The sequence below is a fragment of the Silene latifolia genome, chromosome 5, assembly GCF_048544455.1.
Source record: "Silene latifolia isolate original U9 population chromosome 5, ASM4854445v1, whole genome shotgun sequence".
In the NCBI taxonomy this organism is placed as follows: Eukaryota; Viridiplantae; Streptophyta; class Magnoliopsida; order Caryophyllales; family Caryophyllaceae; genus Silene; species Silene latifolia.
In genome coordinates, this window is record NC_133530.1 from 52960047 (window position 1) to 53032135 (window position 72089).

General features: G+C 38.6%; 1 long non-coding RNA gene and 2 other non-coding genes across 3 annotated transcripts; 2 read left to right on the forward strand and 1 right to left on the reverse strand.

Annotated features, from left to right (window-relative positions):
• Positions 1-8400: 8400 nt before the first annotated feature.
• LOC141656110 (uncharacterized) lies at positions 8401-10614 on the reverse strand. The gene is made up of 3 exons (XR_012548347.1): positions 10464-10614; positions 10255-10364; positions 8401-8569 (listed from the first exon to the last, which is right to left on the reverse strand). It is a non-coding gene; the product is annotated as an uncharacterized LOC141656110 (long non-coding RNA).
• A 9965-nt stretch (positions 10615-20579) lies between these two features.
• On the forward strand, positions 20580-20686 carry LOC141657992 (small nucleolar RNA R71). Its single transcript, XR_012548904.1, has one exon. It is a non-coding gene; the product is annotated as a small nucleolar RNA R71 (small nucleolar RNA).
• A 9238-nt stretch (positions 20687-29924) lies between these two features.
• On the forward strand, positions 29925-30031 carry LOC141657993 (small nucleolar RNA R71). Its single transcript, XR_012548905.1, has one exon. It is a non-coding gene; the product is annotated as a small nucleolar RNA R71 (small nucleolar RNA).
• Positions 30032-72089: the final 42058 nt, after the last annotated feature.

The following is a 72089-nucleotide window of genomic DNA, read 5'->3' on the forward strand; positions in this document are numbered from 1 at the left end:
ATAAAGCATTCTGTGGAAGGTCAACAAGATATCTATAAAGCACGACTAGTTGCTAAAGGTTTCACCCAAGTGCCAGGTTTGCACTACGATGAAATTTTTGCACCCGTAGTCATCTTTGCGTTCCATTCGGATTATCTTAGCGATCGCCGCTTTTCATGACTATGAAATTTGGCAAATGGATGTGAAAACCGCCTTCTTAAACGGCTTTTTGGAGGAAGAGTTGTACATGGTAAAACCCGAAGGTTTCATCGATCCACAACATCCTAAGAAAGTATGCAAACTTAAGCGTTCCATTTATGGACTTAAGCAAGCATCTCGGAGTTGGAATCATCGCTTCGACCAAGTGATTAAAGAAAATGGATTTACTCGATCGGTCGAGGAACCATGTCTTTATATCAAGTCGAGTGGGAGCAAGATTGTCTTCTTAATATTGTATGTCGATGACATACTCCTGATTGGGAATGACATACCTCTCTTAACTTCGGTGAAAGTATGGTTGAAAAACCATTTCCAGATGAAAGATCTGGGAGAGGCACAAAGAATTCTAGGCATCCGTATCTATCGAGATAGATCACGACGGATGCTATCTCTCGATCGGAGTCTTACATAGACAAAGTCCTAGAGAGATTCAGCATGACTAACTCCAAGAAGGGGTTCCTTCCTATGTCTCCAGGGGTGCATTTGAGCAAGTCTCAGGCACCAGAGACACCGGAAGAGAAAGAGCACATGACACGGATTCCTTATGCTTCGGCTATAGGATCAATCATGTATGCCATGATATGCACACGTCCGGACGTGGCATATGCATTGAGTATGACAAGTCGATTCCAACAGCATCCAGGTGAATCACATTGGCTGGCTGTCAAGAACATTCTTAAGTACCTACGGAGGACTAAAGATTGGGCATTGACTTATGGAGGCCCTCAAAAGCTATGCGCAACCGATTCTGTGAGATGCTAGCTTCCAAACGGATCGAGATGACTCGAAATCTCGATGGATTCGTTTTTACTCTTAAATGCCGCCGTCGGTGGAAGAGTTCCAAACAAACTATTCAAGAGATTCTACGACCGAGTCCGAGTACTATGCCGCGTCGAAGCTACAAAGGAAGCGATATGGATGCGTCAATTCTTACATGGGCTATCTGTAGTGCCTAGTTCGAATGACCCGATCACCATCTATTGCGACAATAGTGGTGCCATCTTCCAAGCTAAGGAGCCAAAGTCTAGCAACAAGTCTAGACATGTACAACGGAAAGCTCATCTAATCCGAGATTACGTGGAGCAAAAGGAAGTAGTGATAGAAAAGATTGCTACAGATGATAACATAGCAGATCCTCTCACTAAAGCATTACGACAAGATAAGCATGAAGGGCATGTTAATTCCATGGGAATTAAACGTGTTCCTAAGTTGTAGTACTCTTTTATGGATTAGATTCATTCCCTTTTGTACTCTATACGACATCATCGTTTTGATATTTTATATATATTTTGTTTTTCATGTGGATTTGTACGACAAATTTTGAACACCACAAAGTGAACTGAACGAACATTATATTATTCAGTCCTTAATTGCCCACATGAGCTGATAACTCTGGCAATTATTTTGTGACGTTGGTTGATGGTGGGTTCAACGAGCCATAAGTCAACCGCTTGACTGACCAATCACAGAGGCGATTTATACGGATATTTCGTAGGACACAATTGTGACATCGACGTGGAGTCCTAAATGTTTTATAACATTCTGTGCCCGGTCGTGGATAGGACTTCCATGGTGATCCTAAGAGTCGATTCTTTTGACTATCGACTGTGTCTCTTGAGACTAAGGCGATTTTGGGTGACTTTGGTTTCTTTCTCACGGTCATCCGTAATGTAGAGGGGCCAAGTAGATTTTTAAGGTCATTTCATGTTTGTGCTTAGATCGGAAGGAGTTCGAGTTGAAGGAAATATTCATCCTTTATCAGGTACTCGATATTTCTCAGGGCCACTCGAGGAGTCAGAATGAAATGCATGGCCATGCTCGGATCGGATTCGTTTTATCAGTTAAGTTACTCTCTAGTCGGGGAAACCACTCTAGATACAGATCGATTGTAAAATACGACCTTTGCGGATCCGGATCTGCAAATTGTTTTACATTGAGTGGGAGAAATTTTAAATGAATATGAGAATCGGTTATCGCACATACACTTGTACGGACAAGTGGGAGTTTGTTGGAGCTGTGTCCTCCAGTTAGTGCGGATAACGTCATTGCACATACACTTGTACGGACAAGTGGGAGCTTGTTGGGGCTGGTGTCCTTAACTTGATTAGTGCAAGGACTTATAAATCTCTAAAAGGATCAAAGGGTATACTTTTGTATCATAATCCGTTGGTCCACGTTTATCAATAACGGTTGGCTTGCTAGATAAGTTTGACGTTATTGTCATACAGATGGCGGTGATCAACTGGTCCCTAAAAGTCACACCTATAGGATACGTTTGAGAGATGTGACGGTATGAAAATACAGTCATGTAGATGCCAAATTTGACTAACCAGTTAGTCCGAGTTATTTGACTAGTAATTAGTCAAATATGTGATGTTGAGATATTTTTATTTAATACGGATTATATAAAAATGGCCAAGACGAATTAAACGATTAATTCGTAAAATTGAATATAAACGATTTATATTTGATTAATGTATATTGAATATAATTATACAATATTGTCTTTGTTGGACATGTATTAATAATTCAAGTAATCCGTATTATTAGTTGATGCTTTAATAACCGATAACCGATGTGATTTTTATAATTAGATCGTGTCATATACATTTAGTAAATTGCATGTCGGACCATGAGTTAAAATAAAGAGGAAATGGAAAAGCCCATTTCCCTCTCTTGATCTCGGTTTGGCCGAATGGCCTAGACAATAAGAGAGGCTCACTCTCTTGTTTAACCTAATCATTCATTTGCAAAAAGAAATTAGGGTTTTGAGAAAGTGCCTCTCGAAATTCGGATCTCTCATCCAACATAAACTCACAAAACAATCCTCTCAATATTGCAAGGCAATTAGAGGATTCCTTCTAGCACAAGGGCATTTCTCGGACAATCTTGGGTGCATCGTTTAGGAGGAGATCTACTTTGATCTCTCATTGCCAATTTGCACTAGGACCGAAGGTTAATCCTAATCTTTATCGTTTCATTATTGTTTTTCGTTTATGACTATAAATCATGTATAAAATTTGCGTTATAATCCTATAAAGAGAGGGTTTTATACGGATATTACCCCACAATTTGGATGTGCTTGGGAGTCATAAGGAGGTGGGTTTTATAATGCAAGTGGAAGGAAGAGTGATGTGTCACTAAATGTGTGGTGGGGTGTAATTTTAATTAAGAAAAGACGGGTCAAATCAACGTGGGAAGACGGGCGGATTCGAGCAGAAGACGCTCGGATTCAAGCTTCTCGGGACGGGCGGATTCTGGGAAAGATGCCCGGATTCTTTCACAGCTAAATTTCCAAAAATATAACGCCACGAAGATGGGCGTCCCGAGCATGAGACGCTCGGATTCTTTTTTATCGGGACGGGCGTCTTCTTCTGAAGACGGGCGGATTCCTCTCCAAGAATTTTTCTTGAAATGCACAGGTAGAAATACGGGCGTCTTTCTGCAAAGCCGGCCGGATTCTTCAAGACGGGCGTCTTCTCTTCTTAGACGCTCGGATTCTCCTTTAGTCCAAAATCTTCAAATTCTCGGTTTAGCAGGACGGACGGATTCTCCTCAGGCCGCCCGGATTCTGGCAAGACGGCCGGATTCCAGGGAATACGCACGTGTTCAAGCTGTGAATTCTTCCTTTGACTTTCTTTCCTCTCCTAGATGCTTCCCCACACTTGAAAATTGGTTCCTTCCTTCATAAAAATTAGTTAGTGACCCTCCCTCACTTACTCTCATGATAAGAGCTCATGCTTATTATTAAAAGAAGTGCAATAAAATTATAAATACAAGTTAGAGGGTTAGTATATTTACATGTGGTGGTTTAGGGAGGACTCCACCAAACTCTCCCTTTGATGGTTCTTTCAAGGATGAGAAGGCCCGAGGTAGGTGACCTCGACCTCTCCAATGAACGCTCCTTCATAATATGGCTTCAATCTTTGACCATTGACTTGGAACTTGCTTCCATCTTCCGCCTTGAGTTCAAAATCTCTATATTTTCCAACTTCGGTTATCACATAGGGACCCATCCATCTAGAGTTCAATTTTCCCGGAAAAAGTCGGTAGCGGGAATTGAATAGAAGGACTTTGTCCCCTTTGTGCAAGGCCTTTTGTCTAATTCTCTTGTCATGGAGTAATTTTGTTCTTTCCTTGTAAATCTTTGCATTCTCATAGGATTGTAGTCGGAATTCTTACAACTCTTGAATTTGAATCATCCTCTTTTGACCACTTAATTTGAGATCAAGATTAAGTGCTCGGATTGCCCAAAAAGCTTTGTACTCCAATTCGATTGGCAAATGACATGCTTTTCCATAAACAAGTTTGTAAGCGGAGGCTCCTATGGGAATCTTATAGGCCGTCCTATAAGCCCAAAGAGCATCATCAAGCTTTGTGCTCCAATCTTTCCGAGTCTTGTTCACAACTTTCTCGAGGATTTGTTTGATCTCTCTATTTGAAACTTCAACTTGACCGCTTGTTTGAGGATGATATCCCAAGCCGGTTCTATGTTGAACACCATATCTTCTTGAAGAGCTTGGTGACCGTTTTTGCATCATCATTTGGAGTGGCAATTGCCTCCACCCACTTTGAGACGTAGTCTACGGCCACAAGGATGTACTTATTCCCGTTGGATGTCACAAAGGGACCTTGGTAGTCGATTGCCCACACATCGAAGATCTCCACCTCTAGAATGCCCCTTTGTGGCATTTCGTTCCTCCAAGAGATATTCCTCGTTCTTTGACAAGCATCGCAATGAATGATGAATTCTCTTGTATCTTGAAACATTGTAGGCCAATAGAAGCCCGATTGAAGAATTTTTGCAACGGTCCTCCTTGCTCCATGGTGCCCACCGTAGGGTGATGAGTGACATCCTTCCAAGATTCCTTGGACTTCCCATAGAGGGATGCATCTCCGGTAGAGCCCATCACTACATTCTTTGTAGAGGTTTGGATCGTCCCAAAAGTACCTCTTCACTTCGAATAGGAATCTCTTCCTTTGGTTGTGATTCAAATTTGGAGGGAGTACTTTTCCAACAATATAATTAGCATAATCGGCAAACCATGGGGTGATGTGCCTTTCGAGTTGTGTTTGAATGGCCATCAAAATATCGTCGGGAAATGAGTCATTGATCGGGGTTTCTCCATTTTCATCATGAAACTGGATTCTTGACAAATGATCCACCACTACATTCTCGGCTCCTTTCTTGTCTCTTATTTCTAAGTCAAATTCTTGAAGAAGCAAAATCCATCTCAACAATCTTGGTTTTGCCTCCTTCTTTATCAAGATATGTCGGAGAGCACGGTGATCCGAAAATACAATCACTTTGGATCCAAGCAAGTAGGAACGGAATTTGTCCAAAGCATAGACAATGGCAAGAAGCTCCTTCTCGGTGGTATCATAATTCACTTGGGAGGAGTCAAGAGTCTTGCTTATATAATAGATGGCGTGAAGAGCTCTCCCTACCCGTTGGCCAAGAACCGCTCCAACAGCGTAGTTGCTAGCATCACACATAATCTCGAATGGTAATTCCCAATTTGGAGGTTGGATGATCGGTGCCGAGATTAGTGCTTCCTTGATTCTATTAAAGGCTTCAACACACTCATCAGTGAATTGGAATTGGGCATCTTTAAGCAAAAGTTGAGTGAGGGGTTTTGCTATTTTTGAAAAATCCTTTATGAAACGGCGATAGAAACCCGCGTGACCGAGAAAACTTCTCACCCCTCTAACATTCACGGGAGGTGGGAGTTTCTCTATCACCTCAACTTTAGCTTTATCGACCTCGATGCCCTTTTCCGAAATTAAATGACTCAAAACAATTCCTTCATTGACCATGAAGTGACACTTTTCCCAATTTAAAACAAGACTAATATCTTCACATTTTTGCAACACAAGAGAAAGATTATGCAAACATGAGTCAAAGTCCTTTCCATAAACACTAAAATCGTCCATAAAAACTTCCATTATGGTCTCTAAGTAATCGGAGAAGACACTCATCATGCATCTTTTGAAAGTGGCGGGGGCATTACATAAACCAAAAGGCATCCTCCTATATGCAAAAGTACCATAAGGGCATGTGAAGGTGGTCTTATGTTGGTCATCCGGGTGTATAGGGATTTGGAAAAATCCCGAATACCCGTCAAGGTAACAAAAGAATTTGTTGGAGGCTAACCTCTCAAGAATTTGGTCAATGAATGGTAGGGGGAAATGATCCTTTCTTGTTGCGGAGTTTAATTTTCGATAGTCAATGCACATACGCCAACCGGTGATCATTCTTGTGGGTATTAGTTCATTCTTTTCATTTGTCACTACCGTGGTACCTCCTTTCTTAGGTACCACTTGGACGGGGCTAACCCACAAAGAGTCCGATATGGGATATATGATTCCCGCATCAAGTAATTTCATAACTTCTCCTTTGACAACTTCTTGCATGTGGGGGTTCAATCTTCTTTGGGGTTGAATGGTAGGTCTATGATCTTCCTCTAGATGAATTCTATGCATGCAAAAGTTGGGACTTATCCCCTTAAGGTCATCTAGACTATAACCTATAGCCTTTTCATGTTGTTTCAACACATCAAGCAATTTTCCCAATTGATTCTCATCAAGTCTATCATTAAAAATCACGGGTTTGGTCTTTCATTGATCAAGGTAAGCATATTTCAAATTTGGGGGAAGGGGTTTTAAAGTAAGAATTTGTACCTCACCTTCCTCCTTTGGAGTTTCATTGAGAATTTGCTCCATCTCCATTAGACATTCCATTCTCATAGCATATTCAACTTCATTCTCATCAACCTCATCATATTCAAATTCCATGATGGGTTCCTCTTGCTCTTGAGCTTGTAAAATATCTTCTAGGAGGGATTGCTCATCTTCTATGGGTTGACATGCTTCCATAAGGATGTTATGCACCAATACGGATTGTGCATGAGTAAGTTCTTTGTTAGCTAGAGCGGCCTCAAAAACATCCACCTCCAATTCCCAATACATATTTTTAGCCTCACTTGCTTCCAAGGCTTCCAATGCTTGCATGGGATCTTTGAAGAAAGGTATACTTAAGTGGTCCTCTACAAAACAATCTATAAGGTCCATCTTGCAAAATATCGAACAACTTGAAAACAATTAAAACAAACCTTGAGGAGTTTTACTTCCCCAAGGCAAAGAAAGACACAACTAATAACAATATAAGAAAATCTAAATCAAGTTAACACCGTCCCCGGCAACGGCGCCATTATTGATCGGTCCGTTTCGTGTTCACAATTGAATAGATGTTGTCGTTGGGTCACGTCCGAATCAAAACACAATTTATAGCTTCACAAACAACTCTACAATTAGTAAAGAGGCAAGTAAAGGTCGGATCCCAAGGGACGGGAATTGAGATGAGATTCTATTGAAACTAGTGGTGTCTTAGGGGTGTCACAATTTGGGTTGATGTAGAAGGTCACTAACTAAATAGTAATGAAAATAAATAAGCAAGATGAAATAAAAGGGTTGTAAACAATTGATAAAAAGCACTAGGGTATCATGGGGTCATAGGGGAATCATGGGAATTGATCATACAAACATGTTCTCAAATTATAAGAAAGCAATTATTGTTGTGATGGATTGAGTTGGGTTATATCTTACAATCCTAGGAAAGTTTGGGTCCCGGAGCCGAATCGATTAGATTGTACAACACCTACAAGTCGACTTAGTCTTCTCTACTCAACAACATGCATGGTCTAATGAGACTCGAGTTGGTTTATGTCTTACAAGTCTCATTGAAAAGATAGGTGATGGGTAAAAAATGCAAGGATTCATAGGCTCACATTTCATCAAACATAACATGTGCATGAGTTGAGATCAAAACAAGCAAGCAAATAAACCATGAAAGCATATTAATTTAAGCATGAATCATTCCCCATGTTGGTTTCCCCTAATTACCCATTAACCCTAGCTAGGTCACTACTCACTCATTATCATGTTGATCATGCTAGCAAGGTTGTCAATCATACCAACAAAAGGAAACATGATGAACAAATGAAAGTAATTGTGACACCCTCATTCATTGCGGAAAAATAAACACGTAATTCTAGAATAAAACTGCATGGATATGTTTGTAATAGGTTCATTTGGGTAAAAACCTGTAATTTTTAAAACCTGAACCTGTTATAAAAGTATCCAAATGGGAAGGTGTCAAACATGCAAGGTCTAAAATAAATCTGATAATAAAACATCGCTAAAGTCGCGAAACAAAGTTATACAACCCAAATATGATAAAGGGAGACATATGTCCCTAAAAAGTATATAACATAAAAAGTGTTTAAGGGTCATAATAAAATAAAGCCAATCTAGGTCCCAAGGTTACTTTGCTCGCTAGCTCGTCCATGTACCCCATATATGCATCACCTACCTGTCAATCGCATTTTATACAAATACGAAAGCCACAGTCAGTGGGGAGTAACTCCGAGTTCTCCCAGCAACGAAATGTCATAATTAATATAACATGTAAACATAAGAATATGAATATGAATAACACATAGCCTTAGTATATAGATGCTAGACAATTGTGCTTATCATGTGAACAACAATAAAACAACACATAGTCCTAGCATGTGAATACTAGACCGACTCATACTACACTATCATGTGAATCACATAACATCCAGGAATCCAAACTCTATCAACCATAGCCGGCTTGCATCTCACCTTCTATGATTCATAGAATCATCAAACAAGAAAGGACAATATATCTAGAGACAGGCATAAGTTCCTAGTACAGTCAATAGTCACTCTGTAACTCGAGTCTATACCACGAGGTAAGGTAAACACCCTAGTCCTAAACCTGCGCAGACCTAGCGACATGCGGAAAATACCGCATCCAAGACCCATGATCACACACATGAGTACCCCTAAGGAGTCTACCAAAGGGTTGGCTAATACTTAAGCTGGCCACATACTTCTACGAGTACGTCAGGAGGTCATGCCCTAACTTGGATATAAACCCACCAAGCTAAGATACAAAGGCTATTAAGCTGTGAACATACACTCGTCAAAGACTATAATGGCCTATCTATGACGATGGTCTAAGATACCAACACCACACAAGACAAGTAGGACACCCACTTAACCATAAGAGGGGCAAAGAGTCCAAACTTGCACACAAAAATGATCATACACACCCTAGCATATGAAAGGCTACGCAAGAGCATATTCAGCTGACAATCCAACAATATCTCCAATATCAATAATAATCCAAATTCCAGCTAACCAACAGTACCATAATCCATGAGAACAAGCTAAAATGGCAAAGAGGCAACAAGACTCAAGCATAAGGCATCCAAAGCATCCAACAACTAACATGTGAAATGATAATTACAAATATCAAGGCATAACATAAAACATCCAATGACAACCAATCTCACGTCAAAGACAAACCCTCGACCCTAGTCCCGCGACGGGTCATCGGTCAAATCGAGGCTGACCGGTTTAAACCTAGTTTGACCAAACTCGTTCGGTCAATAACTGCCCACTCGAGTCTTGGCCTACTTTGGCCCAAATCACAAAATTCATTACAATATCATTTTCATGCACTATTCCAATTTCTATCATGTGAAAGACTATCAACATAAGAAAATATATTTCAACTTACAAAATAACTAATTCCACAAAATTCTCGCATAATAAAATAGCATAAATAACCGTCTCACACAAGGGTAAACTTTTCTATAAATTTTATCGATAAAACGACGTCATTTACTCATACGGACTCCGAATTGAGTGATTCAAGTGGCTAAACCACCTAATTTTTCGACGCCGTTCAATCTGTCATATTTTTGGAAATATTGGAAACCGTCTCGGTCTGATACTGACGCGTTCCAGCCAAAACACGGACTTGTCACAGCACATAATTCCTCATCCAAATTTGTTCCAAACAATAATATACAAATGGGTAACATAAATTAAATATAAGCATACTCATCTTACTCCATTCATTCATTTATCAACAAGATCGTCTCAAACAACAACAAACAACAACAAACAACAAATACAACTACTAATGTGACATTAATTCGTCGAGTAACTCGGAATAGTTACCTTAAGCTAGCAAAGAGACAAGTAATAACTTGAGAAAGCTTCTAAAATCCAAAATTACTCTTCATCTTCAACAACATATGAGTCACCTAACTCATCTTCAAATTCTTCACCTATAAGAACAACAAAAACACAATTATTAAGCTTAAATTCGAAACCCTAAAAAAAAAGTGTCTTAAACAAAAATTGGGGGAAATGAAAATAAAGCTTACTAGTAGATGAGGATTGAAGAGAGGATTCCAAATATATAATTTTTATGAGATTTGGTGGAGAAATGAAGGATTTATGGTGGATTTAGGGATTGTAAGGAGGATTTTTAGTGGGTTTTTGGTGTTTGAGAGAAGGAGGAGATAGATTGAGTTATGGAGGAAATGAAAATTGGAAGAGGGGACAAATGGAGGGTAGGTGGCCAACCAAAGACATGGGGAGATGGGTCATTTGTTTACGTTTTGGTTCGTTTCGACGGAAATTAGAAATATTCGTCGAACGCGATTTCCGAGAAAAGTAAAGTTCTTAAACACGATTTTACTAAAAGATTAAGTACTCATATGCCCAATATCCAAACTCGTTTACCCAACGACCGTAAGAAATGGGAAAATCCCAATTTTACGACTTTTTATCCGAAATCTATTTTATGACTTTTATCCGAAATCTATTTTATAAAAGGAAAAGGTTTAAATATAGCTTAAATCACTTTTAAACATCTCTAAACTATCAAAAATGATTACATTTCTTCAAAATAAAATAAGGTTATATTTTATCAAATAAATTTTATTTCAAATAAATTAATATTAAATTAAAATAGATTAAAATATTACTCTTAAAATATCATAAAGGTCTTCAAATTTACGGGGTGTTACAATCATCCCTCCTTTTAAGAAGTTTCGTCCCCGAAACTTAGAAGAAGGAACATTGTATATATGTAGGTCTATCTCTTTAAAATCAAGTAAACAAAATCTTCAGAATATGAATGTATGAAATATAAGTGTCTTTTCAATGGAAAGGAATATCCTCGTCGGCCGTTCAAGAACATCAACATTCAAAATCAAAGACATAAAAATATATATTTTTACACCAACAAAAGAGAAAACCAATTATCGGACGTCTCCAATAACGAGCTTTACCACTCATTGACGTTAAAACCAGTGGAAAACATTAAAACATTTCCAAAAATCTTTAGTTCGAAACTCTATAATAAGGATAATAACTCCACTAGCTATGACCAAACTCTAACTACGACTTTTAAACAACTAAGCAAGGACTACTAACGCGGAGAGTATTTAAGAGAAGGAGAGGGAACACTCGAAAGGATAGCTAAACTCACAAGAATTAGATAAAGGAACGGAAAGTACCTCACGAGAAGAGTTCGGGATATTTAGCTAACATAGAAGATTCAGGCTCCCAAGTTTCTTCTTCGACATTTCCACAACGCCAAAGGATACGAACTAGGGGCACAACTTTGTTTCTAAGTTGCTTGTTTGCTCTTTCGAGGATTCGGATTGGCCTTTCTTCCAAAGTCAAGTTAGGCCCCAAATCTGGGATTTCTTCTTGAATAACATGGCTCGGATCACTAATGTACTTCCTCAACTGAGATACATGGAAGACATTATGAACCTTGCTCAAATTCGGGGGCAACTCCAAACGGTAAGCAACGGGGCCAATCTTCTCAAGCACACGGAAAGGTCCAATGTATTTGGGACTCAGCTTTCCTTTCACACCAAACCGTTTCACCCCTTTCATAGGTGATACCTTAAGGAACACTCGATCATCAACCTCAAAGGCAAGTGGTCGACGACGGACAACGGTGATCGGAGCCATTTGGTGTTCACAATTAAGCATATGTGGTCGTTGGTCAATGGTCGATACAAAACACAATTTATACTTCACAAACAACTCTACAATTAGTAAAGAGGCAAGTAAAGGTCGGATCCCAAGGGACGGGTATTGAAATGAAGATTCTATTGTAACTAGTGGTGTCTAGGGGTGTCACAAATTGGGTTGATGTAGAAGGTTACTAAACTAAAATAGCAATGAAAATAAACTAACAAGATAAATAAAATAAGGGTGTAAACAATTGATTAAAAGCACTAGGGTGTCATGGGTTCATAGGGGAATCATGGGATATGATCATACAAACATGTTCTCAAATTATAAGCAAGCAATTATTGTTGTGATGGATTGAGTTGGGTTATATCTTACAATCCTAGGAAAGTTTGGGTCCCGGAGCCGAATCTCTTGGATTGTACAACACCTACAAGTCGACTTAATCTTCCCTACTTAACACATGCATGGTCTAACGAGACTCGAGTTGGGTTATGTCTTACAAGTCAAGTTGAAAGGATAGAAGATGATAGTAAATGCAAGGATTCATAGGCTTAGCATTTCATCAAATATAACATGTGCATGTATTAAGATCAAAACAAGCAAGCAAATAAGATATGAAAGCATATTAATTTAAGCATGAATCATTCCCCATGTTGGTTTCCCCTAATCACCCATTAAACCCTAGCTAAGAGACTACTCACTCATTATCATATTGATCATGCTAGAAAGGTTGTCAATCGTACTAACATAATGAAACATGATGAATAAATAAAAGTAATTAGCAATAATTAAAAAGGGATTAAGAGATTATACCTACTAATGATTCCAATAATAAAGCAAGAATAAAAGAAGTACTTGAATCCTAGATTGAGAGGTTGTCAATCTCCCAATAATAACCCAAATAATCTTCAATTACCCAAAATAAAGTAAGAACAAGAGAGAGATTAAAGAACTAAAACTTGGATTAAAACTTGATTAATATTTGATTACAATATTGAAGAGAGATTTGATTGATATTAACTACACTAATTATTGATAAGAAGAACATGCTCCTCTAATTAGACTAATGGGGTATTTATAGTGAAAATTAGGGAGGATGCATTAGGGTTAACTAAGGGCTAAACTAGTAATTACACTTTTTAAGTTGAGCAAGGAGCCTCCGGGATTATCCGAGAGAAGGGCTTCTCTTATCGATGCTTGAGGAATGAAAACGTCTTTGTCTTTGTGATCCGTGCGGATGGGAGTCGGGACGGCCGGATCTGGGATGAGGAATCCGAGCGGATTCTTGGGCAAGACGCTCGGATGGCGAGGGGAATCCGAGCGGATTCCTTTTGGGACGCTCGGATTGGCGAGGACGGACGGATTCTCTACAATCCGTTCGGATTGCGATTCAGCAACTTTCCTTCTTCTTTTTCTTCCCTTTTCTTCATGAATTCCTTGGGGATTTCCTTGGGGACTCAAGGATCCTTTTCTCAACAATGCTCTTCTACTATGCTATGTACAAAGGCCTTCTAGTCTTGTCTCTCCTCGATGCTTGGTCATTGAATATGATCAATTTAGCCTTGTTTTGCCATGAAAATGCAAGATTCTTACTCCTTTCCTACCAAGGGATCAAAATCTCAAAGAATATGCAAAACAAAGAACTAAAGATAAGAAATGACCCAAATAGGCACTAAAAAGCATGAAAACAATGGTAATTCGGGGGGCTAAATATGCGCCAATTATGGTCACATCAAATATCCCCAAACCGAACCTTTGCTCGTCCGAGTAAAGAGGTGACAAAGACTAGGACCAATACTAACCTAACCTAATAATAATAGCCGATATGAGACAATTAGCGGGTCTCACTCTGCCCCTTCAACTCACAACAAGACAACCATGAGGTAGGATGCCTTCTTGCAAGGCAAGGTGGGTCTTGCCAAAATGGCGACACATCCAAACATTAAAGCACACAAAAACACATAGTGGATGCATCTACAAAAAGAATAGCCACTTTCCTCATCTAAGTGGCGGAAATTATCTACAAGGGAAGCAATTCAAGGGTACACAATCCTTCATAGATGCAATTTGTTCAAACTACTAAGCCTAGAAGGATACCAATAAATCACCTCCAAAAGGTGTCAAGCTAGGGTACCTTTGTCCTCAATCGTTAAATGCTTTTGTCAAGAGTAGACTCCCTATGGTGTTAGAAACACTGGAGGATCGCGGAATTCCCCCTCTTGCCTAGACAAGAAGAAGGGTCGTCCCCTCTCTACCATGCACAAAAATGGATACGATGGATAAAGGGATCGATAGTATTTGAGTTTTATTTTGGGAGTTTGCTTTTGTTTTTGTTTTCCCCCCAAATTTCTTTGGCATTTGACATTTGAGAACACTTTCTTGCCATTCCTTTTGATTTTTGGCATTTCAATACTTGACAACTTTTTTTGCATTTCTTTTTGAACATTTTCAAAGTCACCCCAATTAGTAACGAGGGTGCCTTATATTTGAAGCTTAGGAGTCTATTTTTGCTCCTCTTTTCATTTGATGCATTTTGCAAACTTTCTTTCACTTTTCATTTCATTGAACTCAAATTGATTTCTTTTTGTTTTGTGCCCATTCCTTTTGATGACAAAATGTATGGTAGAACATGGATGAATGATGGATGCATGGTTTCAAGGGTCACCTTGGAATAAACGGTAGCCAAGGAGTTATCACACCACAAGGTACTCTTGACTCGGCCTTAAACCATGGGTCAAAGGATACTAGCATGACACATCCTAGGGTGTTTTACAAGTATTCTAACAAGCAAAGTCTTAAGAATAAAAAGCATCTACTAGGGCCTATATACACTTGTCAAGCTTCCCAAGTAGACGGTTTCACAAAATTTTTCTAACATGCAACTACATGCCATGATGCAACTAACATTTATACATCCTAATGCATATGATTCTACCAACTAATATGACATATAATCTAAATGCAATCCTAAGTTCACATTGTTTTTACCGCATCAATCAAAATAAAGCCACATAGTCATTAACATAAAGAGGAGAAAGGAGATTGGAAAGATCATACCATGCGGTCTTCAATATCCTCATGTCTCGGATGTGGCGTAGTCAATCAAAGTGAACAAGGATGAAACAAACACAATATATACAAGACAATATATACAAAGGAAATGAACTTGTTTTTGGTTTTTCAATTTTTCAAATTTTTATGATTTTTGAAATTTTTCAATTTTTATGGTTTTTGAATAAAAGTTAAGTGTTAGAATTCCCATCCCCACACTAATATGGGCATTGTCCTCAATGGCCAAAATGATGGAAATTATGCAAGAATGATGCATGATTTCTATACTAAATGCAATTCTACATTAAGCTATACTACATGATGCATGGTTTTTGTTATGACGGAGAGGATAATTTAAATTACCTCCCGTTGCGTATGCATTAACTTCCCCAAACCAAGTAAGACACTATTGCTAATGTCAAAGCATGGGGGAGTTCATGCACATGCTATGCTATGCATGAAACTAGATTGTCATTTTGGATTTTACAAAAGTGGGAACAATAAAGAACACCTCAAAGGAACCGAGGTGTGAGTCCTTTGATGTTGCTAGGACTAAACCAACAATGATCAAAATGAAATAAAATACAAAGAGATATAGACAAACCGTGGGAGAGTAGGAGTCTCCAAGGCTAGTCTTCCATCATGCTACTATCATCACTACTTCCCTCATGAGAAGTGGTCACATTGCCACTTTCCTTGGCACTTTCTTCTTTGCTTTCTTCACCATCATCTTCCTCATCATTATCTTCACCATCTTCACCATCTCTTTCTTCATCTCCACTTGCTTCTTCCTCAATATTATCATCAATCTCCTCATCATTTCCAACAACCTCATTGTCATCCACCACGTCCCTAGATGCACCCGGAAACAAGGCTTCTTTATCCGCCCAACTAGGCAAAGGACAAGATGGATCGAGGAGTCCTTGCCTAGCTAGATGTAGGAGGGGAGGATATTGAGCCAAATAAGCATTCTTCCGATCTTCATAAGCTTGCTTGTGCAGGGCTTGCATTAGAAGAGTGACATAATCTTTTCCAATTTCAACTCCTTGCGGTTTGAACTCTTCATAATCATAGGGGTAAGGTGGTATAACAATGGAAGAGGAGGGAGTTTCATGATCACCCTTTTGTTGTTGAATGATGTACTCGGCTTCTTCGGATAGGGGAAGTAAATAGTTGGTCCGGTGGACACTAAGACGGCAAATCTTTGCGGGTAAAGTGAATGATCGAGCCTCACTTGTAAGCCACCCATACTTGGTATCAAGGGAATTGTGAGCAACCCACTTAAACTTGTTAATCAAGGTGGACATATCAATAAGATGGCCACCATCCTTAGCCTTGTACTTGCTATCCTTATTGAAATTAGGATCAAAGTGCTTGGCTAGGACCGTGACAAGGCCGCCATTAACAATTACGGTTTGACCCTTCTTCCCACTATCTACATGGAGCCATCTATCAACCAATAGCCTCAAAGAATTGTAAGGCTTGGTGTGAATTCTTCCAATATTCAAAGTTGATTCAAGGAGAATAAAATCGAGTCCCGTGAAATGATTGGTGTCTTTCCTAGAAATTATGGTATTTCCCACAACTTTGTGCCATATTCTTATGCCCGGATGATGGACCAAAAGAGCACGACAAGCTTTAAAATCTTCAAATTTCTTCCCGGAGATTGCCTCCCAAAGAGGCTCGGGATCATACTTCCCATATTGCTTATAGAATTTATGTTCATCGCTAAGACCCAAAATTGCACCCAATTTCGGAAAGGAAATGCGTCTACTAGTGTTAGCTAGACGAAACTCAATATTTTCCCTATTCTCAACTTTTGTCACTTTTAAAGAACTTAAGAATTCCAAGACAAGGGAGGGGTATGTTACTTCCTTCATTTCAAACAATTTCTTTAAACCCATGGCATTGAAAAAGACTCTTGTTTGTTCAAGAACACCCAACTTCTCTAAAGCATCTTGGCATATGAATTTGGTGGATTGAATTTGTTTCATAGCAAACTTGACAAATGTATTTCTATGGGAATCGGAAATGAATGTTACCTCCGGATAATGCAAGAGTTGATTAATTACCGGAGTAGAGGGTGATGCTTCCATAGGAATTTGTTGAGGTGGTTGCACTTCCAAGCTTGGTGTTGATACCACCATTGCCAAAGCTTTCTTCATTTGTAGAGCTTTTTGCCTTTGAGAGAGAGTTGTAGTCTTTGGTGCCTTTGTTGCCTTTGCTTTTGCTTTTGTTGCTCCCTTTGTTCTTGCCATTTGATGAGCTAACCAAGAAAAAGATCAAAAATCTTCAATTTGTAGAATGCCCAAATCGATTTTGAAGGTGAAAGGCTTTGCCTTTATGGGAACAAAAATCAATTCAAAGGTGAAGATTTTGTGCTTGGTTTTGATTGTTAATGAAGATGGAGTGATTGATTTGTTATTTGAAAGATGGTTTGATTTGATTTTGGTGAGTTTTGTTGAGGGTTTTTGTTTTTGAGATGGAGAGGATGAGGGTTTTTGTTTTTGAGATGGAGAGGATGAGGGTTTTGATGTTATGGGTAGTGTTTATGAGTGAATGAATGAATGAATGAAGGTGGGGTGGGTATTTAAAGAACTCGACAATTTTAGGACGCAGGGACAATCCGTGCGGATTAGGCGCAATCCGCTCGGATTCTGCAGCTTCAAATTTTCAAAAATCCCGCCTAAAGACGGGCGGATTGTGGGGAATCCGCTCGGATTCTTATGAGATGAGACGGGCGGATTTCGCTTAGGACGGACGGATTCTTGTCCAGAGATTTTTCTTTGTTTTTCTTCAGCTGCAAGACGGACGGATTGTTCACAAGACGGACGGATTATGTGAGACGGGCGTCTTTCCAGTAATCCGCTCGGATTCTTCAACAGTCAAGAATTTGCGTTTTCAGCTCAGCCCAAGACGGGCGTCTTCTCGGCCAGGACGCTCGGATCCTCTGCAGACGGGCGGATTCTCAGGAATCCGCTCGGATTGGTCCTTGTGTACACGGATTCAGTTCCATCCGTGCACCAACGCATTCCCTTATCATTCTTTCTTTCTTTCTTTCAAATCTTGTGTTCTTCATTGTGGGGGCACTACTAAGGCATGAATAGCCTAGGCAATTGCCATCCCCACACTAAGGTAAAGCACTACACATCAATTAAAATCATTAGTCCCTCCCTCACTTCTCTCTTTCATGACAATTATTTTGATCAAAGTAAAAATAAATCCAAAAATGACAAAAATGCAATACAAAAATTGAAATGTAAGTTAGGGAGTTAGAAATATTTACAAGTGGTGGTTTAGGGAGGACTCCACCAAACTCTCATTCTTGATGAGATGTCAAGGAGGCATGTTCAAGGTGTTGTTGATGTTGCTCAACACCTTGAAGAAGTAATCAAAAGCTTGTTCATTGTTATGGTAGAGGTCCTCAATAGACCGTGGCCCTTGTTGTTGATCATGATCGATGGCATGCCCAATGTAGGGATTAAAGATCCCTTCAAATTCGTCGTCCCAAAGACCACAAACTTCATTGAGTTGATCATTGAAAATCTCTTGCTTGGATGGAGACAACTCTCCCAATTTCTTCTCTTGGCCGATGAGGCCATCTTCTTCTTCCTTGGTTGATTTTGATGAGCTTTGCAAGCTCTTCTTGTCACAATTCACTTGCTCTTTGAATGGAGCATCTTCAACTTTCTTCCTCCATTGGAGTTCCAATTTCTTCTTCTCATCTTTCCGGCTATAATGATCAATCATGAAACATGGCTCATGCAAACGAGGAGCTCTCATGGTCTTGTCAAGATTAAAAGTTATGCTTTCATCTCCCACTTCTAGAGTGAGCTCTCCATGTTTCACATCAATCACCGCACCCGCGGTGTGTAGGAAAGGTCTTCCTAAGATGATTGGAATGTTGGAATCTTCCTCCATATCAACAATGACAAAGTCCACCGGGATGAAAAACTTCCCAATTCGCACGGGGACATCTTCCCATATCCCTAGCGGTGTCTTCGTCGATCTATCGGCCATTTGAAGAGTGATATTGGTACATTTAAGCTCTCCCATTCCCAACCTTTTACTTACCGAGTACGGCATGACACTCACACTAGCCCCTAGATCACATAAGGCTTTGTTGATCGTTGTGTCGCCAATGGTACACGGTATTGAGAAGCTTCCGGATCCTTTAACTTTGGAGGTGAACTCCCTTGAAGTATTGCACTACTCACCTTAGTGAAGGCGATAGTCTCAAGTTTCCGGATTGACTTCTTCTTTGTGAGGATATCTTTCATGTACTTTGCATAGGCCGGAACGTGATTGATTAATTCCGTGAAAGGAATTGAGACTTCTAAGTTCTTCACAATTTCCATGAACTTCCCAAGTTGATCATCAAATTTAGGTTTGGCTTGACGACTTGGAAAAGGAAGTCTAATCACAATGGGCTCCTTTTCTTTGGCTTTGTCTTCATTTTTCTTTGAGCTTTCTTCTTTTGATGATTCCCCTTCCTTGGGACCTTGCACCACAACTTCATTCTCACTAGCTCTCACAACTTCATCCTCAACTTGCTCCTTCGGTGCTTCATATCTTGTACCACTTCTCAAGTGAATGGCACTAACCGTTTCATGTCTAGGGAGATTACTTTGTGGTGGTAATTGCCCCTTTTGTCTTTGTGAGCTTGAAGATGCTAGTTGGGTCAATTGTGTTTCCAACATCTTGGTGTGAGCTAGAATGTTGTTGATGGTGGTGTCTTTTGCTTGGCTATCTTTTTGCATTTGGGTGAAAAATTCTTGTTGATTCTTTTGCATTTGGAGGACCGCTTTTTGGACATCAAAACTTTGGTCATTGTGGTGATTGTATGGGTTTTGATTTTGGTAACCTTGGTTTTGATTGTAAAAGGGTCTTTGATTTTGATTTCTCATGGGTGGTGGAGTGTATGTTGTTTGAGGGTTTTGAACATTTTGGCTTTTGTATGAGAGATTTGGATGGAACTTGGTGTTTTCATTGTAAAAATTTGAATAAGGGGTACCACTTTTGTAAGCTTGGAAAGCATTGACTTGCTCGGTTGTTCCCTACATTCACTTGAGTCATGACCCAAGGTTCCACAATTCTCACATATCCCGCTTGGGATTGATGAGGATGCCGTCATGGCATTGACATGATGCTTTGATGATTTTGAGTTTTCCTCAAGTCTAGCCATAGCTTGTTCAAACTTCAAGTTGATTGTGTCGATGTGAGCACTAAGTTGAGCACCCAATTGAGTAACGGTGTCCACTTCATACTTTCCTCCTCTAGTAGCCTTGCGAGGCCTACTATATTGCGAATTATGGACCGCCATTTCCTCAATCTTGTTCCATGTTTGATTGTCATCAACTTCGGTGAACATTCCATTTGATCCCATATTGAGAATGTTCCTTGAATCTTCATATAAACCATTCCAAAATTGTTGCACTAAAAACCATTCGCTAAGTCCATGGTGAGGACATGAGCGACAAATACCTTTGAACCGCTCCCAAGCTTCATACAAAGATTCTTCATCCCTTTGCTTAAAACCCGTAATTTGAGCTCTTAGCATATTGGTCTTTTCCGGTGGGTAGAATTTTTTGTAGAAAGCTAGAGCTAGCTTCTTCCAAGAATCTATTCCAAGGGTGGCCTTATCAAGGCCCTTCAACCATTGCTTTGCGGTGCCGATTAACGAAAAAGGAAATAAGACCCATCTTATTTGGTCTTGAGTCACGCCCGTTTGAGAGATAGCTTCACAATAATCACAAAATGTTTCCATATGAGAATGAGGGTCCTCACTAGGCATTCCCCCGAATTGGCTCCTCTCAACTAGTTGGATGAAGGCGGACTTGGCAATAAAGTTTCCGGTAAGATGTTGTGGGGTAGGAGTACCATTTGGTAGATCCTCCTCGGTGGGTATAGAGTGTGACGAGAATTTAGGCATTGTAGGTGGATTTTGTGTGGTATTGTTTAATGGGTTTTCTTCTCCTTCTATTGCGAAAGGATTGACAAACTCACTAGTGGGTTGAACAACTTCACCAACACCTCCCAAATTCCTCCTAACAAGTCTCCTATTATTCGTCAAGGTTCTTTCGATTTCACGGTCAAAAGGTAACAAATCTCTTTGTAACCTTCTAGACATGCAAAATATCAAACAACTCAAAAACAATTAGAACAAACCTTGAGGAGTTTTACTTCCCCAAGGCGAAGAAAGACACAACTAAAAACAATAAAAGAAATCTTAAATCAATTAAACACCGTCCCCGGCAACGGCGCCATTTTTGATCGGAGCCATTTGGTGTTCACAATTAAGCATATGTGGTCGTTGGTCAATGGTCGATACAAAACACAATTTATACTTCACAAACAACTCTACAATTAGTAAAGAGGCAAGTAAAGGTCGGATCCCAAGGGACGGGTATTGAAATGAAGATTCTATTGTAACTAGTGGTGTCTAGGGGTGTCACAAATTGGGTTGATGTAGAAGGTTACTAAACTAAAATAGCAATGAAAATAAACTAACAAGATAAATAAAATAAGGGTGTAAACAATTGATTAAAAGCACTAGGGTGTCATGGGTTCATAGGGGAATCATGGGATATGATCATACAAACATGTTCTCAAATTATAAGCAAGCAATTATTGTTGTGATGGATTGAGTTGGGTTATATCTTACAATCCTAGGAAAGTTTGGGTCCCGGAGCCGAATCTCTTGGATTGTACAACACCTACAAGTCGACTTAATCTTCCCTACTTAACACATGCATGGTCTAACGAGACTCGAGTTGGGTTATGTCTTACAAGTCAAGTTGAAAGGATAGAAGATGATAGTAAATGCAAGGATTCATAGTCTTAGCATTTCATCAAATATAACATGTGCATGTATTAAGATCAAAACAAGCAAGCAAATAAGATATGAAAGCATATTAATTTAAGCATGAATCATTCCCCATGTTGGTTTCCCCTAATCACCCATTAAACCCTAGCTAAGAGACTACTCACTCATTATCATATTGATCATGCTAGAAAGGTTGTCAATCGTACTAACATAATGAAACATGATGAATAAATGAAAGTAATTAGCAATAATTAAAAAGGGATTAAGAGATTATACCTACTAATGATTCCAATAATAAAGCAAGAATAAAAGAAGTACTTGAATCCTAGATTGAGAGGTTGTCAATCTCCCAATAATAACCCAAATAATCTTCAATTACCCAAAATAAAGTAAGAACAAGAGAGAGATTAAAGAACTAAAACTTGGATTAAAACTTGATTAATATTTGATTACAATATTGAAGAGAGATTTGATTGATATTAACTACACTAATTATTGATAAGAAGAACATGCTCCTCTAATTAGACTAATGGGGTATTTATAGTGAAAATTAGGGAGGATGCATTAGGGTTAACTAAGGGCTAAACTAGTAATTACACTTTTTAAGTTGAGCAAGGAGCCTCCGGGATTATCCGAGAGAAGGGCTTCTCTTATCGATGCTTGAGGAATGAAAACGTGCTGTGCTGTGATCCGTGCGGATGGGAGTCGGGACGGCCGGATCTGGGCTGAGGGATCCGAGCGGATTCTTGGGCAAGACGCTCGGATCGGGCGAGGGGGAATCCGAGCGGATTCCTTTGCGGGACGCTCGGATTGGCGAGGACGGACGGATTCTCTACAATCCGTTCGGATTGTAGTTCAGCAGCTTTCCTTCTTCTTTTTCTTCCCTTTTCTTCATGAATTCCTTGGGGATTTCCTTGGGGACTCAAGGATCCTTTTCTCAACAATGCTCTTCTACTATGCTATGTACAAAGGCCTTCTAGTCTTGTCTCTCCTCGATGCTTGGTCATTGAATATGATCAATTTAGCCTTGTTTTGCCATGAAAATGCAAGATTCTTACTCCTTTCCTACCAAGGGATCAAAATCTCAAAGAATATGCAAAACAAAGAACTAAAGATAAGAAATGACCCAAATAGGCACTAAAAAGCATGAAAACAATGGTAATTCGGGGGCTAAATATGCGCCAATTATGGTCACATCAAATATCCCCAAACCGAACCTTTGCTCGTCCCGAGTAAAGAGGTGACAAAGACTAGGACCAATACTAACCTAACCTAATAATAATAGCCGATATGAGACAATTAGCGGGTCTCACTCCGCCCCTTCAACTCACAACAAGACAACCATGAGGTAGGATGCCTTCTTGCAAGGCAAGGTGGGTCTTGCCAAAATGGCGACACATCCAAACATTAAAGCACACAAAAACACATAATGGATGCATCTACAAAAAGAATAGCCACTTTCCTCATCTAAGTGGCGGAAATTATCTACAAGGGAAGCAATTCAAGGGTACACAATCCTTCATAGATGCAATTTGTTCAAACTACTAAGCCTAGAAGGATACCAATAAATCACCTCCAAAAAGGTGTCAAGCTAGGGTACCTTTGTCCTCAATCGTTAAATGCTTTTGTCAAGAGTAGACTCCCTATGGTGTTAGAAACACTGGAGGATCGCGGAATTCCCCCTCTTGCCTAGACAAGAAGAAGGGTCGTCCCCTCTCTACCATGCACAAAAATGGATACGATGGATAAAGGGATCGATAGTATTTGAGTTTTATTTTGGGAGTTTGCTTTTGTTTTTGTTTTCCCCCCAAATTTCTTTGGCATTTGACATTTGAGAACACTTTCTTGCCATTCCTTTTGATTTTTGGCATTTCAATACTTGACAACTTTTTTTGCATTTCTTTTTGAACATTTTCAAAGTCACCCCAATTAGTAACGAGGGTGCCTTATATTTGAAGCTTAGGAGTCTATTTTTGCTCCTCTTTTCATTTGATGCATTTTGCAAACTTTCTTTCACTTTTCATTTCATTGAACTCAAATTGATTTCTTTTTGTTTTGTGCCCATTCCCTTTTTGATGACAAAATGTATGGTAGAACATGGATGAATGATGGATGCATGGTTTCAAGGGTCACCTTGGAATAAACGGTAGCCAAGGAGTTATCACACCACAAGGTACTCTTGACTCGGCCTTAAACCATGGGTCAAAGGATACTAGCATGACACATCCTAGGGTGTTTTACAAGTATTCTAACAAGCAAAGTCTTAAGAATAAAAAGCATCTACTAGGGCCTATATACACTTGTCAAGCTTCCCAAGTAGACGGTTTCACAAAATTTTTCTAACATGCAACTACATGCCATGATGCAACTAACATTTATACATCCTAATGCATATGATTCTACCAACTAATATGACATATAATCTAAATGCAATCCTAAGTTCACATTGTTTTTACCGCATCAATCAAAATAAAGCCACATAGTCATTAACATAAAGAGGAGAAAGGAGATTGGAAAGATCATACCATGCGGTCTTCAATATCCTCATGTCTCGGATGTGGCGTAGTCAATCAAAGTGAACAAGGATGAAACAAACACAATATATACAAGACAATATATACAAAGGAAATGAACTTGTTTTTGGTTTTTCAATTTTTCAAATTTTTATGATTTTTGAAATTTTTCAATTTTTATGGTTTTTGAATAAAAGTTAAGTGTTAGAATTCCCATCCCCACACTAATATGGGCATTGTCCTCAATGGCCAAAATGATGGAAATTATGCAAGAATGATGCATGATTTCTATACTAAATGCAATTCTACATTAAGCTATACTACATGATGCATGGTTTTTGTTATGACGGAGAGGATAATTTAAATTACCTCCCGTTGCGTATGCATTAACTTCCCCAAACCAAGTAAGACACTATTGCTAATGTCAAAGCATGGGGAAGTTCATGCACATGCTATGCTATGCATGAAACTAGATTGTCATTTTGGATTTTACAAAAGTGGGAACAATAAAGAACACCTCAAAGGAACCGAGGTGTAAGTCCTTTGATGTTGCTAGGACTAAACCAACAATGATCAAAATGAAATAAAATACAAAGAGATATAGACAAACCGTGGGAGAGTAGGAGTCTCCAAGGCTAGTCTTCCATCATGCTACTATCATCACTACTTCCCTCATGAGAAGTGGTCACATTGCCACTTTCCTTGGCACTTTCTTCTTTGCTTTCTTCACCATCATCTTCCTCATCATTATCTTCACCATCTTCACCATCTCTTTCTTCATCTCCACTTGCTTCTTCCTCAATATTATCATCAATCTCCTCATCATTTCCAACAACCTCATTGTCATCCACCACGTCCCTAGATGCACCCGGAAACAAGGCTTCTTTATCCGCCCAACTAGGCAAAGGACAAGATGGATCGAGGAGTCCTTGCCTAGCTAGATGTAGGAGGGGAGGATATTGAGCCAAATAAGCATTCTTCCGATCTTCATAAGCTTGCTTGTGCAGGGCTTGCATTAGAAGAGTGACATAATCTTTTCCAATTTCAACTCCTTGCGGTTTGAACTCTTCATAATCATAGGGGTAAGGTGGTATAACAATGGAAGAGGAGGGAGTTTCATGATCACCCTTTTGTTGTTGAATGATGTACTCGGCTTCTTCGGATAGGGGAAGTAAATAGTTGGTCCGGTGGACACTAAGACGGCAAATCTTTGCGGGTAAAGTGAATGATCGAGCCTCACTTGTAAGCCACCCATACTTGGTATCAAGGGAATTGTGAGCAACCCACTTAAACTTGTTAATCAAGGTGGACATATCAATAAGATGGCCACCATCCTTAGCCTTGTACTTGCTATCCTTATTGAAATTAGGATCAAAGTGCTTGGCTAGGACCGTGACAAGGCCGCCATTAACAATTACGGTTTGACCCTTCTTCCCACTATCTACATGGAGCCATCTATCAACCAATAGCCTCAAAGAATTGTAAGGCTTGGTGTGAATTCTTCCAATATTCAAAGTTGATTGAAGGAGAATAAAATCGAGTCCCGTGAAATGATTGGTGTCTTTCCTAGCAATTATGGTATTTCCCACAACTTTGTGCCATATTCTTATGCCCGGATGATGGACCAAAAGAGCACGACAAGCTTTAAAATCTTCAAATTTCTTCCCGGAGATTGCCTCCCAAAGAGGCTCGGGATCATACTTCCCATATTGCTTATAGAATTTATGTTCATCGCTAAGACCCAAAATTGCACCCAATTCCGGAAAGGTAATGCGTCTACTAGTGTTAGCTAGACGAAACTCAATATTTTCCCTATTCTCAACTTTTGTCACTTTTAAAGAACTTAAGAATTCCAAGACAAGGGAGGGGTATGTTACTTCCTTCATTTCAAACAATTTCTTTAAACCCATGGCATTGAAAAAGACTCTTGTTTGTTCAAGAACACCCAACTTCTCTAAAGCATCTTGGCATATGAATTTGGTGGATTGAATTTGTTTCATAGCAAACTTGACAAATGTATTTCTATGGGAATCGGAAATGAATGTTACCTCCGGATAATGCAAGAGTTGATTAATTACCGGAGTAGAGGGTGATGCTTCCATAGGAATTTGTTGAGGTGGTTGCACTTCCAAGCTTGGTGTTGATACCACCATTGCCAAAGCTTTCTTCATTTGTAGAGCTTTTTGCCTTTGAGAGAGAGTTGTAGTCTTTGGTGCCTTTGTTGCCTTTGCTTTTGCTTTTGTTGCTCCCTTTGTTCTTGCCATTTGATGAGCTAACCAAGAAAAAGATCAAAAATCTTCAATTTGTAGAATGCCCAAATCGATTTTGAAGGTGAAAGGCTTTGCCTTTATGGGAACAAAAATCAATTCAAAGGTGAAGATTTTGTGCTTGGTTTTGATTGTTAATGAAGATGGAGTGATTGATTTGTTATTTGAAAGATGGTTTGATTTGATTTTGGTGAGTTTTGTTGAGGGTTTTTGTTTTTGAGATGGAGAGGATGAGGGTTTTTGTTTTTGAGATGGAGAGGATGAGGGTTTTGATGTTATGGGTAGTGTTTATGAGTGAATGAATGAATGAATGAAGGTGGGGTGGGTATTTAAAGAACTCGACAATTTTAGGACGCAGGGACAATCCGTGCGGATTAGGCGCAATCCGCTCGGATTCTGCAGCTTCAAATTTTCAAAAATCCCGCCTAAAGACGGGCGGATTGTGGGGAATCCGCTCGGATTCTTATGAGATGAGACGGGCGGATTTCGCTTAGGACGGACGGATTCTTGTCCAGAGATTTTTCTTTGTTTTTCTTCAGCTGCAAGACGGACGGATTGTTCACAAGACGGACGGATTCTGTGAGACGGGCGTCTTTCCAGAAATCCGCTCGGATTCTTCAACAGTCAAGAATTTGCAGTTTTCAGCTCAGCCCAAGACGGGCGTCTTCTCAGCAGGACGCTCGGATCCTCTGCAGACGGGCGGATTCTCAGGAATCCGCTCGGATTGGTCCTTGTGTACACGGATTCAGTTCCATCCGTGCACCAACGCATTCCCTTATCATTCTTTCTTTCTTTCTTTCAAATCTTGTGTTCTTCATTGTGGGGGCACTACTAAGGCATGAATAGCCTAGGCAATTGCCATCCCCACACTAAGGTAAAGCACTACACATCAATTAAAATCATTAGTCCCTCCCTCACTTCTCTCTTTCATGACAATTATTTTGATCAAAGTAAAAATAAATCCAAAAATGACAAAAATGCAATACAAAAATTGAAATGTAAGTTAGGGAGTTAGAAATATTTACAAGTGGTGGTTTAGGGAGGACTCCACCAAACTCTCATTCTTGATGAGATGTCAAGGAGGCATGTTCAAGGTGTTGTTAATGTTGCTCAACACCTTGAAGAAGTAATCAAAAGCTTGTTCATTGTTATGGTAGAGGTCCTCAATAGACCGTGGCCCTTGTTGTTGATCATGATCGATGGCATGCCCAATGTAGGGATTAAAGATCCCTTCAAATTCGTCGTCCCAAAGACCACAAACTTCATTGAGTTGATCATTGAAAATCTCTTGCTTGGATGGAGACAACTCTCCCAATTTCTTCTCTTGGCCGATGAGGCCATCTTCTTCTTCCTTGGTTGATTTTGATGAGCTTTGCAAGCTCTTCTTGTCACAATTCACTTGCTCTTTGAATGGAGCATCTTCAACTTTCTTCCTCCATTGGAGTTCCAATTTCTTCTTCTCATCTTTCCGGCTATAATGATCAATCATGAAACATGGCTCATGCAAACGAGGAGCTCTCATGGTCTTGTCAAGATTAAAAGTTATGCTTTCATCTCCCACTTCTAGAGTGAGCTCTCCATGTTTCACATCAATCACCGCACCCACGGTGTGTAGGAAAGGTCTTCCTAAGATGATTGGAATGTTGGAATCTTCCTCCATATCAACAATGACAAAGTCCACCGGGATGAAAAACTTCCCAATTCGCACGGGGACATCTTCCCATATCCCTAGCGGTGTCTTCGTCGATCTATCGGCCATTTGAAGAGTGATATTGGTACATTTAAGCTCTCCCATTCCCAACCTTTTACTTACCGAGTACGGCATGACACTCACACTAGCCCCTAGATCACATAAGGCTTTGTTGATCGTTGTGTCGCCAATGGTACACGGTATTGAGAAGCTTCCGGATCCTTTAACTTTGGAGGTGAACTCCCTTGAAGTATTGCACTACTCACCTTAGTGAAGGCGATAGTCTCAAGTTTCCGGATTGACTTCTTCTTTGTGAGGATATCTTTCATGTACTTTGCATAGGCCGGAACGTGATTGATTAATTCCGTGAAAGGAATTGAGACTTCTAAGTTCTTCACAATTTCCATGAACTTCCCAAGTTGATCATCAAATTTAGGTTTGGCTTGACGACTTGGAAAAGGAAGTCTAATCACAATGGGCTCCTTTTCTTTGGCTTTGTCTTCATTTTTCTTTGAGCTTTCTTCTTTTGATGATTCCCCTTCCTTGGGACCTTGCACCACAACTTCATTCTCACTAGCTCTCACAACTTCATCCTCAACTTGCTCCTTCGGTGCTTCATATCTTGTACCACTTCTCAAGTGAATGGCACTAACCGTTTCATGTCTAGGGAGATTACTTTGTGGTGGTAATTGCCCCTTTTGTCTTTGTGAGCTTGAAGATGCTAGTTGGGTCAATTGTGTTTCCAACATCTTGGTGTGAGCTAGAATGTTGTTGATGGTGGTGTCTTTTGCTTGGCTATCTTTTTGCATTTGGGTGAAAAATTCTTGTTGATTCTTTTGCATTTGGAGGACCGCTTTTTGGACATCAAAACTTTGGTCATTGTGGTGATTGTATGGGTTTTGATTTTGGTAACCTTGGTTTTGATTGTAAAAGGGTCTTTGATTTTGATTTCTCATGGGTGGTGGAGTGTATGTTGTTTGAGGGTTTTGAACATTTTGGCTTTTGTATGAGAGATTTGGATGGAACTTGGTGTTTTCATTGTAAAAATTTGAATAAGGGGTACCACTTTTGTAAGCTTGGAAAGCATTGACTTGCTCGGTTGTTCCCTACATTCACTTGAGTCATGACCCAAGGTTCCACAATTCTCACATATCCCGCTTGGGATTGATGAGGATGCCGTCATGGCATTGACATGATGCTTTGATGATTTTGAGTTTTCCTCAAGTCTAGCCATAGCTTGTTCAAACTTCAAGTTGATTGTGTCGATGTGAGCACTAAGTTGAGCACCCAATTGAGTAACGGTGTCCACTTCATACTTTCCTCCTCTAGTAGCCTTGCGAGGCCTACTATATTGCGAATTATGGACCGCCATTTCCTCAATCTTGTTCCATGTTTGATTGTCATCAACTTCGGTGAACATTCCATTTGATCCCATATTGAGAATGTTCCTTGAATCTTCATATAAACCATTCCAAAATTGTTGCACTAAAAACCATTCGCTAAGTCCATGGTGAGGACATGAGCGACAAATACCTTTGAACCGCTCCCAAGCTTCATACAAAGATTCTTCATCCCTTTGCTTAAAACCCGTAATTTGAGCTCTTAGCATATTGGTCTTTTCCGGTGGGTAGAATTTTTGGTAGAAAGCTGGAGCTAGCTTCTTCCAAGAATCTATTCCAAGGGTGGCCTTATCAAGGCCCTTCAACCATTGCTTTGCGGTGCCGATTAACGAAAAAGGAAATAAGACCCATCTTATTTGGTCTTGAGTCACGCCCGTTTGAGAGATAGCTTCACAATAATCACAAAATGTTTCCATATGAGAATGAGGGTCCTCACTAGGCATTCCCCAGAATTGGCTCCTCTCAACTAGTTGGATGAAGGCGGACTTGGCAATAAAGTTTCCGGTAAGATGTTGTGGGGTAGGAGTACCATTTGGTAGATCCTCCTCGGTGGGTATAGAGTGTGACGAGAATTTAGGCATTGTAGGTGGATTTTGTGTGGTATTGTTTAATGGGTTTTCTTCTCCTTCTATTGCGAAAGGATTGACAAACTCACTAGTGGGTTGAACAACTTCACCAACACCTCCCAAATTCCTCCTAACAAGTCTCCTATTATTCGTCAAGGTTCTTTCGATTTCACGGTCAAAAGGTAACAAATCTCTTTGTAACCTTCTAGACATGCAAAATATCAAACAACTCAAAAACAATTAGAACAAACCTTGAGGAGTTTTACTTCCCCAAGGCGAAGAAAGACACAACTAAAAACAATAAAAGAAATCTTAAATCAATTAAACACCGTCCCCAAGAACGGCGCCATTTTTGATCGGAGCCATTTGGTGTTCACAATTAAGCATATGTGGTCGTTGGTCAATGGTCGATACAAAACACAATTTATACTTCACAAACAACTCTACAATTAGTAAAGAGGCAAGTAAAGGTCGGATCCCAAGGGACGGGTATTGAAATGAAGATTCTATTGTAACTAGTGGTGTCTAGGGGTGTCACAAATTGGGTTGATGTAGAAGGTTACTAAACTAAAATAGCAATGAAAATAAACTAACAAGATAAATAAAATAAGGGTGTAAACAATTGATTAAAAGCACTAGGGTGTCATGGGTTCATAGGGGAATCATGGGATATGATCATACAAACATGTTCTCAAATTATAAGCAAGCAATTATTGTTGTGATGGATTGAGTTGGGTTATATCTTACAATCCTAGGAAAGTTTGGGTCCGGAGCCGAATCTCTTGGATTGTACAACACCTACAAGTCGACTTAATCTTCCCTACTTAACACATGCATGGTCTAACGAGACTCGAGTTGGGTTATGTCTTACAAGTCAAGTTGAAAGGATAGAAGATGATAGTAAATGCAAGGATTCATAGGCTTAGCATTTCATCAAATATAACATGTGCATGTATTAAGATCAAAACAAGCAAGCAAATAAGATATGAAAGCATATTAATTTAAGCATGAATCATTCCCCATGTTGGTTTCCCCTAATCACCCATTAAACCCTAGCTAAGAGACTACTCACTCATTATCATATTGATCATGCTAGAAAGGTTGTCAATCGTACTAACATAATGAAACATGATGAATAAATGAAAGTAATTAGCAATAATTAAAAAGGGATTAAGAGATTATACCTACTAATGATTCCAATAATAAAGCAAGAATAAAAGAAGTACTTGAATCCTAGATTGAGAGGTTGTCAATCTCCCAATAATAACCCAAATAATCTTCAATTACCCAAAATAAAGTAAGAACAAGAGAGAGATTAAAGAACTAAAACTTGGATTAAAACTTGATTAATATTTGATTACAATATTGAAGAGAGATTTGATTGATATTAACTACACTAATTATTGATAAGAAGAACATGCTCCTCTAATTAGACTAATGGGGTATTTATAGTGAAAATTAGGGAGGATGCATTAGGGTTAACTAAGGGCTAAACTAGTAATTACACTTTTAAGTTGAGCAAGGAGCCTCCGGGATTATCCGAGAGAAGGGCTTCTCTTATCGATGCTTGAGGAATGAAAACGTGATGTCTTTGTGATCCGTGCGGATGGGAGTCGGGACGGCCGGATCGGGGCGAGGGATCCGAGCGGATTCTTGGGCAAGACGCTCGGATCGGCGAGGGGGAATCCGAGCGGATTCCTTTGCGGGACGCTCGGATTGGCGAGGACGGACGGATTCTCTACAATCCGTTCGGATTGTAGTTCGCATGACTTTCCTTCTTCTTTTTCTTCCCTTTTCTTCATGAATTCCTTGGGGATTTCCTTGGGGACTCAAGGATCCTTTTCTCAACAATGCTCTTCTACTATGCTATGTACAAAGGCCTTCTAGTCTTGTCTCTCCTCGATGCTTGGTCATTGAATATGATCAATTTAGCCTTGTTTTGCCATGAAAATGCAAGATTCTTACTCCTTTCCTACCAAGGGATCAAAATCTCAAAGAATATGCAAAACAAAGAACTAAAGATAAGAAATGACCCAAATAGGCACTAAAAAGCATGAAAACAATGGTAATTCGGGGGCTAAATATGCGCCAATTATGGTCACATCAAACGGCATAAGATTTCTGTCGGTCTTGAGCAGTTTTCATACGCTCTCGAATGATCTGAACCTGATTGATGGTCTCAGTCACCAAATCGGGTCCCAACACATGAGCATCTTGGACTTGATCCCAACAAACAGGACTACGGCACTTCCTACCGTACAAAGCCTCATAAGGTGACATCTTGATAGAGGAATGATAGGTATTGTTGTAGGAGAATTCGACAAGAGGTAAACATTTCTCCCAAGAAGTGTGGAAGTCTAAAGCACAAGCACGGAGAAGGTCCTCTAAAGTCTGGATAGTCCTCTCAGTCTGCCCATCTGTAGCGGCATGAAAACCGGTACTCATCAGTAGCTTACTACCCATGGCTTTTTGCAAAGCAGTCCAGAAACGGGAACAGAATCTAGGGTCACGATCTGAAACTACATCCTTAGGCACTCCATGGTAGCGTACTATCTCCCTCACATAGGCCTCAGTTAGGACAACTAAGTTCCATGTCTCCTTGATAGGTATAAATCTAGCACACTTGGTCCATCGATCTACAACCACCCAAACCGCATCTTTTCCGCTAGCAGTCTTAGGTAAAGCCATCACAAAGTCCATGGAGATGGACTCCCATTTCCAAAGGGGAACATCCAAAGGTTGTAGCAAACCCCCGGGTTTCTGGTGCTCAATCTTCACTTTTCCGACAGGTAAGACACTTGCTAACATACTCTAAGACATCAATCTTCATCCTAGGCCACCAAAACTGTAATCTCAAGTCTTTATACATCTTGTCACCACCCGGATGAATAGAGTAAGGAGAAAGGCGAGCTTCATCAAGGATCTTCTTCCTCAACTCGGCTACTCTCGGAACATACATCCTACCTTGGTAACGAAGGTATCCATCACTATCCACCACACAATCCTTAGCTTGCCCAAGTTGGATTTTTGCTTGAATGGACTTGAAAGTAGCATCCTCAGGTAGGCAAGTACGGACCTCACGGTAAAAATCGGGTTCTGCACTCAAGGCACTAAGATAGTCAAAGCCCTTCCCAACAAGGCTTATCCCTAACTTTTGAAATTCCGTGGTAAGTTCGCCAGGTAACAAACGGATAATGCTCAAAGAGTGACTAGTCTTCCTACTCAAAGCATCGTCCACCACAAATGCTTTCCCTTCATGATAAATCAACTCGGCATCATAATCATTCACCAACTCTAGCCATTTTCTTTGCCTCATATTCAATTCTTTCTGGGTAAAGATACACCTCAAACTCTTATGATCGGTATAAATGCGGCAATGAACTCCAATAAGGTAATGCCTCCATGTCTTCAAGGCATGTACCACGGCGGCTAATTCAAGATCATGATTCGGATAGTTCACCTCGTGAACTCTCAGCTGTCGAGAAGCATAAGCAATAACCCTTCGGTTCTGCATCAAGACACAACCCAGGCCATGCTTTGAAGCATCACAATAAACATCGTAGTCCACACCATCCTCAGGTAAGGTCAACAAGGATGTCAAAGATAGAGTTTTTATAGGTCACTAGCATCAAACTTAAGGGAGGAGCAAGATGAAGCGAGGAAAGGAGGTATGAACGGTAACGCTCATGGTCAAAGAAGAAGGGAATTAGACAAGAAGGAAACGCCAAGTACTCGAATCCCGAATTACAACATCAGCCTAAACGGTTCCGAAAACTTCCCAACAACAAAACTTATGACCAAAACACTCCCAAGTATTTCCTCAAAACACTCATGTTACTTCATCCTAAGTTATTCCATGAAACAAGGTACTCCACTATAAGTGTGGTCTCATCACTCCAAATCCTCAAACATCCACAAACAACTTCCACAAGATCAAGGTTAGGGTTTCTAACAAAGCTATACTCATATCCAACTAGTGTTAACTATGGGTCTCTCAAAATGACAAAATCTTCAATCAAGGGTCCTAATTCCAATCTCTAAATTCCCACATTCTAACACCATAAATTAAAACTATGTCCTTCAACTTAACAATTGGCGTCAACCATACCATTATCCTTTCTAGTTACTAAAACAAGTGCTAAGATTTTCCAACAATGTAGCTTAATCTCACTCTCATTCCATACCTCAAGTAGTAATTAAGATCACTCACTTAGACCAACTAATAATCCCAAAATTAGTATTTCTCATATGGTAACATATACCTTATAAAACCCTCATATCCAAAGTGATTACGAAAGCCAATCGTAAATTCAACTTACTTATTCTCTCAATCTTACCCCTTCGATTCCACCACTCAATTCCACCTAAGTCTTTCCAACATCACAATCTCTTAAAACCAGGGTTATGGGTTAAACACAAACAATCTCCTCAAAAGTCGAATTTTCCAAACCAAGGTCAACGTTCCTCAAAAGAAAGAGTACTATCAAAAAGGTGTTAAGGTAGGATAAGCAAGGAACAAAGGACAAGTTAGGAGGGTACAAGAGTAACTTCCAAGGAAAAAGAAAAGAGAGTTTAGAAGGAGAATAAGCACCAAGAGATAAAGAATAAGACAAGGTACACAAAGAATGAGAAACATCTTCGAGGGAGTAGAAGCATTCTTCAAAGGTAAACAAATCTTCAGTCCTCGGCAATAGGCACCAAATCTTGATCTTCACGTTGGTAGGTTTACGGTTATTGATACAAGGCACAACAAATATTACACGGCAATCAACAAACATGTTAGAACATAACAAATAGCAACCACAAAGAGACTACAACATAAGGTCCTAAGTCTACCCATCCTACCCATCTCTCAAGTTTATTATTTTAAGGTCAAGTTATTTATATTGGGGGTGCACAAACGTGCGTCGGGAGCAAATATGCTCTCATACCAACTGTGACACCCTCATTCATTGCGGAAAAATAAACACGTAATTCTAGAATAAAACTGCATGGATATGTTTGTAATAGGTTCATTTGGGTAAAAACCTGTAATTTTTAAAACCTGAACCTGTTATAAAAGTATCCAAATGGGAAGGTGTCAAACATGCAAGGTCTAAAATAAATCTGATAATAAAACATCGCTAAAGTCGCGAAACAAAGTTATACAACCCAAATATGATAAAGGGAGACATATGTCCCTAAAAAGTATATAACATAAAAAGTGTTTAAGGGTCATAATAAAATAAAGCCAATCTAGGTCCCAAGGTTACTTTGCTCGCTAGCTCGTCCATGTACCCCATATATGCATCACCTACCTGTCAATCACATTTTATACAAATACGAAAGCCACGATCGGTGGGGAGTAACTCGAGTTCTCCCAAACCACGAAATGTCATAATTAATATAACATGTAAACATAAGAATATGAATATGAATAACACATAGCCTTAGTATATAGATGCTAGACAATTGTGCTTATCATGTGAACAACAATAAAACAACACATAGTCCTAGCATGTGAATACTAGACCGACTCATACTACACTATCATGTGAATCACATAACATCCAGGAATCCAAACTCTATCAACCATAGCCGGCTTGCATCTCACTTTCTATGATTCATAGAATCATCAAACAAGAAAGGACAATATATCTAGAGACAGGCATAAGTTCCTAATACAGTCAATAGTCACTCTGTAACTCGAGTCTATACCACGAGGTAAGGTAAACACCCTAGTCCTAAACCTGCGCAGACCTAGCGACATGCGGAAAATACCGCATCTAAGACCCATGATCACACACATGAGTACCCCTAAGGAGTCCACCAAAGGGTTGGCTAGTACTTAAGCTGACCACATACTTCTACGAGTACGCAGGAGGTCATGCCCTAACTTGGATATAAACCCACCAAGCTAAGACACAAAGGCTATTAAGCTGTGAACATACACTCGTCAAAGACTATAATGGCCTATCTATGACGATGGTCTAAGATACCAACATCACATAAGACAAGTAGGACACCCACTTAACCATAAGAGGGGCAAAGAGTCCAAACTTGCACACAAAAATGATCATACACACCCTAGCATATGAAAGGCTACGCAAGAGCATATTCAGCTGACAATCCAACAATATCTCCAATATCAATAATAATCCAAATTCCAGCTAACCAACAGTACCATAATCCATGAGAACAAGCTAAAATGGCAAAGAGGCAACAAGACTCAAGCATAAGGCATCCAAAGCATCCAACAACTAACATGTGAAATGATAATTACAAATATCAAGGCATAACATAAAACATCCAATGACAACCAATCTCACGTCAAAGACAAACCCTCGACCCTAGTCCCGCGACGGGTCATCGGTAAAATCGAGGCTGACCGGTTTAAACCTAGTTTGACCAAACTCGTTCGGTCAATCCGCCCACTCGTAGTCTTGGCCTACTTTGGCCCAAATCACAAAATTCATTACAATATCATTTTCATGCACTATTCCAATTTCTATCATGTGAAAGACTATCAACATAAGAAAATATATTTCAACTTACAAAATAACTAATTCCACAAAATTCTCGCATAATAAAATAGCATAAATAACCGTCTCACACAAGGGTAAACTTTTCTATAAATTTTATCGATAAAACGACGCCATTTACTCATATGGACTCCGAATTGAGTGATTCAAGTGGCTAAACCACCTAATTTTTCGACGCCTTTCAATCTGTCATATTTTTGGAAATAGTGGAAACCGTCTCGGTCTGATACTGACGCGTTCCAGCCAAAACACGGATTTGTCACAACACATAATTCCCCATCCAAATTTGTTCCAAACAATAATATACAAATGAGTAACATAAATTAAATATAAGCATACTCATCTTACTCCATTCATTCATTTATCAACAAGATGGTCTCAAACAACAACAAACAATAACAAACAACAAATACAACTACTAATGTGACATTAATTCGTCGAATAACTCGGAATAGTTACCTTAAGCTAGAAAAGAGACAAGTAATAACTTGAGAAAGCTTCTAAAATACAAAATTACTCTTCACCTTCAACAACATATGAGTCACCTAACTCATCTTCAAATTCTTCACCTATAAGAACAACAAAAACACAATTATTAAGCTTAAATTCGAAACCCTAAAAAAAAAGTGTCTTAAACAAAAATTGGGGGAAATGAAAATAAAGCTTACTAGTAGATGAGGATTGAAGAGAGGATTCCAAATATATAATTTTTATGAGATTTGGTGGAGAAATGAAGGATTTATGGTGGATTTAGGGATTGTAAGGAGGATTTTTAGTGGGTTTTTGGTGTTTGAGAGAAGGAGGAGATAGATTGAGTTATGGAGGAAATGAAAATTGGAAGAGGGGACAAATGGAGGTAGGTGGCCAACCAAAGACATGGGGAGATGGGTCATTTGTTTACGTTTTGGTTCGTTTCGACGGAAATTAGAAATATTCGTCGAACGCGATTTCCGAGAAAAGTAAAGTTCTTAAACACGATTTTACTAAAAGATTAAGTACTCATATGCCCCATATCCAAACTCGTTTACCCAACGACCGTAAGAAATGGGAAAATCCCAATTTTACGACTTTTATCCGAAATCTATTTTATTAAAGGAAAAGGTTTAAATATAGTTTAAATCACTTTTAAACATCTCTAAACTATCAAAAATAATTACATTTCTTCAAAATAAAATAAGGTTATATTTTATCAAAATAAATTTTATTTCAAATAAATTAATATTAAATTAAAATAGATTAAAATATTACTCTTAAAATATAATAAAGGTCTTCAAATTTACGGGGTGTTACTGTAATTAACAATAATTAAAAAGGGATTAAGAGAATTATACCTACTAATGATTCCAATAATAAAGCAAAGAATAAAAGAAGTACTTGATGTGCTTGATTGAGAGGTTGTCAATCTCCCAATAATAACCCAAATAATCTTCAATTACCCAAAATAAAGGATGAACAAAAGAGAGATTAAGGAAATAAAACTTGTATTAAAACTTGATTAATTGTTGATTACAATATTAAAGAGAGATTTGATTGATATTAACTACTCTAATAATTGATAAGAAGAACATCCTCTTCTAATTAGACTAATGGGGTATTTATAGTGGAAATTAGGTGGATGCATTAGGGTTAACTAAGGGCTAAACTAGTAATTACACTTTTTAGATTGAGCAGGGAGAAGCGGTATTTTTGAAGGAAGGGCTTCTTTATTTGATGCATGAAGAGACAATTCGTCTTTGGTGGAATCGGGCGTATTGGTGTCGGGACGGGCGGATTTAGCGAGGGAAGACGGGCGTCTTCGAGGGAATCCGGGCGGATTCTCGTGGTCGCTTACCGGGCGTCTTTGGAGGAAGACACACGGATTGTCTTTGTGGAGGACGGGCGGATTCAAGGCAATCCGCTCGGATTGTAGCTCAGCATTGTTTCTTCTTCTTTTCTTCCCTTTTCTTCATAAAATCCTTGGGGATTTCCTTGGGGATGCAAGGATCCTTTCTCAACATTGCTCATCTACTATCATATGTACAAAGGCCTTCTAATCTTGTCTCTCCTTGATGCTTGGTCATTGAATTTAATCAATTTAGTCTCGTTTTGCCATGAAAATGCAAGATTTGCACTCCTTTCCTACCAAGGGATCAAAATCTCAAAGAATATGCAAAACAAAGAACTAAAGACAATAAATGACCCAAATATGCACTAAAAAGCATGGGAACAAGGCTAATTCGGGGGCTAAATATGCGCTAATTATGGTCACATCAAGGTTTGATCTCAAAAGTCCCTTTATCAGTGGTAGGGAGCTTAAAGCCTTTAGGAATAGAATCAACCGTGGGTTCGGAATGACTTGCCAAGGCCGGCATCTTTGATGTTGTAGGAGTAACAGGTGCAGAAATAAGTGTGTCCTCTTTTAAGGACGAATCTTCTACGAAAGTATACCGCTCGTAGTCAAGTGTACTCAAGTCTTCCACTTGACTTACTTCTCTTTGAAATTTTTGTCTGTACCGAAAAGTCTTTTCTGGCTCGAGATCAAAAGGTATAATCTTTAATCTGTTAGACCTGGGCATACACGAAAACAACAGAAAAATATCAAATTGTCTCAAGGAACTGATGCTCCCTGAGATAAAAGACAAAAATAAACTAAACAAACAAGAAAATTGTTGCCTCCCCGGCAATGGCGCCAAATTTGATAAGGTTGTTTTCAGTCGTTTGGCCTTAATCAAAATAAATCCTATAATACTACTAACAAATAGATAGCGGTAAGTAAGGTATCGTATCCACAGGGAGGCGGTAATAATCTTGTTTGCTATTATTTAGATTCATCTTAAAGTAACAATTTCTTGGGGGTTTTGTTCGTTTGATTGCTAACAACTAATTCAAAATAGAGTAAAGATTGTAAACAATAATATTAAGGCCCTGTTCTTTCTGGCTTATTTTCAGCTCACTTCAGTTCATCTCAGCTCTATTCAGTTCAGTTCAGCTCAGCTCTATTCAGTTCAGATCACTCACTCAAGACATTCGATTAAATTTCAGCTCACTTGATTCAGTTCAAGCTTTCAGCTATTCATCATTCAGCTCACTTCAAGACCATTGATTCAGCTCAGCTCACTTCAGTTCAACTCTACTAAATTCAACCAATTTTAATTTTGCGAATCTTAAACTTAATAGTTTTTATTAATATTATTAATATTAATATTATTATTATTATTATTATTATTATTATTATTATTATTATTATTATTATTATTATTATTATTATTATTATTATTATTATTATTATTATTATTATTATTAATTAATTAATTAATTAATCATTCTCATTATTGTTATTATTATGAATATTATGGTTATTAAAATCAATAATATTCATATTAATGTAATTAATACTATTACTATTATTATTATTAATATTAATATGAATATTAATTAATAATAATATTATTAATAACACTGTTGATTTTAATAATATTATTATTAATACCTATTTATTTTTTCATATACGAATGTTACTCTTTCACATACATTTTTTCACAACGTTCCGTTTTGTACCCTTTTACCTAAAACAGAACCAAGTGAACTCTTAAATCAATATTTTTCCCTAAAACTTAATTTAATTGCTCAAATGACTTAAAACTTACAAGATGGATTCTAATTTATCAAATAATAAACTAATTTACTTGTTATCAATTATTAATATTATTTGTTGAGTTTTAATTAATCAACCAAATTTTATATATTTGTTAAAGATGAAATTAAGGGCTGTCGATTTTTATTTATCTAATTAATTAAATTAGGATTGTTGTTGCTTCGTGGTGACTACCTAATCAGTCAAATTAGGATGATAAACGGCTAGACTTTGAACATCAATCTAGCAAATCGGTGCTCCGCTATTTCACCTAATTAGATTAATGGTGAACCGTGGTTCATGGTGGCTACCTAGTTAATCACTCAAATTAGTATAATTAATAGTATTAATATTAATATTATTAATGGTCTTCTTCTTCTTCTTCTTCTTCTTCTTCTTCTTCTTCTTCTTCTTCTAATAATAATAATAATAATAATAATAATAATAATAATAATAATAATAATAATAATAATAATAATAATAATAATAATAATAATAATAATAATAATAATAATAATAATAATAATAATAATAATAATAATAATAATAATAATAATAATAATAATAATAATAATATTATTATTATTATTATTATTATTATTATTATTATTATATTCAGTATTAATATTAATATTATTTGATTCAATTACTCAATCAATTTAGTTCGATTCACTCTATTGATTGAGTTCAACTCAACTCCATTGATTCATTTAGTTCACTCAGCTCTATTGATTGATTCATTTCAGATTGATTCAGTTGACTTCATTGATTATTTCGATTCGATTAAGCTCTAAAAAGTCAGAAAGAACATGGCCTAAGAGGTCTAGAGTTCGGGTTCACTAGGTAGTCATCCAAGGGTAAGGTTTAATTCATTGATTGAGCAATTTATATTGTTGAAAGCCATATGATCGGTCGATTCTAATATGTCTTTTTAGATCTAAACTTAACATGCAATCGCTATTATTAAGTTGGTCTAATTCAATTATCGTGGCCTATACTAGTCTTAACCTAGTCGCTGAAAATCCTAGTTTATTCAAGACTAATTAACCAATTCTGATCAGTAAAAAATTAACTAGATGTGAAACAATAGTTGAACAATAATAAAGAGCAATTTAACAATCAATTCATAAGTTAACCCTTTTCTAACAACCTAGATCCCCTTTTCACCCTAGATTAAAGGCTTAGCTACTCATACTAAAGGGAAGAACGGCAATAGCAATAATAAAAAACATGATAAATAACAATAAAAGATGAATAACGAATGAATAATAATTATTGAAGAAAGATTAATACCGTAATGATGAAGAACAAAGATATAGATCCGAAGCAATAGCAATAAAACTAAACTAAGAATTTTCTGGGGTTTTTGAAGTAAAAATAAAACGAAAATAAACTTAGGGTACGAATTAGGTATTTATAATAAAACATAACTGACTTAAGGAAATTGCGTAAAATTCGGGAAACAATTGTTTCCTCGATCGAGCCTATATGCACTCGATCGAGTAACCAACTTCCTCGATCGAGCCTAGATGTAGTTGATCGAGGAACCATCATGGTTCAGCTCTTTTCTTCGAGTTGTCTTCTTAACTTCTCTTCCTTCATTCTTATGGATTCCCGTGCCATACTTCGTGTACTCCTTCATGCCTAGTCTGCGATGCCCATTTCATTCCTTTGCTCCTCAAATGCATCATTCCTGCAGTAAACATCAAATAGCGGAAGTAACAACATTCTAACATAAAAGGCATGTAAATAATATAAACTAGCAAGAAAACCGTATCAAAAGTAACTAAGGGGAGGCATAAATATGTATATAATTACGACTCATCAAACTCCCCCAAACTATCTCTTTGCTTGTTCTCAAGCAAAGCATCACACATTACATAAGGTAAGCATACAAATGGCAAACAAATAACTCAGAGCTAATGTTTAATGCATACAAATCCCAAGCTATCCATATCTGTAACAAAGCAATGACCAAATTGTACGAATAAAACAAATTCAAAGGAACGGGAAATAGAAAACGTAGCTCAAGTCTCAAGTCATCATATTATAAACAAATGCCAAATACCTTTCGATCTTGCAAGACAAATTAGTCGGATTCTCGTGGATTCACTCATGCACTCATAAGTATGTAAGGGTGAGTTATATGTGAAGATAGAAAGAAGTAGAAACACTCACTCAACTTATGAAACATGCATGCAATCTAATGTGATAGAGATTTCCCCAACTAATATGCAATCACAATATGTAGACAAAGTACATGTATCAAGAACAATAAGGGTGGCAAATGGGTTAAAGGGATAGAAATGATTTATGCCAAAGCACGTTATGGATATGTGGAGCTAAGACGGTAGTCGCAGCGCTAAACCAAAACCAAAACTAAATTATGATAACAAATGAACCCATCTTAGAGAAATAATCTTAACTTTACAACACATGAGAGCGAATGAAGTACTCTCCAAATATGTATTAGAATCTAACGACCATCCTTTTTTTATCCTTGTAAACAAATGAAACAATCAATTTCTTTTCTTTTCTTCTTTTTTTTTTTTTTTCAATTTCTCAACTTTTTTCGAATTCTTTTTCTTTTTCTTTTTCTTTTTCTTTTCCTTTTCTTCGTATTTTTCTTTTTCCAACACAAGGATACAACACAATTGCTAATAAAGTACTTTGCCATACCCATATGAATAATAAGTCCCAACCAAACCATAATAACAAAATAAACATGATAAACAAGCAACTGCAACTGTCCCGATAAGGTAGGCAAATTCTTGGATCGTAGCTTCATAAGATGTAATTTAAAGTTGGCTATAAGGGTTCAAACGGGCTAAACAAAAGGTAATGTAAGGCTTATTTGAACGGTAAGAACCGCCTATACACATGCACTTAGTCAAATGAAAGCAATAAAAGTATCAAGAAATCAATGTCACACTTATGCATTTGATATTACACATTCCACAAGGAGAAACCACACTAAAGCCTAAATAACAAATGAGACCAGTTTATTGATATTCCTGGCCGAGGAAGCTCTATAGACCTCACAATTTAAGTAGTTTATCAACATAATTCTGTCAAATCTAATTAGCATAAGGCATGTCAATACGGTTAAGACTTGAATTATGAGCTTTGTTTTCATAAATAACGGGTCAAAACGAAGTACATGAACAACTATATTGGGATTCAAATGCAAAAACAATACAATTTAACATCATTGTTATTTAATTCACCAAGACTCGACCTAAAACAAAGGAAAAACATGTTTTTGTATTTTGAAATTTTTTAATTTTTATGGACTTTTTATATAAATGCACACAAGATAAATAAATAAATAAATTGCGGAAAATTGTGGAAATAGTAGGATCCTCGATCGAGCCTATGGCCACTCGATCAAGTACACAACATCCTCGATCGAGCCTATGCTCAGTTGATCGAGGAACCATCCATCTTCAGATCTTTTCCTCGTGTTGTCTTCTTAACTTCTCTTCCTTCATTCTTATGGATTCCCGTGCCATGCTTCGTGTATTCCTTCATGCCTACTCCGCGATGACCATTTAATTCCTTTGCTCCTCAAATGCGTCATTCCTGCATTAAACATCAAATAGCGGAAGTATCAACGTTTTAACATAAAAGACATATAATTAATATAAACTAGCACGAAACCATAACAAAAGTAATTAAGGGGAGGCATAAATATGTATATAATTATGACTCATCACAAATGTTAAGCTAGTCTGACTTAAAACAAACAAATCTATTTTGAGGACTTCCTCCTCTTACCAAGTCCTTTTGACCATTGGACCAAGGCTCCCTCGTTGTTTACTGTCGATTCATCTCTTTGGGTGCTACGCTCCTCACTCCTTGCCTCTCCCGAGGTCTCCGTTTCCGCATCCTCAATCACAACATTAGCATAGCCATCATCAATATCCATAGGCCCCGATACCATACCCGATGCTCCTCCTCCGCTTCCACTTCCTTGGTAAGCACTGCTTCCACCTTGATAAGCGTCACCAAAGAAACTTCCGGTGGCATAGTGAGATCCCGCCCACGGCCCAAGCAAGTGTCCATCATTGTGAGGGATTCTAGTACCCCAATCCGATGTTTGGATACCATAAGCTTGAAAGACACCCAGAGTATTCCAATCCCCGGACCAATTGCTAGGACGATATGCGGGTCGCACACCTTGGTTATAGTCCACTCATGCACGCCCCTTAGCACTAGGCCAATGTTCACCAAATTGATGAGGTCCGATATATGGTAGTTGTGGTCGTAGCTCGGTTGAGGTTGGGTATATCCCCCGGTATGCGATGGTATATGCATAAAATGCCTAGGAGGGTCACAAACTGGTGAAGGCATAGGCATGTAGGAAGATGACGGGGTATATGTAGAATGTAGAGGAGGTTCGTGGGGCAGTGAAGGTATGGGCATGTATGGGGATGATGGATCATGCATCGAGTGTTGAAGAGATTCATGGGGTAGTGTCGTTGTACGAGCCCCTCCTACTTCCTCATTGCTAAGGGAATAGGTAAGCTCAACCAGAATGAGATTAGTTTGGGCCGGAGGATGAGGTGGTGTCATATCGGGTAGGTGAGTGGTCTCGAGCAATCTCCCTAACCCGGGACGTTTCATGTACAAATCTGCATTCACTTTCCACGAATAGCCATTATTGTCTTTCCTATCCGCAAGCCAAAACATGCCCCTCGTATAAGGGATGTCAAAATACGACACTTCAACACTCATAGAACTATCAATCTCTCCCGCTTCATAACCCAATAGGTTATTTGCCAATCTAGTCACTAGAGCACCGCAATCAAATGAGCACTTGTTGGATTTAGTCATCCTCTGAAAGGCTAGACTTACCATGGTCACGGGACTAAAGTAGAAGCGTCTTTCATAGAATGGGTTGAGGTAGGAGCTCAAAAGTCACACCTCCGTGGAGTTAAGCTTGCTAGGGTCTCTCCTTCCGTAAAGGATGTTGGTCATGAGGCGAAGGAAATTTTTCAAGACGGGGAGTTCCACATCATTTATCTTCATGGCCACTCACCTCGATATCTTAGTTACCCGTATAAAGATCAATGTACTTATTATATTTCATATCCTTTCCCACCTTGTCATAGGTTAAGTCGTTCCTTCTCCTCACACGTAAACGCTCCGCAAACACATCACCAGTCAAGTTGAACGAGGTGTTTTTAAGTTGAAAACTCACAGAATGGTCTCTCTTATTGTAGACAAAAGAGTCAAGAATTCAAGGGTGAGGTTGCGGTTGTGGGGTAATATCCGTATAAGACCCTTTAAATTTAGGACTATAACGTAAATTTAACATGTGAAATATGGTCATAAACGAAATACAACAATGAAACGATAAAGATTAAGAATCAACCTCGGGTCCTTTGATGCACGGCGTAAAGAACAGAAATCAACAGAGATTTCCTCCTAATTGTTGCACCCAAGACCGTCTGAGACTATGCCCTTGTGCTAGAAAATGCTCTCTAATTGACTTGCAATATCGAGAGAGCTATTGTGAGGTTATTCGATGTGAGATCGAGGTTTTTCAGAGAAAGTTGCTCTTCAAAACCCTAATTTTCATGTAGAATGAATCCTTAGGTCAAAAGGAGAGGGAGTCTCTCCTTTTTGTTTGGTTCGGCCAAACCGAGAGCCCTAGAGGAGGGAGTGGGCTTTCACTTCCTCCTTCTTTTTAACTCGTAGTCCGACCAATTCCGCTAAAATGTATATGACGCGATTTTCATTATAAATCGTCATCGGTTATCGGCTATTAAAATATCAACTAATAACACGGGTTAGTTGAATTATTAATACATGTCCGACAAAGACGATATTGTATAATTTATTCAATATACATTAATTAAATATAATCGTTTATATTTAATTTGAATTAATTTAATTCGCCTTAGCCCATTTTATTTAATCCGTATTAAATATAATATCTCAACATCACATTTTGACTAATTACTAGTCAAATAACTCGGACTAACTGGTTAGTCAAAATTTGGCATCAACATGACTGTATTTTCATACCGTCACATCTCTCAAACGTATCCTCTAGGTGTGACTTTTAGGGACCAGCTGATCACCGCCATCTGTATGACAATAACGTCAAACTTATCTAGCAAGCCAATCGTTATTGATAAACGTGGATCAACTGATAATAATACCAAAAGTATGCCCTTTGATCCTTTTAGAGATTTATAAGTCCTTGCACTAACTGTTAAGGACACCAGCCCCAACAAGCTCCCACTTGTCCGTACAAGTGTATGTGCAATGACGTTATCCGCACTAACTGGAGGACACAAGCTCCAACAAACTCCCACTTGTCCGTACAAGTGTATGTGCGATAACCGATTCTCATATTCATTTAAAATTTCTCCCACTCAATGTAAAACAATTTGCAGATCCGGATCCGCAAAGGTCGTATTTTACAATCGATCTGGATCAAGAGTGGTTTCCCCGACTAGAGAGTAACTTAACCGATAAAACGAATCCGTATCCGAGCATGGCCATGCATTTCGATTCTGACTCCTCGAGTGGCCCGAGAAATATCGAGTACTGATAAAGGTGAATATTTCCTTCAACTCGAACTCCTTCCGATCTAAGCACTGCATGAAATGACCAGAAAAAAATCTACTTGGCCCCTATTACGGATGACCGTGAGAAAGAAACCAAAGTCACCCAAAATCTGCCGTAGTCTCAAGAGACAGTCGATAGTCAAAAAATCGACTCTTAGGATCACCATGGAGGTCCTATCCACGACCGGGCACGGAATGTTATAAAACATTTAGGACTCCACGTCGATGTCACAATGGTGTCCTACGAAATATCCGTATAAATCGCCTCTGTGATTGGTCAGTCAACCGGTTGACTTATGGCTCGTTGAACCCACCATCAACCAACGTCACAAAATAATTGCCAGAGTTATCAGCTCATGTGGGCAATTAAGGACTGAAAAATATAATGTTCGTTCAGTTCACTTTGTGGTGTTCAAAAATTGTCGTACAATTCCACATGAAAAACAAAATATATAAATATCAAAGCGATGATGTCGTATAGAGTACAAAAGGGAATGAATCTAATCCATAAAAGAGTACTACAACTTAGGAACACGTTTAATTCCCATGGAATTAACGTGCCCTTCATGCTTATCTTGTCGTAATGCTTTAGTGAGAGGATCTGCTATGTTATCATCTGTAGCAATCTTTTCTATCACTACTTCCTTTTGCTCCACGTAATCCCGGATTAGATGAGCTTTCCGTTGTACATGTCTAGACTTATTGCTAGACTTTGGCTCCTTAGCTTGGAAGATGGCACCACTATTGTCACAATAGATGGTGATCGGGTCATTCGAACTAGGCACTACAGATAGTCCATGTAAGAATTGACGCATCCATATCGCTTCCTTTGTAGCTTCAGACGCGGCATAGTACTCGGACTCGTCGTAGAATCTGGCCATGTGAGTTTGTTTGAACTCTTCCGGTGACGCATAGCGCCATTAAGAGTAAAAACGAATCGGATCGAGATTTCGAGTCATCTCGATCCGTTTGGAAGCTAGCATCTGCGAACGGTTGCGCATAGCTTTTGAGGGCCTCCATAAGTCAATGCCCAATCTTTAGTCCTCCGTAGGTACTTAAGAATGTTCTTTGACCAGCCCAATGTGATTCACCTGGATCTTTGTTGGAATCGACTTGTCATACTCAATGCATATGCCACGTCCGGACGTGTGCATATCATGGCATACATGATTGATCCTATAGCCGAGGCATAAGGAATCCGTGTCATGCGCTCTTTCTCTTCCGGTGTCTCGGTGCTCGAGACTTGCTCAAATGCACCCCTGGAGCCATAGGAAGGAACCCCTTCTTGGAGTTAGTCATCTTTGAATCTCTCTAGGACTTTGTCTATGTAAGACTCCTGACTGAGAGATAGCATCCGTCGTGATCTATCTCGATAGATACGGATGCCTAGAATTCTCTGTGCCTCTCCCAGATCTTTCATCTGGAAATGGTTTTTCAACCATACTTTCACCGAAGTTAAGAGAGGTATGTCATTCCCAATCAGGAGTATGTCATCGACATACAATATTAGAAAGACAATCTTGCTCCCACTCGACTTGATATAAAGACATGGTTCCTCGACCGATCGAGTAAATCCATTTTCTTTAATCACTTGGTCGAAGCGATGATTCCAACTCCGAGATGCTTGCTTAAGTCCATAAATGGAACGCTTAAGCTTGCATACTTTCTTAGGATGTAAAGGATCGATGAAACCTTCGGGTTGTACCATGTACAACTCTTCCTCCAAAAAGCCGTTTAAGAAGGCGGTTTTCACATCCATTTGCCAAATTTCATAGTCATGAAAAGCGGCGATCGCTAAGATAATCCGAATGGAACGCAGCATGACTACGGGTGCAAAAATTTCATCGTAGTGCAAACCTGGCACTTGGGTGAAACCTTTAGCAACTAGTCGTGCTTTATAGATATCTTGTTGACCTTCCGAAGAATGCTTTATCTTGTAAAGCCATTTGCATTGAAGGGGACGAACCTTAGCGGGTAAGTCAACAAGATCCCACACGTTGTTCTCATACATAGAGTCCATCTCGGATTGCATGGCCTCAAGCCATAGCTTTGAGTCGAAACTAGTCATGGCACCTTTATAGGTTGCGGGCTCACTACTCGTTAAGAGTAGAACGTCATCTATGTCATGTTCCTCGACCATACCAATGTATCTGTCTGGAGGAATAGAGACTCTTCCCGACCTCCTAGGTTCCTCAGGAATGTTAACCGCAGCCGGGATTGAAGGAATAGGTTCCTCCAATAGTTGCTCGGTACTTGGTTCTGGAATCTCCGACAGTTCGAAGGTTCTATCACTCTTTGCATTCTCGAGAAATTCCTTCTCTAAGAATGTCGCACTAGCCGCAACAAAAACACGTTGTTCGGTTGGCGAATAAAAGTAATGACCAAGCGTTCCTTTAGGATAACCTATAAAGTACGTCTTGACCGATCGCGGGCCGAGCTTATCCTCGTGTCTCCACTTGACATAAGCCTCGCAGCCCCAAACCCGTATAAAGGACAAGTTAGGGACCGTTCCCTTCCATAGTTCATATGGAGTCTTGTCAACAGCTTTAGACGGACTTCGGTTAAGTATTAGAGCAGCTGACAGAAGAGCATATCCCCATAATGAATCAGGTAATATCGTGTGACTCATCATGGATCGAACCATATCAAGTAGTGTTTGATTTCTCCGTTCGGACACACCATTGGTGAGGTGTTCGGTGGAGTTAAGCGTAAGGCAATCCCACAGTCTTTTAGGTGTTGATCAAACTCGTGAGAAAGATACTCGCCACCACGATCTGAACGTAGTGTTTTAATCTTTCTACCTAATAGGTTATGTACCCTATTTTGGTATTCCTTGAATTTCTCAAAGGATTCACTTTTGTGTTTCATTAAGTAGACATAGCCATATCTACTTAAATCATCCGTGAAAGTGATGAAATACCTATAGCCTTCTCGTGCGGTGATTGACATAGGTCCACATACATCCGTGTGTATGAGTCCTAATAGGTCGCAGCGCATTCCAACACCTTTGAAGGAAATCCGAGTCATCTTACCGATGAGACATGATTCACACGTGCCAAATGATTGAAAATCAAAGGCCGAGATAGCTCCATTCTTGATGAGCTGTTTAACGCGTTTCTCATTAATGTGTCCCATACGGCAGTGCCATAGATACGTTTGATCTTTGTCACCAACCTTTAACTTTTTATTCATTACGTGTAATATTTCGGTTGTCTGATCTAAAACATAAATTCCGTTCATGGAGGCGCCTTGCCATAAATCATATCGTGTAATGAGAAAATGCAAGTATTATTCTCTATTACAAATGAAAAACCAAGTTTATCAAGTCTTAAAGCGAAATAATGTTCTTAGAAAGACTGGGTACATAATAGCAGTTATATAACAATAACTCAAATCCGCTAGGAAGCTGGATCACATATGTTCCCCTTGAGACGGCAGCCACTCGTGCTCCATTCCCAACACGCAGGTCCACCTCACCCTTTACGAGGGGTTCGATGTTTCGGAGCCCCTGCACATGATTACACAGATGAGAACCACAACCAGTATCAAGTACCCAAGTTCTGTAACTTGCGTGGTTAATCTCAATCATATGAATAAAAGTAGAAGAGGATGAAGACATACCAACAGGTTTAACACGACCTGCCTTTATGTCCTCATGGTATACGGGACATGTACGCCTCCAATGCCCAGTCTTGTGGCAATGGTGACATTCCATGTTTTCATTCTTGCTCTTTGTCATGCCTGATGAGTTGCTCGACTCACCAGGACCACTCTTACCTGAACCCGACTTCTTGAACTTCGCCTTACCTACTGCTAGGTTTGCCTGAGCTTTGCCCTTACCTTTCCCTTTGTTTGTCACAACGAGAACATCCTGTTTCAAGCTCCCACTGAACTTCATGTCCTTCTCGGTCTGTACGAGAAGGGAGTGCAGTTCATGGGGACTTTTCTTCAAATCATTCATATAGTAGTTCGCTCTAAATTGCGAAAAACCATCGTGGAGTGAGTGAAGCATGCGGTCGATCACAATGTTCTCGCTGATCTTACAATCAAAGGTCTCCAGCTTCTCGACATTCTCAATCATGCTGAGAATGTGTGGGCTAGCTGGTTGGCCCTTTTCGGAGTCTCGCATCAAAGAAGCGAGTGGTATGCTCATAGGTCACGATTCTCGGTGCTTTCGAGAATTCCTTGGTGAGCGTGGTGAAAATCTTGTTTGCACCATGGGCTATGAAGCGTTTCTGCAAATTGGGTTCCATTGCAAAAATGAGTACGTTTTTAATCGCACCCGCTTCCATACAGAAATCATTAAACTTGGTGATTTTGACTCTAGCCGTGGGACCTGGGTTTGCGGGATGGGCTCTAATAGATATTTGAGCTTCCGTCGGCGGCGGCGGCATTCCGTAATGACGCCTCCCGGTCGCGAAGTTTGATCCATCATTCTTGATCGAGTAGACCGATTCATCCGATTCATGAAGATCGGCCGGGACTCACGGTCCAATGTGGCACTTGGCATTGGGTTGTCGTAGAACGACCATTTGTTTTTAGCGGTTTAAAAGTTCGTGATCTACACCGAAAAGAAAGAAAAACAAAAACGAAATAAGCAACTCATCGAGGTGATTTAAGTCTATTTTAAAATTCATTTTAACGTGTAGACTCTCGCACTTGCATAATTGATCTCCCTCAAGAATGATACAAGTGATCCCAAGACTCAATTTCTGTAAATTGATAAGCCAACTGTTTAGCTAATTCTTCCGTAAGAACTCTTGGTCGATAGATTTCCGTAAATCCTATCTATAGTCCACCATAGTCACAGGATCGTACGAGTGACCATAGTGTTGAGATAAAATAGGTCAATCAGTTCCAACTTACCCGACGTAGAAGGGGTCATATTATGCCTACCGACGAAGAAGGGACTCATTGGAGTTTGACCTATAAAGACTGTTCTCAATTTTGGTTTATACGAGGGAGATCCCATCAACTTAATTATAATTCATATTAAGTGAACGAATAACTAGCGTCTGCGTGAATGAATTAATTTAGGTGATGGCTTAGCATAGATCGTGTGACATGAGAATGTCAATGAAACTAACTCGTGACCTCTATATGTGTCAGTTTTCATGCAATAAATAGGTGGTTTGGTTTTTAGGCGGAATATGATGCATATTATCGTTACTAAAAAAAATAAAAGAATGCAATACGTAAATAAAAATTTCCTAGTGTGGCCTATCCTAATAAAAAGAACATAAAACAACTTTGGAATCCACCGTTGGACCCGAGAAGCTTGTCTTGATGTTCCATCTTGATCCATGTAGCGGGAGTGAGCATCCGGTCTCCATCTTTGGTCTTCTCAAAAATTACATTAAAATTTACAAATATAAACCTATTTACATTCTAAATAAAAACTGTAATTACAAGTGAAAAATCCAAAACGGAGATACGAGATCTCAAAATACAACCAAGACCGTGTTACATCATTACGGTAACACGTTCTACTAAGGCCACACTAAGTTACAACAGATTGTAAAAATAAATACGTAATAAAAGGCATTCAAAAACATTCAAAATTAACGATAAATAAAAATGCATCAACTAAAAACAAATTCATTCGTGACATAATTCCGTAATTATGTTAAATTTATCCAAACCACCTTTTAATGATTAAAATTCATGTGATAAAACCGCTTCTATCAATTTAATTTTAATCCAATACAATCCGTTACTTTAAATACGCTTTAAAATAACTTAATGGTACGTGTGTGAACCGTTTCACAATCATAGCGAGTGTACATTATCCGTATAAAGTACATATTAAGGCCAAAAGAAAATTTAAAGCAAAAAGAATAAATTTTCAAAGCTGCCAGAACAAAAATCCCTCGATCCAGGGACACAAGTTCTCAATCGAGGAAGAAAAGGGCTCGATCGAATGAAGCTGCCATTCGATCGAGGGGTTTGCCAATCAGAAGGTGCTCGATCGACTAATCACGAGGTCGATCGAGGACCTTTATCAGCAAAACTGTTCGATCGAGTACGAGGAGGTCTCGATCGAAAGCGATCGTGGTTTTAAAGTGGTCGATCGAGTACAGCAAGGACTCGATCGAGTAAAAACAAGACAGAATAGCACTCGATCGAGTAGAAATACGCTCGATCGAATGCAAACATGGCTGAAAACTGTAAAACCCTCGTGAAAACGATTTGATATAACAAAAACCAATTTCAAATTGATCTAAAAAGCATAAAACCAATTCAACAATTGACAAAACTTGACATATTGTTATAATCTCCGTATAAAACAACAATATGCATAAAAACAAATTGAAAACAAGATGAAATAACCGTGTAAAACATGTCACGGTTTCAAAAAAAATTTGCAACAGCAAAAAAATTCCTGCCGAGAGGATAAAAACGCTGCTGCCGCACGAATTTCAAGACAAAACAAGATCGTTTCAAATCGATTTATGAAAAATCACAATGAAAATTTACGTGGCCTCGCTCTGATACCACTTGTGGGGTAATATCCGTATAAGACCCTTTAAATTTAGGACTATAACATAAATTTAACATGTGAAATATGGTCATAAACGAAATACAACAATGAAACGATAAAGATTAAGAATCAACCTCGGGTCCTTTGATGCACGGCGTAAAGAACAGAAATCAACAGAGATTTCCTCCTAATTGTTGCACCCAAGACCGTCTGAGACTATGCCCTTGTGCTAGAAAATGCTCTCTAATTGACTTGCAATATCGAGAGAGCTATTGTGAGGTTATTCGATGTGAGATCGAGGTTTTTCAGAGAAAGTTGCTCTTCAAAACCCTAATTTTCATGTAGAATGAATCCTTAGGTCAAAAGGAGAGGGAGTCTCTCCTTTTTGTTTGGTTCGGCCAAACCGAGAGCCCTAGAGGAGGGAGTGGGCTTTCACTTCCTCCTTCTTTTTAACTCGTAGTCCGACCAATTCCGCTAAAATGTATATGACGCGATTTTCATTATAAATCGTCATCGGTTATCGGCTATTAAAATATCAACTAATAACACGGGTTAGTTGAATTATTAATACATGTCCGACAAAGACGATATTGTATAATTTATTCAATATACATTAATTAAATATAATCGTTTATATTTAATTTACGAATTCTTATTTAATTCGCCTTAGCCCATTTTATTTAATCCGTATTAAATATAATATCTCAACATCACATTTTGACTAATTACTAGTCAAATAACTCGGACTAACTGGTTAGTCAAAATTTGGCATCAACATGACTGTATTTTCATACCGTCACATCTCTCAAACGTATCCTCTAGGTGTGACTTTTAGGGACCAGCTGATCACCGCCATCTGTATGACAATAACGTCAAACTTATCTAGCAAGCCAATCGTTATTGATAAACGTGGATCAACTGATAATAATACCAAAAGTATGCCCTTTGATCCTTTTAGAGATTTATAAGTCCTTGCACTAACTGTTAAGGACACCAGCCCCAACAGCGGTAGCTTATTTCTGCCAAGTTGCATAGCCCCTCCATATCAAGTACCCTAAAAATGTCATGTACTTGTTCCTCTATTCCCAAAGTTTCCAAGCCACTCTCCGACACACACCTAGTAGCATTGATGTGTCTTTGGATATAGGCTAAGAAGGCATTTTTGTGAGGCTCACTCTGAAACTCTATTTTCGAGTATCCCGAAAGGGTAATGGCGGGTGGTGCCTCCGGTTCGGGTTTGGGTTGGAGTTGACGGTTGTTCCTCCCACGGATGTTTCTTGTGTTCCTTGTCATTATACAAAATGCAATCACGCAACAAGATATAGAATAGGAAAAGTAATAATCAAAACAACTTGGAATGAATAGAAGTTTTCCTTCAATAACTTAAGTTGATAACCAACACTTAAAAATAAGTTTAACATGGTATTCTTAACTTTTCATCCAAATAAGGTTCGCTTAAAACAAGTGTTTCCGGAAAAAAAAATGAAGTCTTGGTGAAGTTATGTCATATTCCAAAACAATTAAAATGATGAAAGTTTTTATTGACATTAATACCTATTGCTTCAAGAATGATCATAGGAATAAAATTATTTGGAATACCCCATATTCCGAAAATGTGAAAAATCTTAAGACAAACTTTATAGTTCAAATCAATGCAACACATTATTAGCAAGAATGGAAGGAGTAATAAAAAGTTTTCAAGTGTCAATTTAAGCATGAAAATCAAAATCCGGGTACACTTACTACCCATTTTCGAAAATTTAGGTGTCTTATGACGAAAAGTTTTCTCATTGAGAGGTTACACATGATATCATGATGAAGAATTTAACACTTACATGAAACATTTAAACCATGTTGAGCATGAAAATCAAAGCTTTTAACATTTGTATTACCATTTTCAAAAATATATCCCCATTTTATATGATGGGAAATTTTTCGTCTTAAACCATTTCATAGAAACACTCACAAGGTTATAGCATAATGATATAATTAAATCATGTTTAAGATACAAGGTCAAATCTTGGTTAAGTACACCATATATTTCGAAATTTTGAGTAAATTTGAAGATGAGATTCTTGTTTTCAAGACAACATACCATATTTACTAGTAAAGATATTAATCTTATTAGACAATTAAGCTAAGTTTTACACAAGAAAAATCAAAATTTGGGCATGAGTTCTCTATATTTCGAAATTTTAATACGAAATTTCAACTATAAAACAAGATCCAACATTAACAACAAATGTTAGGCCTTTGTTATTCAATTAAACCCAATCAATGAACATAAAATAAAATTACGGCTCAACAAGTATACATTTTCGTGTTCACTAATGGTGGGAAAAATTTCAACATAAAAATTTGATTTTTGACAACAATAGTGATGTAGAATGCTAGTTAGTACTATAAATGAAACAAAAACATGCAAATAATTCATGAAACTTGAGCAAATTAGTCTAGATCTAGAAAAAAAATCAAATTGGGGAAAACTAAAGAAAGGATGAATCACTTACATTGTTAAATAAGAAGGATTAGTGAATAGTTATGGAGTAAGAATCTTGAATCTAACACCAAAGTGATGAAAATAGAGTTTGGAAATTAATTTTAGAGGATTTATGATGTTGGAGATATGAGGATTTAAAGAGGTAAGAAAGAGATAAGAGATGAGGAAAAGGTGGATTTTTCACGAAATAGTGCAGCCCGTGTACGCACTCGGTCGAGTGGCCGAGTTCACTTGATCGAGTACCCCAGTTTCTAAAAAGTTTCCAGACTCTGGAAATTGGTCCACTCGGTCGAGCGTCGAGGCCCGCTCGGCCGAGTGCACTTTACGTGGCCTAGTGTTTACTCGCACTCGTTAGAGTAGTTGCCTATGGCTTGCAATTTTCGATTAAATTAGAACGATGGTGTTTCTGCAACATAAAGAGAAGGTTCAGGAGTCCACCGGCTATCGGTGAGTCACCCGAGTTAGTCCATACATCATCCTACTTACTGCCTTTGATGCACTACCGTAGAACTAGTAGCTACTTTACCAAAATCCATTACTAATCACACACTAGCAATAACACTAACAAGCACTCAACTAGCATGCAATATGAATCCAAAGAACGGATCTATTGTCCTCATACTATCACATGTCAATCATTTCCAAGACACGCCATACGTCACCCAACCATCCAACTCTCATACATGATTGCACATCATTTGAACAAGTATATCATGCAAGAAACTTAACAATAATCACACACACACACACACACACATGTAACTACACAACATTCCACATAGCGTTCACCCGTATTTATATCCACCCACGTAGGGACCAACCCAGACAATAGGCACTAATTTTGATATGAGGGCGCCTCTCATCCAAAACGGATATCCTATTGTACTCATGTCGGGTTCATTTAATTAGATACACCTAGGTTTATTTTGGTTCATTAGTTTAGGTTCCAAAATCATCGCTCTGATACAACTTTGTAACTCCCCCTTCTTACCCGGCAAAGATAATGGGAGGAAGTTACCATCTCGGTTTTCCGAGGCGGTGAATCGGAGTTGCAATTAAGAAACAACTTAAATAAATAACAAGTTTAGTGACTTACCAATAAATGCATAAATGAATAATAAATGTGAACTAGACATTATATAACTTGCCTACCATCTAAGCTATCTATCTATGCTACTCGACTCCAAGTCCGATGCTCGTCCCGTCTCCCGCATGATATCAAACAAATATGTACTTAACCTACACCCCATATGATCAGAAATATCATATGGATCGATACACGCCACCCCGGAAATAAGTGACAATTTACACACAACCCAAACACGTCAGTTTCAATAAATAAATATAAGATACGACACAATATGTAAATATACAAACTGCCAAAGAAATGTGTAATTCATAACTATAAGCAGCATACCGGTACCGGGACGCGCCCAGTCGTACCCACAACCACACTGGTGTCAAGGACACACCCACAACACCGCACCTCACAAACAGTTATTCGGAACGCGCCCATGGTACCAGGTCCATAAGAAACCAGAGCCCCTGCCAAACATCGTGCCTCAACCACACGAGTCCCACTGTACTCAAGCCATTAACGTGCACGTCCCTCTTGGAGTGGGAATCTCCAAGAGGCGACTTAAGCATAAGACGGTCTCCTAACTATCTTACGTCTCCTCAACAACAACAACAACATCCTCAACATATACGACGATAACAAGATATAACATGCAATACAACATATAAAAAAAGACTAATTATGAAATACGCTTTCCAAACATGCCATGAATATCTATTTCTCAAATATCCCGACTCCTTGAGTCGTCATAAACCAATATCATGTTACAATGCATTCCGACAACTTAAGAGGCTCACCAAACTCGTCAAATACTACCATGTGATGCAATACGACTCATAATATGCAAAGGATGTAAAAGACACACAAATATGTACACACATTATTGAAATCGAGTAGGATAAACCTATCTTTTGGCAAATCTTCATAAGCTACACGAATCCGACCCAATTCCGTCTCATGAAACCGTCTTATCCTATATAAATCATATAATACTATCACAATACATTCTACACTATTATTGTAAAACCCCCATGTACCAAAGTGCCTTACCAAGGACCACCTTAGCATACAAGGGTGCTACCATTTCGGTTACTCGAGGTAGTATGCTTGATAAAAACCATAATGAAACAAGTTTATTAAAACAACTATAAAGAAAAGGTTACAAATCTTTAAACTCCAAAGCCAAACAACCAAATCCAACAGTCATAAAGCTAAAATCAGCTACAACTATTCGACACAACAGTGATGACTCCGCATGTCCATGTCCCGCGAGCTATCATAACATCCATCACCGTCTAGTCAACTGCTCACCATCCCCGAATAGATCACCACAGGTTTGAAAACATAAAAACGGGGTCAGTCAACTGCATAGTCATAATAAGTAAAAACAATAGCGGAAGCAACACAATGTACCATCATCAACTCCCCAACTACATCACTCACCAGTATCTAACTACACTCCGCAACGTGTAGCCCTGACAGGTTACACATCGCAATAGGTAACCCTCGCCGCCAGTGGGGACCGCGGCCTTACCACCTAATTCCCGCTCATCGCAACGGGCAAAACCCCAGATCATTTATGTGCATATCCCCTTGTGACGGGAATCACATAAAGCGAACATGGGATTGATACTGTCTCCCGATATAGTCACGTTACAATCACAACCATAACCACCATCGACTCCTCAAACCAATCCAATCAATAACATCAAAAAGGATAACATAACAATAACAACCACAATTACTTAAACACAATTGCACAATTAACTAAGTAGGGAAAACCCTACCTTTTCGCAATTCGCTATAACTGCAGCCAATCATACACATGTACAAGAGTACCACATCGTCACCTACAGCAATAAACAGCAACTACACATCATAAACCGCTTTCTACCCAAAACCCCAAAATCACCCAATTAGCATTTGAACAAACTTAACAAATTAACAAAAGAACAACATAGAGATCTTACCCAATTACTTACTGACGATCACAACTATGTAAAAATCCCTAAAAGATACAAACCCTAGACTTGATTTGATGGTAAAAGATGGAGAGTTGGTGAACGTCGTTGAAGTTTATGAGAACCTTTTTAGAAATAAAGTAAAATGAAATGAAACTGATGTTTTAGCTTTAAATACTTCTCCCATCTTTTACGTTCAAACCTTAATAAAAATCCGTAAATAAACCGACACTCGATCGAGTACCGGACGTACTCGATCGAGTACCCCTTACTCGATCGAGTACCCACAAAATAGAATGTACTCCCGAATCAAAATACAACCTACTCGATCGAATACCCCCTATTCGATCGATTACTCTAAGACCAGAATATTGATGTATTACAGTCTTCCCTCCTTAAAACGATCTTCTTCCCCGAAGACTAAACCCAACCTGTAAAACATGTACATATAACACTCCACTGTCCAACACCACTTAACTCTCTTCCCCCGTTCTTGTCACTAACTCTACCAACCATGCCTACCTCCCAACGCGGCTCACGATATCGTATCAAATATAGCATAGCCTCTCGACATAATACTACCGAATGCCAACCACAAATGTCACTAACTCCGTCTCACTAACATATTCTCCTCTAGCAAATCCAATATCAAGACAATCCACCAAGCGAGATCAATCACCAAAATGTAGTGTTACATTCTACCACTCTTAAAATGAACTTCGTCCTCGAAGTTTACTTACACTCATAAACATCATCACCCAAACTGTCAACACTATCAAAGTTTATTAACCATCATAATCGACATACCACTACAAGCATAACCTTTACCTTTCATAATATCCACCATAAGTCCATCCTTTATTCCATACATCAAGACTCAACACTTCCAAATATACAACTATGTCAACAAAAGTCTCATCTAACATAAGATCGAAAGTGTTCCAACCACCTCCCACAACTATGTTTCTTCAACAAGGTATCACTGTAACTGTGACAACATCGACTACATGTGCAACTGTCTTCCATATTATACTCTAGTCTCACCCACAAGTCGAAATTACAGGAAACAACAATAACCAGAACAACAATCTATATGCCCATACTAGACTGACATAATCTTTCAAAAGTTCATCTCACAAGCACCCCGCCAACTCCACCACAACCGATGTGACATCACAACACACCCACTAACAAACAAGCAGAAATAGCGTTAACGCGAAAAGTACCCGCATCACAACACGGAGCACCGTCCCCGGATCGCAACCCGGAACACAACAATCACATTACTAATAAACAATGTCCTGAAACAACGATCATTTCACGACTCATCGAACCACCCATTACTAGAACATAATACACAACATATTACACGGATTAACCAGATAACAACTTTATGAATATCATACCATACCACTACTCATGAGGTTAGAACCTCACACAATCACCTACACATATCATAGACCCATAATCAAATCTAACTAGCCAATTCTGATCAGGTAAGTTACTACTTGATAATGGATATCTCTCACCCGAGCTTAACTCTGATGCCCTTCATAACGTATTCTCCCATCCGCACAATTATCACCACCCGACAAACGTAACCATATCATAAGTACACAACTACTAGCAAACACCTCTTATATCCACATCTTATACTCCCACACAACCATACATACCAATCAGGCCTCCACAAAATCAACCTATTTACAACGGATATCTTCCCTATTTAACATCATCCTTAACCACTAGTGACAACACCACGACACCACCATCTTTCATATAACTACTCTCTTACCATTACCTCTAAATGTAACAGCTCTTTTCCTATCTTTGGTTACCATCCCGAATAACGAACATCAAGTCCATCAACAAAATTTACCTCAACATTCTTTCCAATTATGTCCTTAATTGTATCGTCACTCCGCTCACCACCAAGGTCTCATATCATGCAAATCCTCTACCAACTTCTTATTCCCTTAATTCCTCAAAACTCATGACTAGCATGTTGTCCTGAAATTCCTATATTACCCTTAACTCACACCCTCATGATAGTATCATACGTCTCCACGATTCCTTACTTTCATGTCCCACATCTCCAGTCAGCGTTCTCTCATCTTACTCCCATCCTTCTTTTCCCTTAATACTGAACAATACCAATTAATAATTCATCTCCTTATTCTTACTACCTAACTCTTTAGTAATCCGGTTACCTTCTCATTGCCCCCAAAACTCAAATTTTATTAATACATATTAGTATCTTCTCATTCTTTCTTATCATTGAACGTCTCTCATCATGCTACTCACTAACACTCGCCACCATTAAGTACACACAATCAGCGATTACTCTTCAATTAGTTGTATCTTCCTTTCGTATCTCTAGAAACCAAAGTACACTTAATACCGTTAATTGCCCAAGGCATTACAGACTAACGCTCACCTCTTAGTAATCCAAATTCTCAAACTCAGCCACTATCTACATATCCACGTCGCGGCATAACTCGATCTAAGATCTCTATACACAATTATTTTCCATCCTTCTATAACGACCTTACATTACATATATTCTTAACCAACCCAGTTACAACCATCTCCCTCCATAAATTCTTACACATCCCAAGTTAACACCATTCGCATCCCTCATTTCAATCTTTTCATTCTCACGTTCCTGAAACTTACATCACCCCTTGCTCATACACACCTACCTTTACGTTACTCAACTCGCGATTATATCACTTACCACATCCCTCAAAACATGCTCCCTGCCTCGATAAGCTCATCAATCTTCTCTTCCTCATTCCACTATCCATCACAATCAAATATATCCCATGTCCTCCCCACTAAACTCATACCAACCATAAGGTGGTACTCTTTATATCACGGGATCCAGTAACTTACGCACCAGGACCAACACATATGTAAAACAATTCATAAGGGAGCAAAAGAATGTCTTTGAAATAAATAAGATATGCAGAGAGGTCAAAAGATAAGGATAAGGCAAAAACAGGGGTCACTAGGTCGAGTACAGCCTACTCAACCGAGTAGGTGAAGATCAGAAGCACGCATAATCAAATATTAGGGTTACTCGATCGAGTACGGGAAACTCGGTCGAGTACAGAGAGGTGTACTCGATCGAGTATGGGGTACTTAGTTGAGTACCGTACGCAGTTCTCAGCACCGTCCAATTTTCGTAAAACAGTCGTATCTCACTCGTTACTTGGTCAGTTTGGGCGTGTGACCTATCGTTAGAATCGTAAGAGAATAAGCTATCACCTTCAAGTATAGTAACATCAATATCATGTATTAATCTCAAGTTATAACAGTTCAAAGACGACTCATCTATGATCGAACAACATAACTACTCAATTTTTCTTCCAAACGACTTAAGCAACAACAACGCAATTAAAAACAACTCGATACTCGTCAAACATGTAAATAAACCATAACACTCATATATATATATATATATAGGGTCGGGGTCAGGTGCGAACTAAAGTACGGTGCGAACCGTACGAACTAACTCAAAAACCAATTCTAACAAATAAAATCCGACCCCACTAGTCTCTTATCCACTCATCCTCCCTCATCACGTATCTTCATATACTCACTTCTCGCCGGGGAGCACCAACGACGACGGCAACGGACCGACCACTTCCCAGATTCGGGCGCACCGCCGCCGCCATTCACCTAACTTCACTACCCGATCTTGTCAAGAATCGCGCACTTCTCTTCTCCTATATTCATTCCAATCAATTCCTAGATCCAGGGACAAAATCGACTTCTATGGGCGCAGTTGACAAACCAGATCTTTTTAGGCAAAATGGAACCGTCATCTGAGAAGAAGAAAGTCGACAGGATAGGTGATTTTGGAGATTCCGGTTGAGGAGATGGTGTTGGTTGTAATTGGGCGACGATGATGGAGGTGGTGCTGATTTTCGTGTACCTGCAATTTCAATAACAAATGAAAGTATTTATGTTTGATATCGTCTCTCTATAGTCAGTGTAAACAAATGATAATGATCGGGCTTAGGGAGTAAGTGAGCAACAATCAAGATGAAATAATCACAAACGAAGAACACATTGGTCTGTACATTCTCAAGTTCATCTTATCAATTTATACAATCTTCTACAGAATACTACGGAGAGTAATAGATATCATGCTCACTTTGGTGGTTGGTAGGTAGCGCTCACAAGCTCTGTTGTATTGGTCTTTTCTGATGGATTTTTTGTTTTATGCTCTTTTGCAAAATGAAAAATAATATTTGAAGGGTATCTTATGTTTTCAACAGTTTAGTCATTGTAATGGTACTGGTACGGAATTAAAACTCAGGAACTTCGATATTGCCTACCTTTGATAAAAAATACCCCTTAGTAAAAAATAAAACAAAATAGTTGTATAGTTGTAATGAATGAGACATGTCATTGTATAACGTGCCAACCGCTGGTCATAAGAGTATATCTAGTACCTTAAAGATATGTATCTGGTAATATGACAAAGTGTATCTAGCTAGTTAAATATATGTATCTACTAATTTAAAGGAGTGTCTCTAGCAACATAAGGGTATGTATCCAGTAATTTAAACAAGTGTATCTAGCAAATGTATCTATTAACTTAAAGTAGTGTATTTAGCTAGTTAAAGGTATGTATCTAGTAATTTAAAGAAGTGTATCTAGTTAGCTAGAGATACGTTACTAATAATTTAATGGAGTGTATCTAGCTAGCTATAAGTATGTATCTACTAATTCAAAGGAGTGTATATAGCAAGCAAAATGATTGTATCTAGTAACTTAAAGGAGTGTATCTACTAATTCAAGGGAGTGTATCTAGCAAGCAAAAAGAATGTATGTAGTAATTTAAGGGAGTATATCTAGCTAGCTACAAATATGTATCTATTAATTTAAAAGAGTGTAGCTGGCAAGTAAATGGAAAAGTCTTGCATACATCAAGGTACACAAAATATTATCAAAGTTAAAAAACTGTAGGAATCACCACACTATAAGGAAGAAAAACACAAAAGCATGATACTATAAGGAAGAAAACTTTAGAAATAATGCAATGAACGAGTAAATTCGATGTTAAATTAGGGACCATTTACATAATCCAAAGTCCAGACCAATCAAGCACATTACTAAGAGACCACCGGGTAAACGCGATGATAAATTAGAGAACATCAGGTTACATAATCAATCCCACAGAAGCATTTAACTGTAATACTTTAAGGGCAGACTTGCACAAGTTTATAATAAAACGGGTTTTAGTAACTACTTTTCCACTAATATTGGTTAAATCTGGATCGGTTTTACACTAATTTTATGTAAGAACGTCTCAAACAAGAGTAACTATTTGCACAAAGCCCGCTTGACGATGGCTTATATGGAACACTTAAACTCTCAATATCAGGAGATAACCGCAATGTTAGTTCTTCCTTCAATGTGAGTTCTTCCTGCAAAACATGGTATCCAACGTCTTCAGAGTTCATCGTTTGAGTCCTTGCTGTCAGAGTCACTTTCACTTTCCGAGTCGCTATAATAAGAATGGAGTAAATTATTAGCCCTGGTCTTCACATTCAACAGACTTGATACCAACAAAACATTTGGGTAATCCTCATTAAAGCCAGCTACACTACTTCACATTATTATACAAGGGAGCACTAACGAATAATGATCTTACCTAGTCTTCTTGTAGTGTTGACTGAGATCTTAGCAAAGCGCCTTACCCACTGACTCCTTGTTGTGATTCTTTCTTTATCAACTCGGCCAACTGTACCACTCAAATTAAAATTCAGAATTCTTATTTTCGCATGGATAACCATTATAATGAATGAAACAAGAGCACACGAAAGACACTCGCCTCATCTTCAATTACCTCCAGCAACATGCTCTATTTTTTTTAAAAACAGATATATTGGAAACCTCTTAATTCAAGAAAATGTCTGCAAAATAATACAGAAAAGTGTTATTTTTCTGTAAAAGACCTACCTATCTGGCAGTAAGATGATATATCCTTGAGATGTTAACATCATATCTGTCTAAGTCATACTAGGCTGTCAGATTACTACATACTATCAATATTAATCATTTATTTCTTAAAATGAAGGGTCTAAGTATCGCGTCGTGTTGCGTAGAAAGAAACAGTCGTGTCAGAAGGAGTAGTCGGAATACGATACTAAGCCAAAGTGTAGTGGTAGCGTCAAAATGTCAAACCAGAGTTTAGGATCGACTGACATGAACCATCATCTTAAACAACTAATGAGAATCATCAGAACTTCAGCAACTTCTATAATCCGAACTTCAGAAAGTCTAGATACACATTTCGAGTTATCTAAAAGCATTAATATGTGTATCCGAGGTGTAATAATACATGTATCCAGCACCTTTATGTCACCACCCTTTCCACTTACATGAGTGTTTAGCTAGCGCCCCACTTAATTGACCTCAACATAGCCACCCTACACCACCACTACCTGGTATTCCTCGAGGTTTTGCAGACCCATTTCCAAATACCTGTAAAAATCAGGCATGTACTTCGCAAACCCAGGTCCGGTTGGATATGCCAATGCACCAATAGTAAGCATAGCCTCTTCATGGACGGTCGCACTACGACCATCAAAGATTTTGAGGATCCATCATGATAGAATCCGAAAAATTGAGAATTATCTGCTTTGTGTCGTCGGTATTAAGTTTCTGGATGATGACCTGAAGAACACCACATATAAGGGCTTGCAAATCTACTTGCTTTTCTTTTTCAATTGGAAGCTCAAAGGACGAGTGGAGATTTGCTCAAGCATAACATTAAGTAGTTGTTCAATAATTTGAGCAGTGTCGGGCATTTTGGCACACCTAACTGTCTCATTCAAAGTTTCATACGCAGCAGAACGCAATATGTGTATCTACAAGTAACACAATGTGTATCTACACAAGTCGATATGTGTATCTACAAGTAACACAATGTGTATCTGGGGTGCTTCTTTATATATCCATCTCCCATACCAACTCCGACAGGTCGTCACCACCATCAAAATTAGCGCATAAATATATCTAAATTAATAAAAATTAACAACAAAACAGGAAAAATGAAAAAAAATTAAGTAATGACTGAAAACTAGGAGAATAATTAGGGTTAGACTTCTTCAAACAAAGTCAAATTTGGGGGAAATTTTAAAACTATGGAAATAATTAATGAAAAATATGAGAATCATTACGAAATTAAAGAAACTTACATGAAATTTGATCGAAATTGCAGGATTGGTACGATGAGTTTGTCAGTTTGAGCAAAAACTCGATCAAATTTGTGGTTTTTTGCGAAAGAGTATGAGAAAGAACACGCCGCCGGCATCTGATCGTGGCCGTCGGATGACAGTGGTCGGAGGACAATGGTCGGAAGAGGAGGTGGATGTGAGCGACGGGAGAGATTGGAAAGGTTTGTGAGAGTGAGTGTGTCGGGTGAGAGTGAGAATTGGATTGGGGTTTGTAAGAGTCAAACGAGCGTCTAATCTTGGCCATTCATTATTTGAACTGAAGGGCTTATGTTTAGTTCGTAAGTTCGCACCGAATAATAGGTTCGTACATGATCCTATTATATATATATATATATATATATATATATATATATATATATATATATATATATATATATATAATAGGTACACTTTATTTTTTACCAAATCTCAGATACACTTTTAACTATCGTAGATACACTTTTTACCGGAATTATATATTCACTTTTTAAGAATGTAGATACACTTCTTTTTATCCTAGGTACACTTTTTAACAAAAATATATACACGCCTTTTTAGAGTATAGATATACTTTTTTCTATCGTAGGTACACTTTTTTGCCACATTTTATACAAAAAATACGATGTATCTACTAGATACACAAATACGTGATCTAGATACACGTATACATAACATGACTCGGATAGACAAAAATCAACCCCCCAAATTAAAAAAAATAAATAAAAATCAAATAAAAATTCCCAAATCACACTGCAAAACATCTTATGTATTATGAAACAATTCATCACAAATCATAATGCTCAAGCATAATATAAACATTAATTAAGCATAATCGTAGAGAGCTTATAACTTAATGATAAGCCGCTCATTCATTATTCCATAAAAAACGAGCATTATTACGAAAGAAATCATCGTAATTCACAATCATAACACAAACATCACACATCATGATTAAACTAATTAATTAGCATAAGAGGAAAAATAATGATTTGTTTAATACGAGCAGTAAGACGGAAGAACTTGAGGCTATAATTGACGTCATTAAGATTTTATCGGTGACGATAGCGCCATTGTCGACGTCGAGAGTTGCAGTGGCGTGTATCGTGTGCGGCAATAGCAGCGAACGTCGGAATCTTCAACGAAGAAAGAAGAAGGATATAGAATATGGAGGTGAGATACATTCTAACGTCGATGGACGAATTTGGTGGTCGTGCCACCATCTGAGGCAAGGTGGTTGTTAGGGCGGTGGCTGATGTTAAGGGGGAGATGAATGACGGGATGTTTTGGTGTCAGGTGATTCATAATTGTGTTTATATCAGGTAGAGTGTGGGTCGTTGATTTTTTTTAATCTTATGGTTAGTAGTCGTTCTCACCGAGTGATCGTTCTCACGGATCTTGAATATATATATATATATATATATATATATATATATATATATATATATATATATATATATATATATATATTGAGGATTTCGTTACAATATCAGAGGTTCTTCAATACAATATCACAGGTTATTCGATAAAATATCACAAAAAAAAACACTGAGCAAAAAAAAAAAAAAAAAATTATAATTTTTTTTGGTAAAGGTCGATTTTTCGTGATATTGTATTGAAGAACTTGTGATATTGTATTCACTAATCCTCAATTCTCAAATATTTAGGAGTTCTCACCGGATCCCGACTCTCTCTCTCTCTCTCTCTCTCTCTCTCTCTCTCTCTCTCTCTCTATATATATATATATATATATATATATATATATATATATATATATATATATATACACACACACACACGCATGATCCTAATCACATGCTACTACCAACAACCAAACATTAACATTATCATGATCATATAGACATACACCACATCACATAACATATACTCCAACCACTTCCATCCAACCTAACCATATACTTCATCCAACGTATACTTAAAGGCACGAAAACAGGTAACGTTCCCTTGACATACCCCGCAGTGACCCGTTCAAAGTTGTAAAGGCAACATTACGGTTTTAGGACGTCTTCCAAACCTTTGAGGTAGCTCCTAACAATCTAATCCGGGTTCATTTTATTAGACGCCCTATGTTCATTTTGTTCATTGGTTACAGGTTCCAAAATCGTCGCTCTGATACCACTTTTTAACACCCCCATATACCAAAGTGCCTTTCCAAGAACCACCTTAGCATACAAGGGTGCTACCATCTCAGTTATCCGAAGTAGTATGCATCATAGAAACCATAATAAAACAACTTTATTAAAACAAATGTAAAGAAAAGGTTACAAGACTTTAAACTCCAAAACCAAACAACCAAATCCAACAGTCATAAAGCTAAGCTCAGCTACAACTAATCGACACAATAGTGATGACACCGCCCGTCCATGTCCCGCGAGCTATCATAACATCCATCACCTGCTAATCAACTGCTCACCATCCCCGAATGGATCACCACAAATTTGAAAACATAAAAACGGAGGCAGTCAACCGCATAATCATAATAAGTAAAAACAACAGCGGAAGCAACACAATGTACCATCATCCACTCCCCAACTCCCTCACTCACCAGTATCTGACTACACGTCACAATGTGTAGCCCTGCCAGGTTACCCATCGCAACAGGTAACCCTCGCCGCCAGTGGGGGACCGCAGCCTTACCCCCTAATTCCCGCTCATCGCAACGAGGAAAACCTCAGATCATTAATGTGCACATTTCCCTTGTTACGGGAGTCACAGGAGGCAAACATGGGATTGAGACTTTCTCCTGACATAGTCCCATTACAATCACAACTACAGCCACCATCATCTCCTCCAACTAATCTAATCAACAACAACAACAAAGATAACATAACAATCACAACCGCAATTACTTAAACACAATTACACAATCAACTGAGTAGGGAAAACCCTACCTTTTTGCAATTCGCTATAACTGCAGCCAATCATACACATATATACAAGAGTATCACATCGTCACCTACAGTAATAAACAACAACTACACATCATAAACCACTTTCTACCCAAAACCCCCAAATCACCCAATTAGGATTTGAACAAACTTAACAAATCAACAAAAGAACAACATAGAGATCTTACCCAATTACTGATGATCGCAACAATGTAAAAATCCCCAAAAGATACAAACCCTAGCCTTGAGTTGGTGGTAAAAGATGGAGAGTTGGTGAACGTCGTTGAATTTTATAAGAACCTTTTTGAGAAATAAAGTAAAATGAAATGAAACTGATGTTTTAGCTTTAAATACCTCTCCCATCTTTTACCATCAAACCGTAATAAAAATTCGTAAATAAACCGACACTCAATCGAGTACCGGACGTACTCGATCGAGTGCCCCCTACTCGATCGAGTACCCACAAAACAGAATGTACTCCAGAATCAACACACAACCTACTCGATAGAGTACCCTCTATTCGATCGAGTACTCTAAGACCAGAATATCGATGTATTACAATTATTCACTAAAAAACCCCTTATTATAACCCATTAATTACCCGTATTACATATACTAATTACTAATTAATTAACTCAAGGAAAACCCTTAAAAGTTAGGGTTCATACTTAATTAGAGAAAGGTAGATCTCAACATACAAGGTGGAAAAAATGAAGAACAAGATGAGAGTTTCCCAAATCCAAGCTTGAATCCCAGTAGGAAGTATTTGTGAGGGTTTTAGAGACAAGTGAGAGGATTTGGAGTAAGAGGGAAGAAGAATGAAATGATTTGGATAAGATACGGTTAGATTCCAAAATTCGTGTTTAGCGGGTATCGTTCAGTGGCACTCGGTCGAGTGCCGAGTCCACTCAGTCGAGTGCCACTCACTCGGTCGAGTTTCTCGTCCACTCGACCGAGTGTCATCCACTTGATCTAGTAAACCCTCTACTTGATCCACTACATCCCCACTAGGTCTAGTCTAGGTCACAATATGTCTAGTATACGGGCATCCCTTGCTTCCCAGTAGTTCTCCACTAGTCTTAAGGTCTCCTCACGCATCCCAATGTACTTTTGTTGTTCCCAATGAATCCTGGTATTACAACAGTTTTAGAAACTGAAGACGTTGTTTGATCCGGACTCCAAATGAACTTGAATTACTGTCAAAACGAACGTATCGGCAAGTAGATGACGACCAAGGTTTTGGCACAACTGTTTGAGCTACCACTTATCAAAGAACTTACGAAATGTCAGAAATCGCTCTGTATGTTTAAACATACGGCCCAATCATCACTGGGTGTTTGGCGGGAGGTGCATAAATAAGGTATCTATAGAGCTCCCAATTTGACTGAGGCTTGGACAAGGCAAAAGTCAAAGTATAGCCCTCAGGTCAATCAATGATGATAACCTGAAGGCTGTGGCAACGCGAGGCGGCTCAAGGGGTCTGAGCCAATGACCTATTGTCGGGAACATTTTAGACTCTGTCGACTTCCAGGGAGGGTCGTGTAAAGTCTATTAGACTACGTAAGAAAGCTTGCCAGCCATAAGAAGAACCCATACCTGAGACTTCTTAAAGGGTGAACTTGAACATTCGAACTCCGTGGGGGAAATATAGCAATAACAATAATTGAGAGAGCATGGTATGATTTTCTGTGAACCACCAGGAAAAGAATTAGCTTGCGTCGGTCTCAAGCGAACTCTGGAGAAAATATTGAGATTTAATCAGCTTGTGTTGGTCTCAAATGAACTCTGCTAAAAAGGTTGAGGTTGAATCAGCTTGTGTCAGTCTCAAGCGAATTATGCGAAAAACTTAAAAAGAATATGTTTGCGTCGGTCTCAAGCAAATTCTACTAAAGAAAGTTGGTTGTAGGCGAAAACGAACTCTCCCTGGGGAATAATAGACTTAGCCCACTAGCGAGAAGAAACCTGACTGTCGTAAAATAACTTGACAAGGGAAAATTCCCGCAAGAAATATCTGGAGAAATATCTCGAAATTTGGAAGAGAATATCCCAAATATAACATGATGAGTCATAATTATATACATATTTATGCCCCCCCCCTTAGTTACTTTTGATATGGTTTTCGTCCTAGTTTATATGAATTACATGCCTTCTATGAATGTCGATACTTTCGTTGTTTGGTGTTTAATGCAAGAATGATGCATTTATGGAGCAAAGGAATGAAATGAACACCTCAGAGTGGGCATGAAGGAATACATGGAGCATGGCTAGAGAACCTGATCCCTAGACTCTTTTAATATATTTGAATTCACCTTTATTTTATATTGCCATTAGTTGTTAGTAATGAAAAAAACAAATCCTTCAAGAAATTGTTTACCTTTAAGACAAATTTAAATATCAACAAACTAGAACAATTAACTCGCCTCCCTGTGGATTCGACCATTTCTTGCCGCTAGCTACCAGTTAGTAGTAATTTAGAATTATTTTGATAGGCCAACGACTGAAAATAACCTTATCATAATAAATACAACAAATACAACACCCGGGCCCACTAATATCAAATTCGTAATGATCATAGAAAAAGGACTAAAATGAACATTGTTGTGAACCACGTTGGGGAAGAGGCGCAACAAGAAAATGCCTCAGGACTACTGTGATAACCACTTGCATAGTGGATTTGTCAGATGGAGAAGTGACCATTTGTGTGCCCTTAAAAAGGATTAGTAACAAATTGATTTAGATTGATTAAAGTAGAGTTGGTCAAATTGGTCGGTCATGAAACGAGACTGGTACCCAAAAGGATTTGGGCTTACGTGGTCAAGTTATCA